A 67,974-nucleotide genomic window follows, 5' to 3' on the forward strand; every position below is an offset into this window, starting at 1 on the left:
TCCCACTGTCCCCTGTGCCGCTCCTGGGCCGGCTCCAGCCCTGCGCTGCAGCCTCTCCCTGCAGCGCCGCGCTCTGAAACACAGGAAAAGGCAGGAAAGCGCCGCAGTGGGGTTAAAAACAACTTCACAAACATCCCACCGGGTCCTCGTGACACCCGCCACGGGGACAAACCCTGGTGGGGCCCTGCGGGGACACGGCGCCGGAGCAAGCCGTGAACTCCGGGCTGGCCCGCTCGGGACGTGCTGCTGCGGCTGTTCCAACCTGGATTTCTCAGCCTTCTCGGGGCCGTCGCCTCTGATCCCAGCGGCCCCAAGCATCACCCCAGGGAGCGGGACCTCATTTTCCAGTTGGGGAAACTGAGGCGGGGAGGGGTGGGGAAGGCAGAGGCGTTCCCTGGACACGCCGGGGAGTCAGGGACCGAAGCTCCCTCTTGGCTCTCCTGCCTGGGGGAAAGTGGACAAGCCGGAGCACCCACCCGAGGGCTCCAACACCCACCCGAGGGCTCCAACCCCCGCCCGGGGGCCCGAGCACGGCTCAGCCCCGCTGCTCCCCCCCGCAGTTTTCCGCAGGGGTTCCCGGCCCCGCGCCGAGAGCGCAGCTCAGCTGTGAAATCCCAAATCCGAGGCTGGCCCCGGGAGCCACCTCCGCCTGCCCCGCGCCTCTCCCCTCTCCCGGCGCCGCTCCAGCCTCCAGCAGAAGCTCCCGGAGCGCTGCGGGCGCGGGTTTGGCCGCGTGTTTGCGCTCCCAGCCTCGCGGTTTGGGTTTTTTTTAAATTTGATTTTTTTTTTTTTCTTTTTCTTCTTCTACTTTTATTTTTGGACGGAACTGGGAAAGAAAAAACCCCGAAGCCCAGCCCAGAGGCAGCCCCGCTCCCCGGCCGGCCCCCATCGCCGGGGCCGGGGGATGCGGGGCGGGCGCGGGGGCGGGCGCGGAGCCCCGCGGGGCCCCAGGTGAGCGCGGCGGGACGGGCCCCGCACCGAGCCCGGAACGAGCCGGAACCGAGCAGGAACCGAGCAGGAACCGAGCCCGGACTGAGCCTACAGCGAGCCCGGACCGAGCCTCGCACCGCGCCCGCACCGAGCCCCGCAGCGATGTCCCAGCCCGGCAGCCCCCGGCCGAGCCGCCCGGAGCAGCCCCGAGCAGAGCCGGTCCCACCGCCAGGTACGGGGGTGCTGGCCCGGGGGGGACACGGCGGGGACAAAGGGGTCAGCGGGGTGGGGGACACGGGGGGGAGCGTGGGGGGCGCGGCTGGAGGGGGTGTGGGTGTGTGTGCACGCGGTGCGTGCTCACGGGGACGGTTTTGGGATCCCAGGGAATGTTTCGGGATCCCAGGGAAGGCTGTGGGATCCCAGGGAAGGTTTTGGGATCCCAGAGAAGGTTTTGGGATCCCAGGGAAGGTTTTGGGGTCCCAGGGAAGGTTTTGGGGTCCCTGGCAGGGTGTGTGCACGAGTAGGGCGTGTGTGCAACGCTCCCGGGGTGCACACACCCGGCTCAGGGATGAATAAATAAATCAGTGTTTGTGCGTCTGCGGGGCTGGGGGGTTCTGCACGGGCTGGGGGTGCGTTTATGGGGGATTGGTTCAAAGTTTGGGGCGAGTGTGCACAGAAAGGGGGAGGAGGAGTGTGAGTGCACGGCTGGGGGGGAGTAGCAGCGGGAGCGTGGCTGGGGAGGGGGTGCAGGCAGGTTTGGGGAGGGGGGGGATGTGTGTGTGAATGTTCGTGCAGGGTTGTGAACATCTGAGTGTGTGTTTGTGCCCCTGGCAATGTTTGTGTGAGGTTGTGAACATGTGAGTGTGTGTCTGTGTGATAATGAACATCTGAGTGTGTGTGCAAGGTTATGAACATCTGTGTGTGTGTTTGTGCCCCTGGCAGTGTTTGTGTGAGGTTGTGAACATGTGAGCGCGTGTCTGTGTGTGACAGTGAACATCTGAGTGTGTGTTTGTGCAGGGTTGTGAACATCTGAGCGTGTGCTGGTGCCCCTGGCAGCGTTTTCCTGTGTCTGTGTTTGTGTGTGAGCTCAGCAGCTGCCGGGACCCCGCCGGGATTTCGCATCCCAAACTCTCCAGCAGTTTCTGTCGCAGGGCCAAGCCCAGGGAGCAGCCGGGGGCTGTGAGTTAAACCCCCCGAGGGACGGGGGTGAGGGGCTGGGCGCTGCTCCGGGTGCCTCACAGGGATCAGGATGTGGAGAAGTGCATGGAAGAGTTTGGGGAATCCTCACTTGTGCCATAGAGCAGAGCTGAGCCCCACAGAGCCCCTCTGGTGCTGTCCCTGTGAAGCTTCAGGTGCAAAAACTGCATTAAAAACCCCACGGAGAGACTCAAATCCACCAGAGCAGGAGGCTGCAGGGACACAGCGCTGTGTCGGTCAGGCCAGACACAAACGGGGCCAAATCCAGGCCGGGATCAGCTCCCAAAATCTCCAAAACTCCGTGGCCAGGCTGAGCACGGCAGCGCTCAGGATCCGGCACAGCTTGGACCGGCCCCTGTTGGCTTTGGCCCGGAGCTCGGCCGGCCCGGGGTTTGGAGAATACATCCTCTTGTTCTCTTCCCCCTGCTCTTCCAGCTGGATGCCGCCGGCTCCGCTTCCCGGCTGAGCTCTGCTCCAAACTCAGCCCCAAAAACAGCCCCTGCAGCCGTGTCCCGGGGCCCAGGCAGCTGCAGGGGGCTGATTTCCCTGGATTTCCTTCCTTTTCCAGGTGGGAAATGGTGAGCTGGGAATGCAAAGAGCTTTTTGTAAGAGGCTTGTCCCCAGCCCTGCTCCTGTACCAGCAGCTGGGGGAGGATTTTAAAAAGTAGCTTAAAAATCTGTTAAATCCTTTGGGGGGGGGAAAAAGAAGAAAAAAAAAGCTTTTGGAGCTTTTCCTCCTGCCCTGTGGCCGCAGGGGAGCTGTGGGTGGGTACGGAGATCTTCAGCTCCCAGAGGTGCTGGTGGCCTGAGCGGGAGCACCGGGACCTGGCTGAGGACATCCATCAGTGCCCAGCTTGGTGTTCCCAAGTTCAAGGGGCATCTGTGAATGCCCAATTCATTGTTCCCTGTTGGAGGGGCACCCATGAGTGCCCAATTTGGTGTTCTCATCTTAGAGGGGCATCTGCGAGTGCCCAGTTCGGTGTTCCCAAGTTTAAGGGGCATCCATGAGTGCCCAGTTCATTGCTCCCTGTTCGAGGGACACCCGTGAGTGCCCAGCTGGGTGTTCCCATCTTAGAGGGGCATCTGTGAGTGCCCAATTTGTTGTGTCCCTGTTGGGGACCTGTTGTCCCTGTTCCCATATTTGAGGGGCATCCATCAGTGCCCAGTTGGGTGTTCCCATGCTGGATGGGCATCTGTGAGTGCCCAATTTTATGTTCCCAAGTTCAAGGGGTATCAGTGAGTGCCCAATCCGGTGTTTCCATGCTGGGGACTTGTTGTCCCTGTTTCCGTGCTTGAGAGGCGTCCAGCAGTTCCCAGTTTGATGTTGCCATGTTTGAGGGGCATCTGTGAGTCCCAGTTTGGTGTGTCCCTGCTGGGGACCTGTTGTCCCTGTTCCCTGTTGAAGGGACATCAGTGAGTTCCCAGCTCAGTGTTCCCTGTTGGAGGGGCGTCCATCAGTGCCCAGTTCCATGTTCCCAAGTTTAAGGGACATCAGTGAGTGCCCAGCTCAGTGTTCCCATCTTTGGGTGGCATCCATCAGTGCCCAGTTCCATGTTCCCATGTTGAAGGGGTCTCACCTCCATCCCAAACCATCCCAACCCCGCTCCTGTTCCTCAGCTCCTCCAGAGGGTGACCCACGGCGTGAACCCGAGCAGGGCTGCACCAAATCCTCCTCCCTCCGCCTCCTCCTCTGCAGCGTGGGGAGGGCCAGGGGCTCTCCCTAATTCCCACCTGCCCAGCCTCCAGAGCCTCAATTCCCCCCCTGCCCCTCCTCGGGGAGAAGAACTCAGTGCTGCCCCATCCCAAACCCCCTCTCCCACCTCTCCTCCCTCCCTGTCCGTGGGATTTCGGCCGAGCCGCGCCGTCCGTGTCCCCGTGACATTTGGGTGCAGAGCCCCGGTGGCTTGGGCCGTGGCCAGCGGCTCTGTCACGCAGCGCCGAGCCTGGGAATTCTCTCCCCGTTCCCTTCCCCGGCTTTTACACACCCGGGCTGGGGAATAAACGGGGAAACCGAGGCACCGGGGCGGTTTGGGCGTGTGCTGGGCGCTCGGGTGGGCTTTGCTGCTGTTTCCCTGATGGACACGGAGGGTTTTTCCCCGGAGTTTTGTTCCCTGGCATCTCCAGAGATGGGTCGGGTGCCACCACAGCTCGTCCCACCCAGCGGGGACGGGGACACGGCAAACCAAAGCCCCAAAATAGCCACAGGTAGTTTGCAGAGAGAAGAGGCCTCTTGTCTGCCCCGGTAATTATTTTTCAGAGGAATTAGCAGAAAACAGGAAGGGAAAAAAAAAAAAAAAAAAAAAAAAAAAGAGTTTTTTTTGGGTTTTTTTTTGCTTGGTGAGCTGATCCTTCGCTGACAGGGAACAGGGACAGCGGGAAGCAGGAGAGGCTCTTTCCTTCTCCTCCTCCTCCTCCTCCGTGTGAGGATGGTGGAGACAAATCCATCTCCAGAAGCAAAACCCCCTCGGGTTTGGCTCTGCCCGTTCCCACCTCCCTTTTTCCCTTCCCCACCCTTGTGCTCCTCTCCACGTCCCCAATCCCTGCCTTTGTCCCAGCTCGGGACACACATTTTTCCTTAATTCTTTCTGCCTGTTCCCGAGGATTTTGCCCCGAGGTGTAAGAGGAGGCGGAAAAAAGCTGTTTTTGCGTGCTCAGCCCCAAACACGAAACAGTTCAGACCCAAAATCGCCCCGGGGGCCTGAAGGAGGTGCCCCAAGCAGGGAATTCTCGGCAGGAATCGGGGCCACCGCGCTCAGGAACACTTTAGAGGGACTGTCCCCTTCTGGGACAAAGAAAAACCCCATCCAAAACCAAAATAATCGGGTTTTTTTTCTTGTCTCGGCACTGATTTAAACGCAGGATTGCAGAGTTGCATGCAGCCATCCTGAAAGCGCAAAGAGAACCCCTCCCGAAAAAAAGCCCCGAAAGAAACAAAACTTTTTTCTTTTTTTTGCCCCACAGAAAGGCTTTTATTTTCTTTTTTTTTCTGCAGCATTTCTGGTTTTCTTTCCAAGTTTTCCTTGTCAGCTCCTGAAAACGCTCCGCTCGTGTTCGCACTTTGAGCAACAGCACAACTCCGAAAGAAAAAGAAAAGAAACCCGAGAGTGGGAAAGAAAAAAAAAAAAAAAAAAGGCAAATTTCTGGCTTTTTTCAAAGTTTCTGGGTTTGAACAAAACAAAGCCAGGCCTTGGGGCTGTGTCGCCCCTGCTCCCGCTCCAGCTCCTGATTGAATTTCCTTGGAAAGCGCCTGCCTGGGAGCTGCAGAAACCCAAGCCCTCCTCGGGGTATTTGCTGCAGTTCTGGTGATTTTTTCCCAGAATTTTCCGCCCCTGGAGTTCTCCCTCCTGTGGGACTGGCACCAAAATCCCTTCCCGTGTCCTTATTTTTGGAATCTGCTTTGGGATCCGTGCATGGGAGAAGCCTCAACCCTACGGAGCAGCGCTGAGAAGTTTCAGGCTCCATCTCCACAGGATATTTCTTTGGGGAAATCCCATTTTCGTGCCTCAGTTTCCCCACCAACCAAGGCAGTTTTTTTAAAGAAAATCCCATTTTTGTGCCTCAATTTCCCCACTGACAAAGGCAGTTTTTTAAAGGAAAATCCCATTTTCGTGCCTCAATTTCCCCACCAACCAAGGCAGTTTTTTAAAGGAAAATCCCATTTTCGTGCCTCAATTTCCCCACTGACCAAGGCAGTTTTTTAAAGGAAAATCCCATTTTCGTGCCTCAGTTTCCCCACCAACCAAGGCAGTTTTTTTAAAGAAAATCCCATTTTCGTGCCTCAGTTTCCCCACCGACCAAGGCAGTTTTTTTAAAGAAAATCCCATTTTCGTGCCTCAGTTTCCCCACCAACCAAGGCAGTTTTTTAAAGAAAATCCCATTTTCTTGCCTCAGTTTCCCCACCGACCAAGGCAGTTTTTTTAAGGAAAATCCCTGGAGCTCGGGGAAGGTGTGACGAGCCCTGGCTTCAATCTGTGCTGGGATGAAAGGAGAAATGCAAATTTTTATCCCAGTTAATAACGGTGCCCAGCAGCTCCCGTTGATCCGCTCCTCAATTAACTTTTTTTTTTTTTTAAGGACTTAGGTCGGGAAGACACAAATTTTCCCTGGCAGGACCTGTGCTGGTTTAACCCCCAAGGTTACCCAATTACCAGCCTGGCTCGGGCCTTAATTACTCCCTCTCCTAATTTCTCCCTGGTCTGTAATTCCCAGAATCTCCTTGGATCTGATAGGCCTCCTGTCGCTTTCCAGGCTTCAGGGATAATTGCTTTTCCTTAAGGACACCCAGGATTTCCTCCTGTGTCCTTCCCTGAGTTCCCAGATTTTCCAGCTTTTGGGGATTTGTCCTGCTCCAGGCGCTGCTCGAACTCAAATTCAATCCCGATCTGGGTCTTTTCCCTGTTGTTTTCCTGTTGTTTTCCCTCATTCCCTGTCCCCACAGAGTCTTTGGGATGTTTTATGTTGGTTTCAGGATGAGGTCTGGGAGATGAGGAAAGGAACCTGGTCCTTCCCACCTTTGTGTCCTGGGAAGTTTTGTTGTCCCTGTTTTCCATCCAGGTTTAAAGATCCCTTCTTCCCTTTCAGCTCCACATTGGAATGGTGCCTCAATACCTGCAAAATTTAAATATATTTACGTTAAATCGATTCTTGCTGCTTAAGGAATAATTCCTCCCAAACTGCTGCCGAGTCAGAGGTGCTCCTTGCAGGGAATTTATATTTTGTCTTCCCTGAAATCCCTTGTAGGAGCAATTCTTCCATGAATTTGGTTTGGCAGGAGCCACCCTTGGAGGGATGGGATTTGTAGGGACACCGAGCTGGAGTCGGGGTTTTGTCACCCAGGTCAAACTCCCAACTGGATGGACGCTGGTCCTGGCCTGTCTGGCCCCAAAATTCCTCCCTCCCTTCCCACCCAAATTCTATAAATAACAAATAACAACAACTCCCAGCCCGCTGAGCTCTTTGGGGGTTTTGTGGGATTTTTTTGTTTGTTTGGTTTTGTTTTTGCTTTGTTTTGCTTTTTGTGCATTTAGGAAGTCACTTCTCATAAGAAACCAAACCACTTGTTTTTTTCTGCTGGATTCCTCATTGTCCCAGAACTGTTTATCCAAAGCTTTGCCCAGTGAGGCCGAGGGTTTTCCAGGTGGGAATCAAAGCTGTGCTGGATCTCCCCTTCCCTTTCCACCCTCCTTTTCCTTTTCCTTTCCCTGCCTGTCCCAGAATCTGAGAAGTCCATGGTGCATTCATTTCAGGCTGACTGTAAATAAGGCATTGGGATTTTTCCCAGCTGAGCAAACTTCCAAACCAGGATTCTGCTTCCCTCTGGCTCACAGGATGGGAAGGATTTGCTCCTGTGCCATCTCTTCAGCACTAGAAACCTGAAACATCCCAGGAATATCCCTGAAATATCCCAGGAATATCACTGAAATATCCCTGGAAGAGACCAGGCAGGTACCTGGGAAACCAGGAGAAATCCCAAGCTCGTTTTATCTGCATGAAAAAAAAAATATTAGAGCACTCCCCGCCCAAAGAGTTCCGAGGTGCTGGGTTGTTGATGGACGTTTCCATCCCTCTCCTGCCACCAGATTCCTTCCCTCGGAGCCAAAGGCGCTGGGGGAGGAAGAGGGACAGGGAAATGAGACCCCGGGAGCGGGTGGATCATCAGCCACAGCCCAGGAATGCTGAGCAGGAGCCTGGGACACCCTGGAGGGGTTTGACCCCCAACCACGGCTCCAGCTTTGCGTCTTCCCACATCCTCTGGGGGTCTGGGCACCGCAGCCAGCGGGGAGGAAGGAATCCGCAGGGTTCTGGGAGCTGTGGCTGCGCTGGCTGCGGCGTGGTTCGTGCTCGTGCTGCCGGAGGAGCTCTGCCTCACCCCAGCTCCCTCCGGGATGCTGCTGCTGCCTTTGGTTTGTCCCGAAATTTGGGAATGCTGAGCTCAGCTCATCGGGAATTCCTGTGAGCACGAAGCACTTCTCCCCCCTGGTCAGAGCCACCTCAGGAGCTCCCCAGGGCCTCCCTGCATTCCCAGAGGGATGTTGGCACTCTGGAATATGCAGGAATTTTACGGGATCCTCACTTACAGCCACAAAACCTTCCAGCTCCTTTGCATCTTCCCTCTCTCCTCTCCTATTTTCCCACCCTCCTGATGGACTTGGGAGCTCACTGGTGCCTCCCATGACGGATGGATTTGGGCTTTGGGACTGGGGAGAATAATCAGAAAAGCGGCTCCATGTGCATGTCCTGGGCTTGGCAGAGGAAAGCAGCTCCACATCTATCACTTTCCCCATCTCTGGTACCTTGGGGCAGTGCTGTGATTTATTGAAGCTGAAATGATGATTTTTTTTGAATGCCTCGTTACCTCTGTTCCCAAAAACCAGAGATCCGAGCCACTCTCCCTGTGGCGCAGCACCTCCACATCTCCCTCGTGCTGCTCCTCGGGGAGAAGAGCTTCGGACTCACCCCAGGCTCTCAGGAGGATCTGCCCTGGCCAGGAAGGGTTTGGGGGTGCAGGAGTTTTCGGGAAAATTGAGAGATGTCCCATCCCAAGGGCTGGTTTGCCTCAGGGTTTTGCCTGAGGTTGGTTTTAAACCTGATGGATTCGTGCCAAGCCTGGTCGTGTCCTGGGGGCAGCAGGGGAGGGAAGGAGCCTGTCCTGCTCTGCTGGCAGCAGGGAGAAGGGATCCAGGGGGCCTCAGCTTGGCAGGGCACCCCTGGAGCAGGAATTGGGGGAATTGAAAGGAGGAGAGGGAGCTGGGAGCTGCAGGATGAGCCTGTGCCAGTGATGGAAGCATCAGTTCACCCCTTCCTGTGCCAGCAGAGCTGCTGCCTCCTCTTGGGGGCATTTTGGGAGCTGCTGCTCGAGTACTTCCTTGAGCATCCCCTCTGCACTTCCCTGAGCATTCCCTCCTCATTTCCCCGAGCATTCCCTCCTCATTTCCCTGAGCATTCCCTCCTCATTTCCCTGAGCATTCCCTCTGCACTTCCCTGAGCATTCCCTCCTCATTTCCCTGAGCATTCCCGCTTTATTTCCCAGGCCATTCCCTCCTCATTTCCCTGTGCATTCCCTCTGCATTTCCCTGAGCATTCCCTCCTCATTTCCCTGAGCATTCCCTCTGTATTTCCCCGAGCATTCCCTCCTCATTTCCCTGAGCGTTCCCTCCTCATTTCCCCGAGCATTCCCTCCTCATTTCCCTGAGCATTCCCTCTGCACTTCCCTGAGCATTCCCTCCTCATTTCCCTGAGCATTCCCTCCTCATTTCCCTGAGCATTCCCTCCTCATTTCCCTGAGCATTCCCGCTTTATTTCCCAGGCCATTCCCTCCTCATTTCCCTGAGCATTCCCTCTGCATTTCCCTGAGCATTCCCTCCTCATTTCCCTGAGCATTCCCTCCTCATTTCCCTGAGCATTCCCTCCTCATTTCCCCGAGCATTCCCTCCTCATTTCCCTGAGCATTCCCTCCTCATTTCCCTGAGCATTCCCTCCTCATTTCCCCGAGCATTCCCTCTGCACTTCCCTGAGCATTCCCTCTGCACTTCCCTGAGCATTCCCTCCTCATTTCCCTGAGCATTCCCTCCTCATTTCCCCGAGCATTCCCTCCTCATTTCCCTGAGCATTCCCTCCTCATTTCCCTGAGCATTCCCTCCTCATTTCCCTGAGCATTCCCTCTGCACTTCCCCGAGCATTCCCTCCTCATTTCCCCGAGCATTCCCTCTGCATTTCCCTGAGCATTCCCTCCTCATTTCCCTGAACATTCCCTCTGCACTTCCCTGTGCATTCCCTCCTCATTTCCCTGAACATTCCCTCCTCATTTCCCTGTGCATTCCCTCCTCATTTCCCTGAACATTCCCTCCTCATTTCCCTGAGCATTCCCGCTTTATTTCCCAGGCCATTCCCTCCTCATTTCCCCGAGAATTCCCTCTGCATTTCCCCATGGATCCCAAGGGGCAGGGAGCAGTGGGGCAGGGAGCTGTGGGGTCTGTGCAGAACCCACGCTTGTCCAGCTTCTCCCAGCCCCTCCCTGTGGCCAGGCTGTGATCCCAAGGGTGGGCAGAGCCCTTTCCCACCCCATTCCAGGGGGAGCTGGGGCTCAGCGCCGTCCCCACGCTCCCCGTGGCCCCGCAGCCGCCGGGCTGTGAGGCGGCGCGAGGCAGGCGAGGATCAGCTCAGCCCCAGACTTCATTCCTGTCTATTTCTGTCCCGCTCCTGCCCAGCTTGTCCCCGGGGGAGTTAATTTAATTGCCACTTTCCTCCCTGCGTGGCTGTGGTCGTGTGTGAGCCCTTGTGCAGCGTAATTACGAGTGTCAAGTGGACACGGCCGGGACGAGCCTGGGCTCCAGCGCAGCGGGAGCAGCACCCTGGATATCCCTGTGGATCCACCCAGCCAGGGCTGCTGCTGTCCCCCGGAGCTCCAGACTGTCCTTGTCCCCAGGAACGGGCACAGAGGGCGCGAGGGATGCTCTGGAGGCAGCACAGAGGGGCAGGGACAGGGATCTGCTGGAGCTCTCCCTGTGCCAGCCCCTCTCCTGCTGCTGCACCTGATTTTCCAGCTCTTTTTCCTGATCTCTGACCTGCAGGGAAGGGGATCTGGTGGCGATGGGGCTGTTCTGGGCAGCCCTGGGGTTTTTTTTTAAGCCCTGAACACACTCTGGGCATCTCAGAGCAGAAATCAGAGCTCTGATTCCATCCCAGGGACTCTGTGGGAGCTTCACCCTCTGTGCCCTGCCCTGGACTCCACTCAGAGCTCCTCATCCCTCAGGATTTCGTGTCTGGCTTTGGATCAGGGCTGACTGGGGCCAGCCCAGGTTGGGTCATGACAGAGGCTGTGGATGCAGCAATGTCAGGAGGTTATTCACACCTCTGCACCCATGGGGAGATGACAGCCTGCTCTCCTCACCTCTCCATTTTGCCCCGGGCTTTTCCAGCGGCATGGGAATGGCTTTCCTCCCGTCTGAGGCTCACGTGCTCCCACCTCATCGGGGTTTGGAGCCAATGCTGCTGTGCAAAATTCAGCTGGAACCGCTGGATTTCCCCCAAAATCGCCTCACCTGGGAGAGCTGTGAGCAGGGCTCCGTGCTGGGATGAGTTTTCCTTCCCACAAAACTCCCTGTCTCAGGAGCTCCAGCACCCCAGGCTGGGGAGGGCAGAGAGGGGAAACTGAGGCACGTGGATGACTTTGGAGGCTGCTGTGGAGCTGGGAGCGCAGCAGCATCGCTCCAAACCAGCTGCAGCCCCTCTGCAGCGTTTCCAGCCTCCTGCTGATCCCGAGGCGAAGCTGGAACCCCCCAAATCCCATTGTTATGCTCCTTTTAATTATCCGTAATTGCCCTCCTTCCTCCTCGGTGCGTGGGACCCCGGTTTTATGGAGGATAATGAGGTGCCCCAGGTCTCTTTCCCAATTCCCTCCCCTCCCTGGCCGCTCGCAGGACTCCTGTTCCAGCCAGGGCAATTACGGCTCTCTGCTCTCCCTCCCTCTGCCCAGCCTATAATTTAGTTTTATATAAAGCGCGCTCCAGCCCCTGTTGTGCAAGACGTTGCTATTCCGGGGGCTGGGCAGAGGGATGGGGCGGCGGGGAGAGGGGGCTGGGGCCGTGTGACCTCGCACCGAGCCCCCCCGGGCATCCCCGGGCGCCCCACATTCCCCCCGGGATCGAGGCGGTCCTGCCCTCTCCTGCCTTTCTCCCAGGGGGTGCTCGGCACCGGGATTTCTCCCCAGGGGAATAACTCAGCTCTTTTCGGGGTTTTTGCCGCCCCATCGAGGGGTCCCGCGGGGGTTTCTGCCGCCGCAGAGCGCGGGGGGGCTGCGGGGAGGTGGCAGCCAGCTCCCGCAGGGGAGACAGTGGCCCTTTCATGGGAAGGGGGATGAAAAATCCAGCTTGAGCTGCTGAGTGTAACCAGATCCCTCGGCTTTTCGGAGAAGGAATGTGTGAGCCTGGGAGGGTTTTTTGGGATGGCGCTGCAGCGGGGTGAGCGGCTGCGGAGTGATGCCCGTCCCGAATCCCCCGTGCGCCAGGGATGCGGCTCGGGAATCAGAGCCCCACACCGTGCCCGGTGCACGGGCAGTGCCCGGGGCCGGCCCGGGGGTCTGCCTGCCCCCGGGGGGCTCAGCTCCCGCCCCGTTTCTCTTGCAGAGGTGGCCGAGCCCTCGCTCCCTGCCCCGAGGCCGATCCCAGCGCTGCCCCCGGCCGAGCCCCGGACCCCCGCCCGCCCCGAGGCGCCGACGAAGGAGAAACCGCTGGAAGATGACAAATCCCCAGCCGTGCTGACGAAAGCCCCCCGGGCCGAGCTCAGCGAAGCTGTGACATGTGAGTGTTTCCCTCGGTGCCCGCGCCCCGGGCTGCGCCGCCCCGGCAGCAGAAAGCAGGGCAGAGGTGGGAACGCGGCTCCTCCTCGCTTTGTTCCTGCCCACATCAAAGCTCGAAGCCAGCCTGAGTCACCTGGAGAGGAGAAAGTGAAGGGCGGTGTCCGGGGTGCCCTCGGAGGAGGAGCGGGGGCAGTGGAGCTGCTCTGGGAGGGGTTGGGGTCCTCTGGGGTGCCGTGGTGGGAGGAGGGGTGAGCCTGCCCGGGAAAGGAGCTGGATGGAGCATCCCCCAAAACTCCGGTGAGAGGGAGGAGATGACAAAGAACGTTTACGTGGGCACAGCCCTGGGATGTCCCCATGGCACAGCCATGGGTCATTTCCATGGGCACAGATCTGGGATATCTCCATGGGCACAGCTGTGGGATATTTCCATGGGCACAGTTGTGGGATATTTCCACGGGCACAGCTGTGGGTCGTGTCCATGGGCACAGCTCCGGGATATCTCCATGGGCACAGTTGTGGGGTATTTCCATGGGCACAGCTGTGGGATATTTCCATGGGCACAGCTCCAGGATGCCTCCATAGGCACAGCTGTGGGGTATTTCTGTGGGTACAGCTCTGGGATGTCCCCGTGGCACAGCTGTGGGTCGTGTCCGTGGGTACAGCTCTGGGATGTCTCCGTGGGCATGGCCATGGGTCATTTCCATGGGCACGAGCCCAGGATGTCCCCATGGCACAGCCATGGAGTATTTCCATGGGCACAACGGTGTGTTATTTCCACGGGCACAGCCACGGGTGATTTCCACGGGCACAGCCCCGGGTGATTTCCACGGGCACAGCCGCGGGCCGGGCACGCAGCAGCCGCTGGCTGGAGCAGAGGAGACCCGTCCCGCTGGGCGCTCTCGCCTTGGCGAGTCCAGGGCAAGGGTGAGGCCAGAGCCGAGCCTGGCCGAGCCGGGCCGAGCCTGGCTGAGCCGGGCTGCCCGCACAGCGCTGGTTTTGCCCTGTGCCAGGCAGCACCTCCCAAACTCTGCTGCCGGGGCGGGGCAGGGTGCGGGCCGGGCTGCCCTTGCTCCGCTCCCCGGTGCGGGGCTGGGAGGTGTGGGACGCTCTCCTGGAGCCCTCCATCCTCCCCTGGCCGCCAGCCCGGACCCCGGCGTTTCTCTCCCATTCCCTTTTTGCTGGATGCAGGCGCGCAGCTTCCCCTTCCCGAGGGGTGTGGAGTGGATGGAAGCTTCCCAGCGGGGCGAGGGCGGCTGGGGACGGGGAGCGGGCAGGGGGCGGGAGGGGACGGGAGGGGACGGCGGGACGCGGGCGCTGCAGCGGGGAGAGCGCACGTTTCCTGCGGCAGAGCCCTCGCTCAGCATCTGGGAGCTGGGCCGGCTGCCCACAGACATTCTGCACGCCTGAGTCACCCCGCAGCCGCTGCACGGCCCCCTCCCCAGCCCAGCCCAGCCCCCCCAGGGCCCCGGGGCTGGGAGGGACTTGGGCACCCTCCCGCTGGTGCTGGGTGAAGGGATCTTCCCCTCTCCTCGCCGGGAAATGAGCAGCGTCGCCTCTGGTGTCCCCCACGCCTCACTGCGCTGCTCTTGAGGGGGGTCGGCGTTGGTTTTGGGGGGTTATTCCCCTTTTGGCAGGACCTGGGGACCACGTTTAGGCTCTCCCATGGGATGGTGGCGTTCCCGTGCCAGTCTGGCTCATGCGGGCTCAGGAGGGAGCGGGCAGAAGGGGCTGTGAGGTGCAGGGTCACGTCCTTGCCCACCAGTGCCAGGACTGGCCCAGCCAAGGCTCAGCACTGGTGCTCAGATCCAGTTTTCCAGCATTTTGGAACATCGGGGTTGCGGGTTTGGGACTCTGTGGGTTGAGTTTCAGGCAGGAGCAGCAGACCCAGGTGGCCACAATATTCCAAGCGCTGACAGGGCTCGGGGAGGGTCCCAGCAAGGGGACCCTGGTGACCCCTGGCACAGCCTGAGGGGATCCAGGAGCATCGCTGGGAAACCCTGACTGAACATCCGGGAGGTTTTTGGTTCCTGAAGAGCTGTAGACAGGCAGTTTTCCCCAAAATCCTGCTCTCCCAGGGCTGGTCCCCCCACTCCTGCCCGGACTCCCACATTACTGGGGAGCTGGAGGTGCCTCTTCTAGAAGAGCTTTGGCCTCGTGTCTTAAAGGCCATCCTAAAAAAAAAATGGAAGCTGTTTTCCCTCACTTTGAGGGGGGGGATTCCTGGCTGCCTTTGGCTGCCCCTCGCCGGAGCCAGAGCGTGATTTTGATTTACAAACAGTTTAATCTGAGGAATGCGGCGGAATGGGGAGCGCCAAGTGCATCCTGCTGCAGTCCCAGACAATCCAGCTGCCGTCCGAGGCTGCTGAGCTGCTGCTGGGTCTCTCCTGGCTCAGCCCCTGCCTGGCTCCCTGCGGGCTCAGCCCCTTCCTGTCACAGCTCTGGTCACCTCGCTGCCGTCTCGGTGCACACACCAGGCAGGAGAGGGCACCGGGCAAGGGTTCAAGGGAAGTGAATGCCCCATGAGGTTTTTCGGGAGGGGAGACCATTCCTGTTTTATCCAAGACCTGTTTTCTGTCTCCTCCATCTCCCATCTCCCCTGCTTTCAGCCCACCCTTCCCGCTCAGCTCTGGTTATTTTAAGTTCCCTTCCCAGTGGGTGTCAAAGGCCAAGCTCCCAGTTTAACCTCCCCCTGCGGCCCGAGCCCAGCTCAGCCTGGTAAAACCAAGCACTGGGACCATCCACTTGCACCTTTCACCTTCCATCCGTTTTATTTTCACCTCCGACCCACTTCATTTCCACCTTCCGCCTGTTTTATTTTCGTGGGTGCAGGACAGGGACCTCCCGTGCCCGCTCCACCCCTGTGTCCCTGCGCAGAGAGCAGCTCCCGTCCGTCCCCTGGTGCCAAGAGGCGCCTTTGCCCTCGAGCCTCTCCCCTGAATCATCCCTTGTTTACTGCCATGGGAGAGGAAAAGCAAAGTTTGGCGGGGGCACCGCCAGATTTGATTTGTGGCCTTGCAGAGGAGGATGAGGGGTGCTGGAACCCCCGTTCCTCGTGCTGGCTCTCTCCCCTCTCCCAGAGCACCACGGATGAGGAGGCAGCGTGGGGCAGGAGCGAGGGGCTGAGCTCTGACTCTGGCAGCGTCCTGGCAGGACACGGGGCTGCAGCGGGAGAGGCTGGACCGAGGCACAGACACAGCCCTGGGTTGTTTTCCTCCTCCTGCAGAGAAGTTCAGCCAGAGGTTGGGGAGACCTTAAGGAAGTGGCTGCAGGGCCGGGGAGAGGAGCAGGCTGGCTCTGCAGTGGTGCCTCATCTCCTCTGGCTTCACAGAGGGCAGTGGGGACATCCAGGAGCTCTGTCTGGGAACCTCGGGGGCTCCTCCCTCCCGGCTCTGCAGGGAGATCTCCTCCTTCAGCTCCTCTGATGAGTTTCTGCACATCCCACATGACGAATCTTCATCTCTTGGCGTTTCTTCATCCCTTCCTCTCTCTGAAACCTTCACCTCCTTCCCTCCAACCACCTTTTCCTCATCTCCCGTTCCACCTCCATCCTCTTGGACCATCCACCCACCAGCATCACCTCCTGCTCACCCAGCCGGGGGCCGCATTCCCGTTCCTCCCTGGGGGTATGCGCATTTCTCCCGGCGGAGAGGGCAGGGTGGGTGACGCTCTGCTCTCCCCCCAGGCCAGCCCCAGGTGCGGCCACCCCACCCCACCCCCCCGCAAGCCCCCCCGGGCCCTGCACCCACCTGCTGCCCAACGGCGAGGCGGGGAACGGGACGTGCCGGGCGGCGCAGAAACCGCAGCGAAAGCTGCAGCCGCACCACTCCATCAACAGCCAGAGCAGCAAGAAGAGCAAGGGCAGCTCCAAGTCTCCCTCTTCCCACATCCCCATCGAGGCGCAGGAAGGTACTGGCTGTCCCCCGGGGGTCTCTTTGCAGCCGTTCTCACTGGGGCTCTCGTCCCTTGGGATCTCTTGGGTGACATCCCCGAGCCCAGTGGGACCCCTGGACCCTCCTGGCAGCCTCTGAGGGGTGGGTGCTGAGTGGGGCCTTCTCCTGTCCTCCAAAATCGGTCACTCCTGAGGGCTGGGTGTTGAGGGAGACCCCTGGGGCGGTGGCTGCCTCCCGACCCCTTTTTCCCCCTCCCTTCCATGAATTCCTGAGGGAGGATTTCCACCCTTGTGGCGCTCCCCCAGCATCCCCCCCGTGCCCCCGTCTCCCCAGACTGCTGCGTCCACTGCATCCTCTCCTGCCTCTTCTGTGAGTTCCTGACCCTCTGCAACATCGTGCTGGACTGTGCCACCTGCGGCTCCTGCACCTCCGAGGACTCCTGCATCTGCTGCTGCTGCTGCAACTCGGGCGAGTGCGCCGACTGCGACCTGCCCTGCGACATGGACTGCGGCATCATCGACGCCTGCTGCGAGTCCGCCGACTGCCTGGAGATCTGCATGGAGTGCTGCGGGCTCTGCTTCTCCTCCTGAGGGCTCTGCTGGGCCGGGGGATCCGCCCTGGGACCCCCCGGGCTCCGGCCAGTCCTGCGGGAAAACTCGCGGAGGAGGAGGAGGAGCGAATTCCCTGTTGGAATCTTCATCCTTGGAGCCGGATCCTGCCCGGGGAAGGGCGAACCCAGAGGGCCGTGGGGGCTCTGGCTGTGTCCTGTGCTGCTCTACCTCTGCCCGCACCGGGGGATGGCGGCAGCTCCTGCCACCTGAGCCGAGAGCAGGAGCGCCCGTCCTGCAGATCCACCATGGATCCCGGTGCTGGGGACAGCCAGTCCTGCAGAGCCACCATGGATCCCGGTGCTGGGGACAGCCAGTCCTGCAGAGCCACCATGGATCCCGGTGCTGGGGACAGCCAGTCCTACAGAGCCACCATGGATCCCGGTGCTGGGGACAGCCAGTCCTGCAGAGCCACCCCAGGACCTGGCACTGGGGACAGCCCATGCCGCAGAGCCACCCCTGGCATTGGGGACAGCCCATGCCACAGAGCCACCCCTGGCATTGGGGACAGCCCATGCCACAGAGCCACCCCTGGACTGGGGACAGCCCATCCCGCAGAGCCACCATGGATCCCGGTGCTGGGGACAGCCCATCCCGCAGAGCCACCCCTGGCACCCCACCCCATCCCTCTGCCACCACCCCAGGACAGCGCTCCGGGGGGATTATGGGGGGTGGCGCAGGGCATCCCCCCTCCAGGGACATCCCCAAGGACGTCTCCAAGGCTGGGTGACCCTGGGAGGTGCTGGAGCCTCCAGCCCGGCTGCGGGGTCCCGTGCTGGGGGACACATCCTGCCACGCTCCCTGCCCTCGGTGCTCAGCCCGGCAGCCAAGTGCAATACCTGCAGCCTGTCCCCATCCCGGGATGCAGCTTTTCCTGCAGCCGGAGCTGTGCCGAGCTGCTCCCCGTGTGTGTCCCGGGCGTGGCGGGGACACGGTGGCTCGGTTGGTGACAAGTGACCCCCAGCAGTTGTTGGCCCCGTGCCACCCTCCCGGGGACAGGGGCAGCAGACACCCCGCTGACGGGCTGGGGAGAGGGGAAGGGAAGCGTCGCGGTATTTTATATATATTTTTGTTCCTTTTTACTGTAAATAAAGGTCTTTCTTCATTTCTGACTGGCGGCTGGCCCAGCACGTGCTCTGCAGGACACTCCCTGGGGACACAGGCTCCGTGTCCCCTGTCCCTGCAGCCCGTCCTGCTCCCAGCTGGCTTTGGGGACATGGGACAGGTCAGTGTGCTCCTGTTTGCTCCCTGAGCTGGGAAGGGAAGTGCAAGAGGACTCTCTGTCCTTGGCTCCAGGGAACAGGTTGAGGTCCTGGAGTGCTTCAGCTCCCCTGGGACAAACCCTGGCTCCGTTGTCCCACCATCCCTGGGATGTCACCTGCTCCGGGCTGCTTCACCACCCTCGGGACACAAATTCCACCGAAGGAGAAATTAAATTGTGTGAATTCCTAAGGGAAGGGCTGTGGGCTGGAGAGGTTGCAGCCCTTGGTATTTGGGTGGCTTTGGCCACTCCTGCTGCCCCCCAGCCCTGGGTGGGACCCCACCCGTGCCAGGCCATGCCACCAGGGCCAGGGGCCACCACCCACACCGGGGTCTCGCTGGCCCTGGAGAGGCTGGGCTGGCCCTGCTCAGCTGCTGCCTGGGCCGGAGCTGAACGAGGAGGGAAAAGCACTTAAAAGCCGAGGCCAAATGGGTCAGTTGGTCACGGCGACAAGGGCTGCGCCGGGATCTGGGCTCGCTGCCCTCCGGCGCTGCCGCTCAGCCGGGAATCCTATTTTTAGTGATGAGCAAGAGCCCGGCACGGTGCAAATGCACGAGGATGGTGTGGGCAGCCTTCCTCCAGCCCACACACCCCAGGGAGGGCTGGGGGGTGCTGGATTTGGGCTTCACCCCTCACTAGAGCACTGAGGACCGGCGAGGAGGGACGCACATCCCTGCCCACCCCAGCGCACACGGGATCGGGGCCCCACCCGGCGCTCGCGGGGTCGGTCGGAGCTTTTCCACAGGCTCTGCTCCAAACCCTTCGCATCCTTGGCACGGAGGCCCGGAGGCGCTGGCCTTCCCCAGCCTGGCCTCGCTTCTGCTGCTAATTAGGGAGGCTGGAGCTGGCAGGGCTGCTCCCACCAGCCGCCGTCGCCTAATGGGGAACAGATTCCCCCGGTGCGGGAGGGCCCTGCGTGGGTGAGTCCGGGCTGGGGCGGGGGTCACACACGCCCAGAGCCCCTCTCCTGCTCCTCCTGCAGCCCTTTCCACGCTGCTCCCGAGGGAGCAGGTCCCCATGCAGAGCAGAGGTGGGGAGCAGGGATGGGATCCTCGCGTGTTTTCCTCGATGGCTGCGACGCTCGCGCCTGTGAATGGGCTTTAGTGAAAAAAATGCGGGTAAAAGAGCAATAATCGGCGCAGGGCGACCCAGATCTCTACCCTCTGCAAACCCTCCCTCAGAGAGTTGTTCTCCCCTCTGGCAGTGGCTCCTCAGGCCTCGATGTTGGAAGGGGCACAGATTGATTTCAGCCCCGACCCCAAACTTGAGGCGCTTTCACTGCCCTGAGCAGCGCTGGCTGCTCTGCTCACGCCCCAGGAGCTCCTGAAAATCCCAGGCGTGGTTCTGGGATGTGGGAATGATGGATCAGAGCAGGGAATGATGGACCAGAGCAGGGAATGATGGACCAGAGCGGGGAATGGTGAACCAGAGCAAACTCAGGTCCCTGAAAAGGCTGGAAAAGCCGACTTCAACCCTTCCTCTGGATGCAAGTTGGCGCTGGCCATCCAGGCGGCAAAACACCGGGCAAGGCAAGAGTTAAACCCTGCTGCCTGGGAATTAATTAACAACAGATGTGCTCGGTTTTAACTAATTACTCTTCTGCCAGCGCTTGGTTTTTATGGTTTTTCTCAGAGTTGGAGCACCGTGCCCACACCGGTGTCGACCCTGCTGGGCTTTCCTGGGCACCCCGGGCTCCCCCGCCCGCCTTCCCCAGCCTGGCTGGGCCTGAGTTTGATGTCTTAAGCGAAAAAATTCAAAGAAATCGGCTAAAATCCATTCGAACTCCAGTCACCTAAATCAGCATTGCTGGGGTTTTGGTGCAGGGTCCCCCCAGTGCCTGATCCCAGCTGGCCACGGGGGTTTCTTTTCCTACAATCCCTGGGTTGATTATTCCTGCGACCTTGGAGGTGTTAATGATGGGAGCTCGTTGTTTAATTGCTGATGGATTCCAGGGGCTGCCGAGCCTGTCGTGGGTGCAGCCGGAGCAAGAGGGACAACGGGAGGTTTGGGAATTCCGCAGGCAGGTGTGGAACCCCTGGGATCCGGACCTGGCTCATCCCCGTTTTTCCATGGATGGAGCAGCTCGGGATGAGCCCCACATTTGGCTGCTCCTTCGGTGGGGAGAGCTGTCAGCAGCCCGGGCTATTTCTGTCCTCAATCGCGATCAATAAAGCAGGAGAGGATTTTTATTTTCCACTCCAAATACTTTCTCCATCCTGTTTCCTCCCAGTTCACACGGCGGGCTGGGGAGCGCTCCAGCGAGGAGGCCCACGGAGCCTTTTCCTCCTCCTCTTCACCCTCCTCCTCCTCCTCCTCACAACCCCCACTCCTGCTCCGTGCCACCCCAAAATTCCCTTGCAAATTCCCTTGCAAATTCCCTGCAATCCTTCAGCTGCGAGACGGGAGCGAGGCCTCGCGCACGTGCGTGCGCACACACTCACACGTAAAAGAAAAACACTCCCAGAGCCAAAAGGGGGGCGGAAAAAATGAAAGAAAATAAAATAAACCCCGGGTTTTTGGAAGGCAGAGCAGCTCATGTAATCCCAGGTTCTGGCGGGCTGGGGGACGGGGCCGAGGGGAGACGACTGCAGTCTATTAAACTTCCTTTGAGAACCTGCCAGACTGACAACAGCTGGAAGGAATTAACATTTCAGGTCCACCAGCTCCTCTCCTCGCTTTCACCCTTCCCCAAAACCCAGCTTGAGGCCAGAGGCCCGGCAGCATCATTTTTTCCCCACTCCCTGGTGCCTCACAACCTCTGGCTGGAGCCGATTCCTTTAATCCCAAACCTGCCAGAAGCGTGAGCATCCCCTGGATGAAAAAATTCCGGTGTGGGGCTGGGACCGAGCTGTGGTGACACGGTGGTGACACAGGTGGTGACACGGTGATGGCACAGGTGGCACCTCCCAGCCTCCTGCACCAGGACAGCGCTGCCAGGGGAGGGACAAACAGCCGGGAAGGGCAGGAAAGGGGCAGGGAATGTTGGCTCCTGTTTGGTGTCACCCATGCGCCCCATTCCCCGATTGTGGGGCTTGTCCCCCAAAAAACTGGGACAAATAGGGAAGGGAAGGGAAGGGAAGGGAAGGGAAGGGAAGGGAAGGGAAGGGAAGGGAAGGGAAGGGAAGGGAAGGAAGGGAAGGGAAGGGAAGGGAAGGGAAGGGAAGGGAAGGGAAGGGAAGGGAAGGGAAGGGAAGGGAAGGGAAGGGAAGGGAAGGAAGGGAAGGGAAGGAAGGGAAGGGAAGGAGGAAGGGAAGGGAAGGGAAGGGAAGGGAAGGGAAGGGAAGGGAAGGGAAGGGTTTGTTGGCTGCATTTGCTGTCACTTTGGGGAGAAAGTTTAGGACCTGTCCCCAACACGGGGGTGTTGCCCCTTGGCAGGATTTGGCAGAGAGGAGCAGGGTGGGACAGCTCTGGAGCGTGTCACCAGCAGAGATCCCCCAAAATTCCTGAGTTTTGAGGGAGAGAAATTCCCCAAAATTCCTGAGTTTCGAGGGGAGGGCGTGCAGGAGCTGTCTGGAATCTGGCAGATTCCAGAGGTTCTGTTGCCAAAAGGCACCGAGCCCGGAGGCTGCGACCCAAACCGGAGCAGAGATCCCCACGGTGGGCTTTGCTACCAAGTTGGAGGAGGAAAATTCGGGAATGCTCCTGTTAACTTTCTCCTGGTTCCTGGGAGAAGCCCAGGGAGCCGCTCACCCTCAGCTTGGAGAGGGATCTGCGATCCCAAGGGAAAATCGGGATGTGCAGAACAGCTGGATCCATGGAGAAATGAGCGTGTGGATATTCCCAAGCACAAAAATCCAGGGATCCCACTGGATTTGATGCCAAGGGGAGGTCGAAGCCCAGAGCTGGATGGACACGCGGATCCCGCCCTGCTCCGGTGGGCATTCCCATCATCCAGGAATACCCTGGAGCTCGGTGCCAGCTGGAGAATTGGAGGAATTTTCCAGAGGTCGGGAAAACAGGAGGGAGAAATGGGAATCTCAGGAATTGGTGGAGGGCTCGGAGCGTGGTCCGGCTGCCTGGGGAATTCCTGGATTGGGAATTCCAGGTCCTGGCCCAGTTCCACCCCCTGGGCTCCCAGTTCCGAGCCCCACTCCGGGTGCTGGGTCCTGCCTGGACCGGGAATCGCCACGGAGGAAATCCATCAACTCAATTTCTGTGTTCATTAAGGAACTTCTCATTTTATTAAGGAATTTCTTGTTTCATTAAATCATTTCTTGTTCTCCAAAGAAATTTATTATTTTACTATGCAGCTCCATGATTTGTTAAGGAATTTCTTGCTCATTTAAGGAATTTCTTGATTTGTTAAGAGATTTCTTGATCTATTAAGTGATTTCTTCTTTTATTGAGGATTTTTTTTTTTTTGATTCATTAAGGCATTTCTTATTTGATCAAGGAATTTCTTGATTTAGCAAGGAACTTCCCGATTCATGAAGGAATTTCGTGTCCTATTAGGACATTTATTATTTTATTAGTGAATCTCCTGTTCATTACGGAATTCCTTGATTCACGAAGGCATTTCGCAATTAAGGAATTTCTTGCTTTATTAAGGAACTCCTTGATTTCTTAAAGAATTCCTTGTCCTATTAAAGCCATTTATCCTTTCCTTTAAGGAATCTCCCGTTTATCAAGGAATTTCTCAACTCATGAAGGCATTCCTCACTTAATTACGGAACTTCTTGATGGGTTGACCATTTCTTGTGCCATTAAGCCATTTTCATACCTGGACACCGCCTTATTTTACCTTTTCCCAGCTTTTCCAGAGCCTTTTCCAGGCAGCCCCTCAGGAAGAGGAGCCTCCCAAACCCAAATAGTGATTTCCTGCCGCGGTTGTTTTCTTTCGGAAACCGGAGAGGGGCTGGGATTCGGGAATAATCCGGGAGCTGGCGGCGCCAGCATTGGAAAAGGAATTAAAGGGAATATTTTGGTGGGGAGGAGAATTCGGCGCTGAATTGAGCCCTCCGTGGGGTAGGGGGTGAAAAAAAGACATATTAAAAATTATATAGTCTATTAAAAAAATTAAAAATTATTAAAATGTTATATCAAAATATGATCTTGAAATCTAAATTTCAGCATTAAATAGATTTAATAGATTTTAGAATGGATTTCTATTCAATGCTTTATTAATTTATATTAATAATGCATTTAAGTATTTCTTAATAAAAATGTTAAAAAGTAAAATATGTTCCACAAAACATTATATTAAAATATATTCCCTGAAATGTATTATATCAAAGTACATAAAATAAATACTATATCAAAATAAAGAATTGCATAAAAATATATTACAAATTAAATGTGCATTTACATTTATATATAGATTGGCTCATATATATATTTTGAACAAATATAGATTTTTCTATGCTCACCCAGTGTTATTGTTTATATATATACATGATACATGTACATACATACATATTTTATATTTTTAATTATATCTTTTATGTCTATACATACAAATATATAAAATATTATATATTTTATATAATATTGATATAGATATTGATATTGGTATTGATATTGATACTGATATAGATATTGATATTGATATTGATATTTATTTCTAACAATGACCGCTGGTTGAACATAGAAAAATCGATATTTGCACATAAATATATGGTTGTACTCGATGATTTTAGAGCTCTTTTCCACGTTTAATAATTGTAAAGATTCTGGGATATTTTCCACAGATATTTATTTTCTGTACTCACCCCAGTGATATTTTCTGGTTTTGTTCTGGATATGAATTTATCCAGAGAGATTTGGGACACCCAGATATTTTGTACAAGTATATATTTCTCTGTAGTATTGCCCTGGTGGCACTATATAAAAATTAATTTTTAGTATATATAAATAAAAATATACATAGATTTATAGATTGATAGGTATAATTACAAATATACATTTATACATTTGCACATTTATAGGTAGGGTTGAACTAGATGATCGCAAAGGTTTCTTCCAGCCTTAATGATCTGATTAATTTAATCATTGCATGCCATTTTGCACAAATAGATTTTATTTTATCTTATATTTTATTTTATACTTTATTTTATACTTTATTTTATTTTATTTCATCTTATTTTCTTCTCATCCCAGTGCCACCATATCCATGATATATATCTCTATATCCATCATATATTACATATATTTTATACCTGTGATATCTATTATAGAGAATACATTTTATATGTGACCTCTATTATATATCTAATATGCCTAATATATTATATATATTATAAACTCTCTATATATCTCTAGATACACAATTCTCTATTATTATATATATTATTTACATCCACGTTGTTTGGGATGTTTGTATTTCTATTTCTATTATTTCTATGTCTATTTCTATTTCTATGTCTATTTCTATGTCTATTTCTATGTCTATTTCTATTTCTATGTCTATTTCTATGCCTATTTCTATGTCTATTTCTATGTCTATTTCTATTTCTATGTCTATTTCTATGCCTATTTCTATGTCTATTTCTATGTCTATTTCTATTTCTATGTCTATTTCTATGTCTATTTCTATGTCTATTTCTATGTCTATTTCTACATTTATATTTATATTTATATTTATATTTATATTTATATTTATATTTATATTTATATTTATATTTATATTTATATTTATATTTATATTTATATTTATATTTATATTTATATTATTTATCGACTCCCTATTTCCCCCCCCGGCCCTCCTCATTCCCTGTTTCCAGCGGCTCCCTCCCCTCTGCGATCCCTTTCCCCGTGGATGTGTGGGTTTCGCTCAGCTCCGGAGTGCTGAGGGAAATTCCCCTGGAATTCCCATGGCTGAACCTCCTGCCCCATCCCAGGCTGGCCAATCCCGGAGCTGCCATTTGGGATTTGCTGCAGGGATCCTGGCAGCTCCCACCCCATTCCCGGTGAAATCCAAGGAAAAGTTTTTCATTTCAAGCTCTTTAAAGAGCCTCATAAATCCCATAACCTCCCAATCCCATAAATCCGTCCCATAGCACACCCCACAAATTGTCCTTAGGGAATCCCTGTCCCTGCCGGGGATTTGGGATGTGTTTTTCCCACCTTGGCGCTCCCACTCGGGATGCGCCCCTGATTCGGGGTTTGCTGAGGATTTTGAGGGAATTCTCTGCAATTCCCGCTGCGCCGGGTGTGCAACCCCACAGATTTCCCCGTTCTGCTTTTCCCAACCACTTTTATCCCCCTTGGAGCTTCAAACCCTCCTGGCTTGTGCCCTGCTCCAGCCGGGAAGAGGAGCAGCTCCCAAAACCCACCCGGATTTTGGGAACAAGGACCAATTCCCCAAATCTCTCCCAAATCCCAAACCCGAGGTTTGGGTGAACCCGCGGATCTCAGCCCTGGGATTCCCAACAGCTTCACCCTTGGAGGTGCGAAGTCTTTGGGGCGCTCGCAGCGGGCTGATCCCAAATTCATTCCAGGCAGGATGCTGCCCTCTAGTGCTCCGGCAGGAGCGCTCGGACCGGGAACGGGGGGTCCCGGGAAAAATCAAAGGGAGGGAGGGGGAAAAAGGGAAAAAAAAACATAAAAGAGAGAGAGAGGGGGAAAAAATCAAGGGGAAAATCAAGGGAAAATCAAGAGGAAAATCGAGGAGGAAGTAAAGGGAAAATCGAGGGAAAATCAAGGAGGGAGTAAAGGGAAAATCAAGAGGAAACTCGAGGGAAAATCAAGGAGGGAGTAAAGGGAAAATCAAGGACAATCCAGGGAAAAATCAAGGGAAAAATCAAGGAAAAATCAAGGGGGAATTCAAGGGAAAAATCAAGGGAGAAATCATGGGGAAAACAAGGGGAAAATGAAGGTGAAATCAAGGGAAGATCAAGGGAAAATCAAGGGAAAATCAAGGGAAAAATCAAGGGAAAATCCAGGGGAAATTAAGGGAAAATCAAGGGAAAAATCAAGGGGAAATCAAGGGGGAATTCAAGGAAAAATCTAAGGGAGATCAAGGGAAAATCCAGGGGAAATTAAGGGAAAAATCAAGGGAGAAATCATGGGGAAAATCAAGGGAAAATCAAGGGAAAATCAAGGGAAAATCAAGGGAAAGAATCAAGGAAAATGAACGAGAGTCAGGTTTTCATTCCAGAAAGTTGCTGCACCTCCTCTGGAGCCGGCCCTGGCACCAACAAAAGTTTCACCCAGCTTGATTTAAAGCAGATTTTAGCTTAAAAGAGCCCCAAATAAATGATTTAAAGAGAGTTTATAGAGGCTGAAACAGCGAGACCCCCAAACTGAGGTTTGAGCCTGGCAGCTCGAAAACCATTGAAAAGTTATTTTTAAGTGCTTCGTTTTTAATTAAATAAGTTAAAATATAATTGTCTGGACACTCAGTGCCAGCTGGGGAGGGTGGAGGACACGGGGAGCTGAGCTTGCGGTGCCCACATTGTCCAGGTGGGCAGGGGACAGAAAAACTCCAGAAAAACCCTCCAAAAACTCCCCAAAATTCCAAATCCGCGGCAGGAAAAGAATCCCTGCACTCGGTTTTTGGCTGATTCCTCCTGCTTTTACCCCAGATGAGATTGTGGGGGTGGCAGGTTCACAGAGCTGAGCCAGCATCTCAAATATTCCAGAAATCCTGAGGGGTTTTGTTTTTTTTTTTAGGGAAAGAATAAATGAAAGTTGGCCGTTAATTGGTACCAGCCTCGAGAGCTCCCTGCAGTGGAATGTGGAGGAATGAATAAAAGTAGCGAGAAATGAGGGGGGAATAAAATACGAAATAAAATAAAATAAAATAAAATAAAATAAAATAAAATAAAATAGTAATAAAATCTATCAGGTTCTTCTTTTGCACGATACCCGAGTATAAAAGGGAAAAAAAAAAAAAAAAATTAAGTCCCTTTGTCCCCTCCCTTGCCCTCTACAGACGCAAAAAAATCTAATTAAAATTTAGCAGAAGAGAGGATGGGGAGGGGGGAAAAAAATGACACTGAGGTTTTTAGCTTTAAAAAAAAAAAAAAATAAAAGCCAGAAGATCCTTAACAAAGGCCATAATATTACCAGGGCTGATTCGTCAGCTGCTACCTGATAATCTCGAGTTGAGCGAGCTTTATTAACGTTGGAAGCCTCGGCTCTTTGTTAATTACGGGCTTTGCTAATGATTTGGAATATTGGCCGGTTCTGGGGGATGTTGATGAATAGAGACCTCGCCAAGATTTATTCCTAATTATCTCATTTGTCTCCCTCCATTACTTTTTATGGCTGAAATTTATGGAGCTATTACCGGGGACCTCGCCGCCGCTCCGAGATGATTTGGGAGAAGAGAGATGTTTAATAATAATAACAATAATAATAATAATAAAAAAAGCTGGATTAATAGGAGAGCGATTACGGAGAGGCAGGAGGTGGGGGCTGCTCCTGGGGCCACCCCAGGGGTGAGCCCTGGGAGGGAGAAATGTCCTTGCTCAGCAGCCAAGGGGGGTCTGGGATGCTGGAAAAGTTGGGAATTTCCTCCTGGCACCTGTAAGAGTTGGGGAACTCCTTCAGGAGGAGAAATCCAGCGGGGTTTTCTCAGTGGTTTTCCTTATCCTGGTCTCCTTCCTCCTCCTCTCCAAATGATGCTCTTGAGCCTCTGGGGTGCTCTGGCCCCGGATTCACCCCAAAGCTGAAGTTTGTGAACCCAAAAGCACCCTCCTTTAAGCCCGGTGCTGCCATTTCCATGTTCATCCCAATTAAATAATCCAATTAAATAATCTGACACCTCTGGATGTGCATCACGGAATTTCCTGTGTCCCCACCAGAGGCTCTGGTGGCTGTGGCAGTGACAAATCCCATCCACCACCTCCAGCCCCAAAATCCAAGGATTTTCCCAGCAAACCAACCCTTTTCTCCCACCCCGTCCTGGGGCTGAGCCTCCCACCCTTTAATTACCCTGCAAAAAGCAATTATTATTATTATTATTATTATTCTTTTTCCTCTCAGCTGTGCTGGGGACTCTTTCTCTCCCAGATTCTCCCAGTAAACATTTTGCCACTCCTATCGAATTTGCTGCACAAAGGAGAGCCGGGGCTGCAGCTTATTCCCGTGGAGTTTTATTCCCGTATCTTCCAGCGTGTAAACCCACTCTCATCCCGATAAAAGACCTCACACAAAAGATCAAAGGCAGCCAGACTCTCATGGACAGGAGGGGTTTGCTTCTTTTTATTTTAATTTTTTTTAATTTATTTTTTTTTCCTTTATTTTTTTTAAATTCTATATTTGCGGATCCAGAAGGAGAAGCTGCACTCCAGCTCAGGAATGCAGATTAAAATAATTACCCGCAGCTGGTTTCATTAGCCGAGAGCGGGGAAATAAAAATAAAAATGAGCATCGGGGATTTGGGGGACCCCAAACTGTAGAGTTGCTCATGGGGGGAACAGGGACAGGAGTGTTCCAACACATCCCAGGGGTGGGACAAGCACAGGTGACAAGAGAATTCCAAGGAGGATGAGGGAGCTCTTTCTTCCTCCAGGTCACTGATGGATATTCCTGGTTGGAAACACCGCAGGGATTGGGGTTGGGGTTGGGATTGCTGGTGGATGGGGCAGGGATGGACCTGGGGGTGTCCAACCTTGCAGAATCCCGGGAATCTCCACTGAAATCCAGTGTCCCAACACGCTGAGGACACGACAAACTGGGACCGGGCTCAGATTCCCCATTTTCCCCTCCTGCCCGTGGTGATGCCAACGGCACTGGCTGAGGATCAGGACTGGGATCAGGATCAGGATGAGGATCAGGACTGGGATCAGGATCAGGATGAGGATCAGGATTGGAATTGGGGTGAGGATCAGGATCAGGATGAGGACGAGAATTGGGATGAGGATGAAGATCAGGATCAGGACATGGTTAAGGATCAGGATCTGGATCAGGACCAGGACGAGGATGAAGATCACGATCAGGACAAAGATTGGGATCAGGATGAGGATCAGGACAAGGATGAAGATCACGATCAGGATCAGGACCAGCCTGGGAGTGAAGCACCCCCTTCCCACCCAAGCTGCAGCCCCATCAACACAGATGGCAAAATCTAAATGTTATGATAAGGTATTTCTCCCAAATTTCCATCTTAATAGAATTACGAGCCTGTAATTACCCTACAAGCCTGAAAACCTGCCGGAATCCCAATTAGGAATCTGAGGACATAATTGGCCCCTAATTAGAAAGATTTGTCAAATGAGCACAATTTTCTCACCTCTTCTTTTTTTTTCTTTTTTTTTTTTTTTTTTTTCCACCCCCCTCTTCCTTTCCTCCTCTTTTCCCCCTGGTGAAAATACAGAAATTCTCTTTCCCCATAAACACGGGGCTGCAATCCCAGCTGCACATCCTGTTCCTCCAGGCTCTTGGGAAACACAGGCTCTGCAGCAGGTGTTGGGCAACTTTTATTTTTTTCAATTCCCTGGAAAACCGCACAATTGAAAAAATGATAAAAGAAGAAACGGAGAGGGAGAGACCTGGAAAACTCCAGGCCTGTTCCTCTGTGAGGATGGGCACCGTGGGCTGGTTGGGGTGGGGAGGGAGATGCTGGAGCAGATTTTGGGGATGGGAGAAAGGTGGATGAAGAGAGCATCACCCCTTGGGTGCCATTCCCAGTGGGTTTGGGGCAGCAGGGCCTGGGATGGAGCACCCCCGGTCCCTCATGGCAGTGGCACAGCTGGATCTGGGTAACTCCTTTCCCAAAATCCAAGTTTTGGGGTGAAACACGGTGTGGGGCACCGCTAGCACAGAGCCACGCTGATCCACAACCCTGGAATGCTGCGGTGCCCATGGAGGGGTGAAATCCACCCCGGGAGCTGAGCCAGGATGCCCAGACAGGGAAGAGCACCCACTCACCCAGAGTCCCCATTTCGGGTGGGATTGACCCTCACCCCTGCAAAGAAGTGGCCAAACGAAAGCCTGAGGGGGTTTTGGGCTCATCCTGCAGGAGCTGGAATGGGGACGACTCCAGAGGAGGATTTTGCATCACCAACGACCCCAAGGAGCGCTCCCATCACCCTCACAGGTGTGCCTGCACCCCAGCCCATCCCAAATCCCACCTGGAGCCCCACAGCATCCCCGTGCCACGTGCTGGCAGCACAACTCCTCCTCCTCCTCCCACCAGAGCCACTTTAGTTAAAAGCGACAACAGGAGGGGAGGGATGGGGGGGCATAGGGGGAAGCCTGGTTTTCCTAATTAACAATTAGCACAGAGTGTGCCGCTAATTATGTGGTTCCATGTAATTAAGAAGCTAATTAGTGCGGTGTCAATTAAGATTTAATTAGTACCCTTGTCAAAAATACTTGAAAGCGCCGTTTATACGCGAGCACTTCAATATTTCAACGGTCACGATCCCGGCGGCGCGGGGAGCGCCCGCTCCCGAGCCTGGGAACACCAATCCCGACTTTATTGATGTTGTCCTCTAAACCCCGCCGCGTGCGTCCCTGTCACACACCTGGACTGGCTCTGCGGGCAGCTGGGGACGTGGCAGAGCTCGGCTTCCCGCCGGGATGGGCGTGTTGGGATGTGCCAGGCGGGCGTGGAGCATCCCTCACCTGCGGAAGCAGCACCTGCAGGGTCCCGGTGCTTGGGACACGGGGCTGCCTGCGATTTCTCCACCTCTCTCAGCAGCTCTGGACAAGCCAAGGCCATCCCAGGGAGATCCCTCAATTCCCAAAGCCAAGATCCGACACCCTCGACGAGGGGAGTTCGTGCATCCAAACTTAAAATCGTTCCTGTTGCTTCCAAAGGCGACAACAGCAAATCTGCGTTGTTCCAGCCTGGAAAAGAGCGGAGCAGCTGGATCACACCACGTGTCCCCAGAGGGACACCCCAGGGGTGGCTCCAAGGGGCTCCCGAAGCTGCTGCTGCTCCTCCAAGCTCCAGGCACGAAGGTGGGACAAGGAAAGTTCCCAAAAAATCCTTGGGAAGCACAGGCAGAGCAAGGAGGAGGCGAGAAGGAAATAACAACCCCACAGCAGTGCAGGGAAAAGCCTCCCCTGGCCTCTGCCCGTGCTCCTCGGGATCCCCCAGGAATTCCTCACGTCGGGAACGGCGTGGGCTGAGGCTGGAGGAGGAAACGATGAAATATGCGGAGGGCTCCAGAGGCTCCAAGAGGAGCATAAACCAAAACCCACCTCCACAAACGCGCCAAGGGAACCTCGGCAGTTTGTAAATCATCCCCTGCGAGCCCGGAGACGACGGAGCGGAGCCAGAGGTCGGGATTTTTCAACGGGAAGGCGCGGGGCTGTTTGCAGGGAGTGGTTTGGATGTGCCGTGGGGTGGGAGAAAGCTTCCCGAGCTCCACGTTCCCTGGGAGTTGTTCCATGGCGGCTCCAGGAGCTGCTGTTGGGTTCTCCTCCAGAAAAGCCGCAGGAAATGATCCATGTGGAAATCCAGGAACACACTCCTGCAAAGCCTGAGTCGGAAAATCAGCTTGTTCAGGGAGCTCTTCGCCACATATTTCGGGTATAAATTCATGTTATTCAGGTTTTTGGCTTGGTTTGGGACCAGGTTGTTGCCCCAAGCAATCCCAGAGAATATCCAAGAGCTGGAGCCCTCTCCCCATGCACATCCAAAATCCTCTGCATCCCACAAACACCTTCGGCACTTTCACCAACCATCCCACCCCTTCCCGAACAAAAATTCACAGGAAATTAACAACTCAAGCATGGACTGGGAGGTTTCTGGCCTCAGGGAAGTTTGGGAAGCTCCATCCCCCAGGGATGCCCCAATCCCCAGGGATGCCCCAATCCCCAAGGATGCTCCATTGGGGTCCCTGGCCTGGCAGAGAGCTGTTTCCTAGGATAAGGACAAGGGGACAATTTCCCATCCCAGCAGGAGGAGCTGCTCAGGAGCTGCCCTTTTTTTGGGATCATTTTGCAGCCAAGCTCTGTTTGTGTACGTCTGGGACTCGGTGCCACATCCGGAGCGAGGTCCTGCTCACACACTGGTTTTCTGAAGGTTTTTTATCTGCCCGAGGACCACAGACCACATTCCATGGGCCACCTCATTCCCAAACCTCCTCGAGGCCCGAAATTCCCAGCACATGCTTGACTTGATCATTTCTTGTCAATTCTTGCTCAGGATGGGGTGCTGAGCGGCAGAGGGGCACGTGTGGGGTCATCACCCGGCTTCAAAGGGAGAAAGGAGATGAGGGATGGAGCAGCTCAGCCTCCAACAGGCACAAACCTCGGCTGGAGCCAAACCCGGCCAAGCCACAGCTCTGGGGATGCACAGGAAGGGATGAAGGGTCTGGGGAGCACAGAGGATGCCCAGGAGAGGCTGGGATTTTTTTTCTCCCTTTTCCCTTCTCTCTCTCCTGTCTTGCACGGAGCAGCTCATCCTCAGCTGTCACCCGTCCTCCTGGAGCCAAACCTGGCCAAGCCACCACTCTGGAGTCACACAGGAAGGGACCAGGAGCCCAGAAAGCACAGAGGACATCCAGAAGGGGCTGGGATTTTTGTCCCTATTTTCTCTTTTTTCCCCCCGTGCCTGGCATGGAGCAGCTCATCCTAAACAGCCACAACCATCACACCTGGAGCCAAACATGGAAAGCCACCGCTCTGGAGTTGCACAAGAGGGGATGAGGCATCTGGGGAGCACAGAGGATGCCCAGGAGGGGCTGGGATTTTTGATTCCCTTTCCCTTTTTCTCCCCTGCCTGGCATGGAGCAGCTCATCCTCAACCACCACTCATCCTCCTGGAGCCAAACCTGGAAAGCCACCGCTCTGGAGTCGCTCAGGAAGGGATGAGAAACCCGGAGAGTACAGAGGACATCCAGGAGGGGCTGGGATTTTTTATTCCCTTTCCCTTTTTCTCCACTGCCTTGGATGGATCAGCTCATCCTAAACCACCACCGTCCTCCTAGAGCCAAGCCTGGAAAAGCACCGCTCTGGAGTCGCTCAGGAAGGGATGAGGAGCCCGGGGAGCACAGAGGACGCCCAGGAGGGGCTGGGATTTTTTTTTTTTTCCTCCCCGTTTTCCTTTTTTTTCCCTCCCCCCTGCCTTGGCCGCGGCTGAGCCGCTGCTCTCCCACAACGGCTGCCAAAATACAGCGAGACAGGGTATAATTACAGACACTTACTGCGGCCATTACACCACCAGCACGGGCTGCGCAAAGTGACACACGACCCGTCAACTCCTTATTCACGCCATTAAGGGGGCTCATTAGCATCTTCGCTCAGAAGCAAAATTACCCTCACCGCTCATTTCAAGATGTCATAAATTTTAATTTAGGACCCAAAGATAGCACAATGGGAGCGGAGCTGGCTCTCTCCCGGCAGCCGCTGCCTGGCTGAGGGAGGTGGTGGAGGTGGTGGGAGGGAGGCGGCGGGGCTGGAAGGGGGAGGAAGGAGGAATGAAAGGGTTGGTTTGATGAAAGATGGTGGGGTTTTGAGGGGAGATGGGGAAGGAGGGAAGAGGAGGTGAGCCCGAAGGCTTGGGAAGTTCTCTGTCCTGCTGGAAGCAGAGGAAGAGGAGGAGGAGGGATGAGCGCCGAGGGATGAACTTTTCCCGGGAGGAGCGGCAGAACAGAGGCACTGCCGAGTTTTGAGGCACCAGCACGGCAGCACAGCCTGACCCTTCCAGCTGCCCTTCCTCAGGAGCCTGCTCCATCCCGGGAAGGGCCCAAGGCCACGCTGGGGTGGTGGAATGTGTCCCTGCCCGTGGCAGGGGGTGGGACGGGACGAGATCCCTTCAAAGCCAAAAAACCCGATGATTCCACCACCCGGCAGGTCAAAAATCCAATGATTCCACCCCCCAGGGCTGGGCACTGGCTGGATTTTTTGGGAAAAGGTGGATCCCAGAGGGACAGGAGCACGGGGCTGTGATGAGGATGGTGATGCTGCAGCAGCAGAGAGCAAATCCCTGCAGGAAGAGGCTCTTTGTGCCCCGGACACGTTTTGGTTTAGGAGGCTCAAACCATCCCTGGCGATCCCAATCCCGTCACGCTGCTCTGGATGTTCCCACTCCTGGGCGACAGCAGCACTGGGGCACCCCCAAACCATCCCGCTCTGGATCCTTCCCCCGTGCTGGACTGGGATCCCTGCAGCCCGGAGCTCAGCAGAAGGGTGGGAACGTGCTGTGATTCTCACCGAAAAAAAAAAAAAAAAAAAAAAATATAAAAAGAGTTGCTTTTATTTTAGTGTAAAAGTAGCTCCTGGAAGGGCAGAGCAGCTTTCTGCAAAAGCCTTTTCCAGCCCATCCCTCCTCCAGCCGAGCCCTGAGAACATCCCTGGTGAGTTTTTGGGGGTCCCAGCCCATCCCAGCACACCCCAGCCCGTGGGTGCTGCGTTAAACCCCCCCAAGAAAGGCGAGAGGAGACCCCCTCCCCATCTCCCCATTCCCTGCCAACTGCTGGCAGCAGAGGCAATTACAAACCCCTTAAACTTTACCAGCTCCCAGGCTCGTGATTAATGAGTTCAAATGTCCACATCTCTGAAAAACAGGGCGGGGGGGAAAGAAAGAGAAGCAAAGCAGCTCCAATTACAGGCAGCCGAGGGACTCTGGCCCACTCCCGCGCCATAAGAACATATATCCAGAAAGGTTATGTTAATTTTTAATGTACAAGGCCGTAATTAATTTCTGGGGCCGGCCGGATTAGCAGAGAGTGTAAATTCCAGCCTCGGCTTGGGCTGCAGATAAACCAACACCGCTCAGGGCTGGAGCCTCAGCGCTCCCCAGGCTGGAGCAGAGCCAAGGCCGAGGCTTTTGGTGGCTCCTGGGGACTCTGTGTCCTCCCAGCTGGCCACAAGCCCCTCTGCCAGCCCTGGGCACGGTGCCCGTGGCACCAGGGATGGAGCTGCCGTAGAGGTCGGTGCCACGTCCAGCCTTGGAGATGCTTTGGAAAGGCGAAAACTCAGGATAATCCCTCCAGAAGGAGGCTGGAAGGGAAGGGTCTGCACCTGGCAGGCAGGGATCATGTGGCCTGGAAATACAGTGAGTTTTTAAAGGGAAGAAAAGGCTCCATTATTCTCCCATTAGAGTCTCCCCCTCTCTCCCTTCCCTCTGTCAGTCTCTCCTTCGCTCGCTGACTTCCCCCAGCCTCTCCGAAGACAGATCGTTCCCTTAATCATTCTGGAAAAGAACCCCAAGCTGATATAATATTATAATTAATTAATTCACTAAAAAGGTATTAAATTTCTTTTCCCCCCTGTGGATATTATCTGAATTCATTGACCTTTAGAAAAATCACCCTCTAATTGTAACCAGGTTCAAGTGCATTTCCAGCCTGTCCCTTTTACATTAATAATATCTTCCAGGACTCCACTGTGCTGCTTAAATATTGTATAAATTTCACTGCCCCCTCAAAAAAGGAGAGAGAGGGAGGCATGAAATGAAAACTCCGAGCTGATTAAACCAGCTCCAGAGCGTTGGGGGAAAGAGGGGAAAAGAACTCCACGGTGGCTTGGGAGATGGACAAACGCACAGCAGGGCCCTGAAGGGGCTGGGGGTGAGGAATTCCTCATTCCCAGCTGGGAGGAAAATCCCAGGATGGGGATTCAGGCTCCCAGGCAGTGGGAGAAGATTTCCAGGATATGGGGTGCAGCCTGAAGGGACTCTGGGTGAGGAATCTCACATTCCCAAGGTTGTTCAGCTGGGAGGAAAATCCTAGGATTGGGATGCAGGGTGGATCCCAGGCAGAGGGAGGAGATTTCCAGGCTTTGGGGTGCAGCCTGAAGTGGTTCTGGGTGAGGAATCCCACAATTCCAGCTGGGAGGAAAATCCCAGGATGGGGATTCAGGCTCCCAAGGCAGAGGGAGGAGATTTCCAGGATTTGGGGTGCAGCCTGAAGGGACTCTGGGTGAGGAATCCCACATTCCCAAGGTTGTCCAGCTGGGAGGAAAATCCCAGGGTGGGATGCAGGGTGGATCCCAGGCAGAGGGAGCAGAGTGCCAGGATTTGGGGTGCAGCCTGCCAGGAGAAGGGGTCTCGGCGTGTCCATAAAAACCTCTTTGGGGTGTCCCTGTGGCACGGGCAAGTGACAGAGAAGTGAATTCCCCACAGGATTTGCCAACACCGGGACAATGGAGGCGCTGCTCTCCTCAGCCTGGCTCTCCTTGGGGTCCCAGCACCCCCTGCCCCGCTGTGCCCCGGGCTCCTGCTGCTGCTCCAGCCGTGCCAGGTGCCCGCTGTCCCCTCTCCTGGTGCCAGGGACGGAGCTCTGAGCTCAAACGCCCAGCCAGGAACCGCTCCAGCATCCAGGGCTGTAAATCCAGCGGCAGGCACGGAAAATCCAGCCGGGCTGGGAGTCTGTGGGGCCAGAGCTGCCCTGGCAGAGATCCCAGCCCTGCCAGGCCTGGGGGAGCGGGGCCGTTTGGCTCCGCAGGTGACTTGGGGGTGCGAATTCCTGCAGAACCGAGCCTCTCCCGGCACCTCAGAACGGTCCCAGCTGGGTCTGACAAAGGCAGAGCAGCCACCAGCCGGGTTTTGCTCGTGGGGGAGTTTGCATCCCACAGGGAAGGGGCTGCACCCAGGAAAGGGCCAGGTCACTTCCCTGTGTCACCCTCGGCGTCCTCACCCGGGCGCTGAGGAAACTGAGGCAGGAACCTTCCAGCTGTGCCTCAATCCCCTCTCCCAGGGCTTTTTCCCAGCACATCCATCGCCCTCTTCCCTGCTCCACCACCCTTCACTCCCCAGTTCTTTGGTTTACAGCACACTTCCAGAAATCCTCCCAGCTGTTAAACCAGGAGCCAGGGCTCCCCAAAACATCCCAACCCCACAGCCTCAAAAAGCTGATGGAAAAGCACCAGGCCAAACACAGCCAGGGAGAAACCCTTCCCAGCCAGAGACTCACCCAGGGACCCAGCGAGCCCCTTCCCTCTGGAATGAATCTCTGGACAGGCATCAGAGGTTTTCCAGCCTCTCCCTCTTTATTGCGGAGATTTCCTCGCAAGGAGCCGCTCTGGTTTCTGGGAGCCAAGGCAGGCGTGTGGCTGTTCCCCCGCCTGAAAAAGCCATCCCTTCCTCCTGAGCTCATCCCAACCGTTGCCACAACAACCTCAGGGCCGAGGGTTTGGGCTTCAGGTGGGGAAGGAGCAGCAGGAGCAGCCGAGGAGCTCGAATCGCAGGAAAGGGCTCAGAGGGAGCCAGAAAGGAAATGAAGGGAGAAACGGGGGGAGAGGGAAAACTCAGCCAGGGCCCAGCACTGAGGCAGGGAACGGCTCCAGATCTCAGGGCTGGGCTGGCCCGTGCTGGGAATGCCTCAGGGATGGGCTCAGAGAGTCCAGGATTTGGGGTGAAACCCCTTGAATTTCCCTTTCCTTCTCTTCTGCTCGGACATCCTGCTTGGGCACACATCCCCAGAGGTGCTGAGGGGTGGCTTGGCTCGAGCTCGTTCCTTCCTCCTTCAGGATCAAGCCCATCCTCTCTTATATTAAAGATATTAAAGATTTTTTTTTTTTATTCCCCTCCTCAAGAAAAGTGTCTGCAGAAAATTCCCTGAGATTTGAGAAACAACTGGAAACGAGGATTTGTGAGAAGAAACGACTTGCCACAAGCACTTGTGAGCGGGTTGGAGACACATCCAAACTGGGAAATCCCAGCTCTCTTTCCATGGATTTCTGTTTTCAGACAAGTCCAGAAAGAGCTGAACGCAGATATTCAACCTGTCACAGGGAGCAGCACCGGGGATGTGGCTGCATCCTGGAGCATCGTATCCCTGCTCCTGCCCTGGGAGGGGCTCGGGCAAATTCCCAGCAAATTCCAGCCCCAGCTGCCAGGGAGAGCTGGGGTTGGCATGGTGCAGTCCCCACACGGAATCCTGGAATGGTTTGGGTCGGAGGGACATTGACGCTCTCCCAGTGTCACCCCTGCCCTGGGCAGGGACACCTCCCACCATCCCGGGGTGCTCCAGCCTGGCCTGGGACGCTCCCAGGGATCCAGGGGCAGCCACAGATGCTCTGGGCAATCCTTTGCAGGGCCTTCCCTCCCTCCCAGGGAATTCTTTCCCAATATCCCGTCCACCCCTGCCCTCTGGCAGCGGGAGCCATTCCCTGCGTCCTGAGCTTCCATCCCACTCCCTCTCCAGCTCCCCTGGAGCCCCTTCAGGCTCGGAGCTCTCCCTGGAGCCTTCTCCTCTCCAGGTGAGCACCCCCAGCTCTCCCAGCCCGGCTCCAGCCCTCGGCTCATCCTGGTGCCTCCTCTGGATCTGCTCCAGCAGCTCCAGCTCCCGCCGCCGCCGCACCCAGCGCTGGAGGCAGCTCCGCAGGTGGGGTCTCACCCGAGCGGGGCCGTGCATCGACGGATTTGGGGGTGCTGAGAGCCCCAATCACCGTGTCCAGCACCCGGAGCACCCCAGAGCCCAGGGGAACACCCCCTTTTCCCGTTCCCCAGCGCCGGGAGCCGGCGGGGCTCGGGCCGAGCATCCCGAGCATCCCGAGCATCCGCGGCTCCTCCGCAACCTTCGGGCTCTCTCTTGTGGCTGCTCAGCCCCGCTGCAGCCTCGCCGCCGCCGTCCCGACCCTCCCGGCGCCCTGTCCCCAGCCCCGGGGTCCCCTCCAGCCGCTCCCGGGGTCTCCATCCTTCCTCCTTCCCATGGGAACGAAATCTCCCGAAACCGGGAGAAGCGCCGCGGGCGGCGTGGGGCGGGCGGTGGGACAGCGGCCGCGACCCGGGGCTGTCCCCATCCCGCGGCTCTGTCCGTCCGTCCCAGCCCATCCCAGCCCATCCCAGCCCATCCCAGCCCATCCCAGCTCATCCCAGTCCATCCCAGTCCATCCCAGTCCGTCCCAGTCCGTCCCAGTCCGTCCCAGTCCGTCCCAGTCCGTCCCAGAGCCCGGCACCAGCTCTCCCTCCCTTTTCTCCCCCACTCGCAGCCTTGCCACCGATTTTTCCGTGGGTGGCTCTCACAGACTGTAATTAAGAGCCTCCTCTCCCGTCTCCACGGCCGCTGTGGAAGCCGAGGAAAGCCCCTTTCGTCCTCTCTCTCTCTCTCCCCTTTATAATTTTATTTTCCCCCGCTCCCAGACCCTCCTCTCCTCCCCGCAGCGCACGAAGGGATGACAGCGCTCCGAGCCAGGCTCTTTTGCATTTCTGAGTTGGTTCTGTTAATTGGAAGGAGGGTTAAGAATCTGCAAGGTCGTTTCAATCTCCATCTGACCTTCAGAGTAATCCTCTATGCCAACACCAGAGCATGTCATTAAAATGAGGCCCCTCTTCCATATCCCGGCATCCCTTTATTCTCTCCTTGTGCACATTAATTGCTCATAAGTTGATTTGATCTCCCCATTCTGCGAGAAGTAAATTGCCCTCTTATTTCGCCATTTTCATCCTGTTTTCTTAATTAGGCCCTTAAAAATCTCCAGGGCCTCAGCCGGGCCGCAGGCCTCGTCCTGGGAATAAATTTTGATCTGGGCCTGATAAAGAGTGAGCAAAGCCCGAGCTGGAACAATGTCATCGGCTCCCTCCCTCCCCGCGTGCTATTCTCCTGACATGAAAAGGCTATCAGTTTTTCTCTGTGTTAATATAGGAAATAATTCACACTTCAGGCGTTGTTCTCTATTTAGCGTTCACACTCCCCTGATAAATCAAATCAGGGATTTCTTTTTTTTTTTTTTTTTTTTTTTTTTTTTTTTTTAATTTCTTTTTTTTTTTTTTTCTCTCTCTCTCTCTCAAGTGTCTGGAACCGCTCGCTCCTTCTCCCCCCTCTGCCACCACCTTCAGCCTCTCCTCGCTCTTTTTTCCCCTCCTTCTCCTTTTAATAAAGTTTCCCAGATAAGCCCCTGTGATTTTCCAGCCTGGGAAGTCTAATTTAAGGTGGATTTTCTTGCTTTTTTTCCCCCTCCTGTGTGTGTTTAACACCAGCACCGAGGGGAGTGGGAAGCTGGCACGTGGCTGAGAGGCTGCAGACGTAGCTTGGGATAAGTTTTGCCGGGCACAGGCCCAGCAGGACACTTTAAAAGTAGATTTTTTTTCTCCCCCTTGCACTGGGCAGGAGAGTCCCTAAAACCTGCCTGGACCAGAAGGGTTTTGCAGAACCCTGAGGTGATGCTGATCCAGGACAAAGAAGAAGCTGCCACGCTCCGGGATGTTGTAAATAAATATATTTTTAATGATTCTTCTTCCATTCCAGTTCATTCTTTTATACATTTATTTATAAAACAGTAGTAAAATTTTTAAATCAGAGCACAGTGCATTAAAAAAAAAAAAAAAAAGAAAAAAAAACAAAACTCCCAAAAAGATTAAAAAAAAAAAAAAAAAAAAAAGAAAGTAATTATAATCCACAACTGTTTACTCACAGCCAGGGGAGACACCTCGCGCTGAGCAGTGGCCAGGCCTTGCCCAAGGGCATCCTAAAGCCACGATAATCCGAATTTCCTGTGGGGTTTTGTGCTCCTGCCCCCACCCAGCCCCTCTGGAGGGCACAGAGCCGGGGCTCTCCCACGCCCACGGGTCCCCAGCACGGCCAGGGGTGACCCTGCTGGGGACAATTCTCTTTCCAGGCACTGATGGCAGCACACAAAGGGTGCCAAGGCCTCCTGTGAACGCCCCCAAACCTCCAGCTCAGCTCCTTTAGGGGCTCTGAGCTCTCCTGGATGTTTCTGTTCCCCAGGTGAACAGCTGGAGCCCCTCTGCCCACCCAGCGTCCCCTCGGGTCCCTCCCTGCTCCAACTCCTCCTCCCTCTTCCTCCCCACTTTCCGCACTTCCCCGCACCCTCACGTCCCACAGGCCCCTCTCCAACCCCAAATCCAGCCCCCGGGGGCCATCTCTGCCCCCCCAGGACACCCAGGTCCAGGATGGGGGGCACAGAGTGACTGTCCCAAGGGCCCTCCTCTCCTCTGCTCTCCAGCTTCCCTCCTCTCCCTTCATGCACCCACGGAGGATTTTCCCTGTGATCAGCGTTCCCCTGCCCTTCCCAGTTCGCTCCAGCCCCCAGCGGGACTGGGGGGAGTCAGGACGTGAGGCAGAGCCCAGCTCAGAGCTGGGGAACCGACGGAACAACCCCCAAATTCCGAGCTGGCAGCGGCAGCTCAGGTTTTGGCAGCTGGCACGAACCGGTCACAGCCCGCACCCTCACGCCCACGTGGGGCAGGACTTCCAAGAAGTATCCCCAAGAAAAAAGAAGTGTAAAAACCCTTTTATCCTCCCAGAAAAGAGCCGGGGCTCGGCGTCACGGGGCACAGACGCTGTGGGGACACCTCGAGGAGGCTCAGGGTCACCTGGCAGCCCGGCCCAGAGGTTTTGGGGTGGTGGGTGCTGTCCCACAAGGTGTGGGGGGGACAGCAGGGGGTTGGTGGAGCATCAAACCCCCCCATTCCAGGTGTTCTGGATCCCTTCAACACCCACTGGCAGACAACACCCCCGTACTAATGAACAACACTAATTAACACCTTGCCACCCCCCCCCCCCCACCCCGTGACCCCAGAGGCAGCGGGTGCTCCCAGAAAGGAGGGACTGGATGGACTGGGAAGCATCCAGGGGCTGGGGAAGACCCCAGGAGGGCGGGGATGAAGGATCCCAGAGCAAGGCAAGGAGACACCGAAGCGGACACAAAGCTCATCCCTCCGCCCCCGGGGGCTCCAGGAAACACCCCAGGGAAGGGCGTGAGGCCAGGAGGGTTCTGCTGAAAGGCAAAAACAGCCGAGATCTCGCTTCCCAGGCTGTGGAATCTGCAGTCAGGCCAGCGCCACGGCAAAGGCGGGAAGAAGCTGCGAAAGACACGGCGGGCGCCCGACGCGAGCCCCGCTTGCATAGAGAAAGGCGCTCCTGGGGAGGTTCAAGTGCGTGGCGGGACGGGCTCCTCCCGCCAGGAGCGTCCTGGGACTTTGCCCACCCAAAGCTGGCGCCGCAGCCGCTGCCCCGGCAGCTCCCCCTCACAGCATGTCCGCGTCCTCCATGCTGAAGCTGCTCCGGCGACTGCTGGCCTTGGAGGCCTCCGGGGACATGGCCGAGAACAAGGGGTCAGAGGCCAGGGGCAGCATCGTGTCCTGCATCAGCATCAAGTCCAGCTCCTTCTTGGATAGGGATGGGAAGGAAGCGCTGTGGCCGGGCTCCAGGCCGTCCGGGAAGCCCTGGGAGCCGTCGTCGAAGCTCAGGCTGTGGGTGAAGTCCAGCTGGTGATAGGGAGACTGGGGCGGCGCGGGCGGCGCCGGCTGCGGCTGCGATTCGGGGTCCAGGGACGGCAGCAGCGGCTCCGGGGTCCCCTCGTCCCCGCTGGCTTCTTGCTTGACCACCTGCTGAGCCAGCTCGGCCACGTTGACGCCCGAGGGCGAGGAGGTGGGCAGCCCGTGGACGCGTGCCTGCATCTCCAGCTCCTGCCGAGGGGACACGGCGGGGCTTGGCGGGGGTGTCGCGCCCGGGGACGCGGCACGGGGACGTTCGTGGGGGCGGCAGGGACCGAGAAGCTCCCTCCCGGGGAAGGAAGGTGCACGGTGATCCGTGCGAAGCTCAGAGCGCTGCAGCGAGCCTCGGACACGAGGTTCGGCGCAAGACTTTGCTCCTGGCGACTTCCCAGCCAAAAAAAAAGGCAGGAGACGCCCTGGCCACGGCCTCGGAGGGGCAGGAGTGAGGGGCTGGTGGGGCTGGGGTGGAGCAGAGGCAGGGGAGGGCCCAGGGAAGCCCAGGGAAGCTCACCTGGATGCGGAGCAGCAGCTGCTTGTTGGTCATCTCCAGGCGCCGCGAGTGATTCTCCAGGTCCCGGGACCTCTGCAGGTCCTTCTGCATCCTCTTGATGTAGTCCACGGACGCCTTCAGGATTGTCCCTTTGTTCCAGCGCACGTCCCTGTCACCCGGGATGGAAAAAAGAGATGGACCTGGGTGCCAGCAGCGGCCCTCCTCCGCCAGCAAGGAGCCCCCAGTGCTCCCAGTGCTCCCAGTGCTGCAGGAGCCGTGGATACGCACAGGTCGTTGGCTTTGGGGATCAGCATTCCCAGCTCCTTGATGCGGTCGTTGATGTTGAACCTTCGCCGCCTCTCGACTGCGGGTGAGAGGAGAGGGATGGAAGTGAGGAGGCAGCAAGAGCAGGGAAGGCTCCGTGTCCCTCCCTCACATCCCAGATGTCCACATATCCCTCATGTCCCACAAATCCCTCATGTCCCACATGTCCTCATGTCCCACATGTCCCTCATGTCCTCATATCCCTCATGTCCTCATGTCCTCATGTCCTCATGTCCCTAATGTCCCTCATGTCCCTCATGTCCTCATGTCCCTCATGTCCCTCATGTCCCTCATGCCCCTCATGTCCCTCATGTCCTCATGTCCCTCATGTCCCTCATGTCCCTCATGCCCCTCATGTCCTCATGTCCCTCATGTCCCTCATGTCCCTCATGTCCTCATGTCCCTCATGCCCCTCATGTCCTCATGTCCCTCATGTCCCACATGTCCCTCATGTCCCTCATGTCCCTCATGTCCCTCATGTCCTCATGTCCCTCATGTCCCACATGTCCCTCATGTCCCTCATGTCCCTCATGCCCCTCATGTCCTCATATCCCTCATGTCCCTCATGTCCCACATGTCCCTCATGTCCCTCATGTCCCTCATGTCCTCATATCCCTCATGTCCCTCATGTCCCTCATGTCTCTCATGTCCCTCATGTCCCTCATGTCCCTCATGTCCCTCATGTCCCTCATGCCCCTCATGTCCTCATGTCCCTCATGTCCCACATGTCCCTCATGTCTCTCATGTCCCACATGTCCCTCATATCCCTCATGTCCCACATGTCCCTCATGCCCCTCATGTCCCTCATCCCTCTGTCCTTCCCCAGCCAGACGCTCTGGAATTGTGGAGCTCAGGGTGAGGAACCTCAGGAGCCAAGCCTGCTCCATCCCTGCCCCAGCAGGTCTCATCTCCCCCCAGGGAGGACACTGGGGTGTCTCCTGTACCCCATTTCACACAGCCAGGAAGGAGGGGCTCAGGGGGTCTTTCCTGAGGGTCAGCTGGGATGGGAAGGGAGACCCAGCTCGGGAATGAGGATGAAGAGTGACGGGGAAAGGCCGTGGGGTCAGGAGAGGAAAGGCAGAGCTGAACTCACTCAGGTTGTGATTGTCTTTCTTCTGGCGCTCTTTGGCCAGGGCTCGGCTCTCGGCATCTGCAGGAGACCCAGGGTGTCACCCAGAGGGGACGAGGCTGCTCCTCACCCCACGAGCATCCCGGGCTGGCACTGGAGCCTGGGTTCCCCCACGGGGACAGGGCAGCCCCATTTCTGTCAGGACGTACCTGTGAGCTCTCTCTTCTGGGTGAGGTCGGCGGGGCAGGAGCTGCTGGTGACACCAACGAGTGACGCCGTCACCTGCGGGTCCCCGCTGTAGACGTTCATGTGACTGCTGGACATGGGCAGCTGGGAAGCAGAGGGACAGCTGGGTTAGCTCCATGCAGGGCTGGGGACGGGGATCACGCCCAGCTGGGACGGGAGTGGAATTGGAATTCCACCTGGGCAGGTGGAATTGTCTTTCCAAGTCCTTCAAGCAGCTTTCACCCAGAGTAGGAAAGAAAACAGGACTTCAAAGGGCACAGCTGATCCCCTCCCATGGCCAACATCTAAAATAGGGCAGATGAATCCCATCTGAGGAGAACTGGGCAGGATGAATCCCACTGGGAGGCACGAGCTGCCACATGGATCTGAGCCGGGACACGGCGCTGCTCTGGGAGAGCTCCCGGCAGGGAAACCTCTCCTGGCTCTCCCATCTCCCCACCCTTCCTCCCTCCCCATGCCTCTCTCCTGCCTCTCCAGCTTTTTAAAAGGCTTCCCAACTACCCTCAAGAAAAAGCCGGAGAACTGATTCCTGTGGGTGTGGCTGTCTCGGGGGACAAGGGCTGCCACCAAGGCACCGCCGCGGGGATGTGGCAGAAGGTCCCCTCTGTGCCACCTCTGCACCTGCAGGGACAGCGCAGCGGGAGCCCCTTGCCGTCACCCCTCGCTCACCGTGTTGGGCATGTGGACCTCGGGGTTCATGTAGCCCAAAACGTCATCCAGGCGCATGATGTCATCGATGACCTCATCGAACTGAAAGGGAAAAGGACAAGCGCCCGTGGGCTCCTCCGGCCTCCCCGGCAGCCCGGGTGTCCCCAGCGGCCCGGGGACGCCGCCTCACCTCCCGCTCGGGGTTGGAGCCGATGTTGAGCATGGCCATGGGGCTGTTGGGAGCGCTGTTGCCCGCCGAGGACGACAGGACATGGCCGGGCCGGACGCCGGGGGACGCGGCCGGGGGTGGCTTGGGAGAGTGGCTGGCGGGGCTGACGTGGGCAGCGAACTTGTTCCCGTAGGTTTCGGAGAGATAAGCCTGGACCTTCTTGTCCCGAGACTTCTGCAGGTGGTAGGTGGTGGGGTTCTCCAGGTAGGACTGGACCTGCGGGGACAAAACCCATCAGGGACCCCGTGGGCCGCCCCAGGCGCGGGGAGAGGGGACACCACGGTACCTTGAGGACCTCTCCGGGCACGGGCGGCGGGGACTGGAAGTGGACGGGGGTGTTGATGGCGGGGCTGGAGGCCACGGGCATGCGCTGCTGCTGCATGTAGCTCATCATCATCTGCTGCTGCACCCGCTCCCGCTCCGCTTCCTGCTGCGCCTGCTGCTTCATCAGCTCCATCCGCAGCCCGATGCGGGACGCCATGGTGACACGTGGGGCTGGGAGCCGCCGGCCCGCCCGGCACCGAGGTCACCCTGGCAGGAGGACACGGCATGTCACGGCCTTGCACGGCGGGGAAACTGAGGCACAGACATCCCTAGAGCACCCACACGGGCTCGTGGCCAGCCCAGGAGGATCAGCCCAGGGCTGGCTGGATGGGTCTGCTCTCCTGTCACAGAGCAGGAGGACACGGTCCCACCAGCCAGCCTGGCTGTGAGACCCCCCCTGCAACTGCCTCCTGACAGAAAACAGCGGTGAGAAAGGCAAAAGCACCCCCAGGAAGCTCCGGAGAAGGGGAACCGCCGAGGATGAGGATGGAGAAGGGTGCTCAGAGCTGGGATTGACAAGGAGAGGGGGGAAATCAGGGTCTGGCAGGGAGGGAACCCCGATGGAGTAACCAGAGCACTCACCCCGGAGCCACTTCCCAAACACCGCAGCGACGGCAGAGCCCAGAGCGAGGCCGGGAGCGAAAGGGAAAGAGAAAGCGAGGGGAGAGCAGGAAGAAAAGGCCGGCGGGTGCCAGGAGCCGGGGGCAGCTCGAACCCCCCGGGCCGGCCGTGCCAAAGCCCGGCTCCGGCGCGGGGCGAACAAGGCGAGCTCTGTGCGGGGCCGGCACGGGAGCGCGGGGACGGGGGGGACCCCGCCCGGCACAGACCGGCCCTTGTTCCCCCGGACAAAGGGGACGGCGGCCCGCGGAGGGTGGAGGATGGAGGGATGGAGGGATGGAGGGATGGAGGGATGGAGGATGCCGGGGCCCATCCTCCAGGGTTTTCCACCGAGCTCCTTCCCCACCCGGGGCTGGGATGCGGGAGGTGCCGCAGCATCCCGGGGAAGGCAAAGGGGAACGGGCAGGAGGGGAAAGTGGAGGAATCCGGAGGGTTTTGATGTTTAAAACGCAAGTTCAGAGACGGAGGTGACAGCCACCCAGAGCCGGCGCCACGCGCTGCCCCGGAGGGGAAATTAAATCAAGGCAGAGCGATTACACAGCTCGAGAGCAGCTATTGAGCGGCGAGGGGAAGGGAATTAATTAGCCATGGTGGCTTGTCCGGAGGGGGATGGGAGCCCGGAGCCGGGGACAGCGATCCGCTGGAGCTCCGTTCACGGGGGATGTGCCAACAGCCTTGGAGGAGGGCACGGGGCTGCTGGGATGAGAAACAGCAGAACCCCGGAAAAGACCCCAGCGAGAGCCCCCAGAGGATGGAACAAGGCGGAATTTAGGGGGAAAGCCCCAGGTGATGCCCACGGGGGGATGTACCACCCCCAAACCAAGGCTGAATTTTGGGGGAAACCCCCAGGTGATGGCCAGGGCGGATGTACAACCCCAAACATGAAGCGAGAGGCTTTTCTCAGGAAGGGCTGACACTCGTGGGTGTCACGGCGAGGGTGCCAGGGCACAGCCACCCGCAGCACCCAGTGAGCCCTGCTGGCCCCGGTGCCACCACCCAGCCTGGCGGCAAAAAAAACAGGGGTGGGAAAGAAAAAGCTCCCGAGAAGAGCTGCAGAGGATGAGGATGGGGATGAGGATGAGGATGAGGATGGGGAAGGGTGGCCAGGGCTTGGCTTGCTGAGGAGAGGGGGGAAACTAGGTCAGGTTTAAAATAACCCCTTCGGTTCTGCTTGGCTTCCCCCCCAGCCCCCAAAACGCGGAGCAGCTTCTGCTTTCGCTCTGAGTCAGCCCCGGCAGGAGGGCGGCAGCGGGACAGGACGGGGACCCGGCGCCCACGTCCCACCCCGGGGACACGTCCCACCCTCCCTGGAACCACGGGGACGGCCGGAAGAGCACATGGGATGGCAGCTCCATCCTGGTATTCCTGGGAGGGCACCCAGTGGTTCTGAGGCAGAGCCGTCCCAGCACCTGTGGGAGCCCCAGACTGGTCCCTACTGGGAGAACCCAGCTTTGTCCCTGGAGGCTGCAACACCCACAAGAATCAGTTCTCCAGCTTTTTTCCCCCTTGAGGACCGTTGGGAAGCCTTTTAAAAAGCTGCAGAGGCAGAAGAGAGGCACGGGGCATGAGCAAGGGTGGGGAGACAGAAAAACCGGGAGAGGTTTCCCAGGCTCATCCTGGAGCACAGAGAGACGCGACAGTGCTGGGAGGCCTGGAGTGGGAGATGGAGCACTTGGGAAGGGGATGGAGGGGTTGAAAAGGAGGGGAAATCCGGATGATCCCAACCCCTGTCCACGTTTGGACTCCGCTTTTCCCGTCTGGAGGACACGGGGCTGTCCAGGCTCCAGCCGGGCTCCATCAGCACGCCCCAGCCCCACCGCGGGGCCGGAGCCAGGGAATGCAGCTCCCTTCCAAACAGCTCTGCCGCTGCTCAGCAGCACGGTTATTTCTGGCCCTTCCTCGCTTTCGCTCTGGGGGTGTTATTTCAGCGAGAACCCAGCGTCCCGGGACGGCACTCGGGGGTGGCTCCAGCTGGAGGATCCCCAGAGCCGCTCCAAGCCTCCCTCAGCCCCTGCAGCAATTCACACAAGCCCGAGCTGTCCCCCAGCCCTGCGGTGACAGCCGCCGGTGACACCGGGGGCGGCTGCTCAGCAACCGCCGGGACGTGCCGGAGGGAACATCGGGCGCTGCCCCGCAACGCCGGGGCGCCGGGCTGGTGACAGACACCGTGCCACCCGAAGGGACACAACACCTGGGACAGCCACAGCAGCGTCCCCAGGCTCAGGTGTGCGTGAGAAATCCAAGCTGCCCGGAGGCGTTTTCCAGATTTAGCCCCCGGGGATCGCGTTACCCTCCCGGGGGAGGTGGCACCGGGTGGCACCAAGCGAGTGCCACACACCTCCTGCCACCCCGCCGAGCTGAGAAGCCCCAAACTCACTGCACCAGGCCCCACTCCCTCCTCCTGCGCTTTATTTCCCGGTCGATCGTGGCCGTTTTACGAGCGGAAAAATCAATCAGCAGCCGCGGGCAGGAGCGGGGACCCCCGGGGAAAGGAGGGGGGACGGGGCAGGGAGCAGCCGCCCCCCCAAAGCCCGAGCTGAGCGGCAGAGAAAAGGAAAAGGAGAAGAAAGAAGTGAAAACAGCTTTGCTGATCGCCACCGGCCGGCCCGGCCTTCCCTTCCCTTCCCTTCCTTCCTTCCTTCCTCGTTTTTCGTTTTCAAACACTGGGGTGGGGAGGGACAGTGGGGGAGCACAAGGGACCCCAGCCCGGGCAGGCAGCCCTGAGCCCAGGGTTTGCTCCAACGTCACCGAGCTGTCACCGAGCTGTCACTGAGCTGTCACCTTGCCACGCACCCAAAAAGCCACCCCAAATGCGTGTCCTGGCCTGGGGACGGGCTCTGCTGTCACCCTGCTGCGTGGGGACAGGGGACAATGAGGCTGGGGTTGAGTTTTGGGGACTCTGCAGGTGACAGAGGGGTTTGGGGACCCTGCAGGTGGCAGGGCCAGCAGGTCACAGAGAGTTTTGGGGACCCTGAAAGTCACAGACGGGTTTGGGGACCCTGCAGGTGACAGAGGGGTTTGGGGACCCTGCAGGTGACAGGGCCAGCAGGTCACTGAGGGGTTTGGGGACCCTGCAGGTCACAGAGAGTTTTGGGGACCCTGAAAGTCACAGAGGGGTTTGGGGACTCTGCAGGTGGCAGGGCCAGCAGGTCACAGCTCCCCCTCGCTCCGGGCCAGCCCCGTGTTCCTCATTTGCAGCAGCCACGCGCGGTGCAGGAGAGGGGAAGTTGCAAAAAAGAAAAAAAAAACAACAAAAACCAAAACCTCCAAACCTGCTTGTTTTTGTCACTGCAGCACAGGAGTGAGCAACAGGGCTGAGAAAAAGCCTGGAAAATCTGATGCAGCCACTGCCACCGGGGACAGGAGACAGGGCTGGGTGTGTGCCCTGGGGGCTGCAGGGACAGCTCTGTAAATGCAGACAGGCAAAAGCTGTCCCTTGTCACTCCAGGGGACGTGGATCCCTCACCCAGAGTGGGTGCAGAGCAAGCACCTGGATTGAGGGCGGAAAAGAGGCTGGAAAACGCAAAGTTTAGGGAGCTGACAAGAAAGATGGAGAGAGGAAAGGACCTGGGAGTGCTAGGATGAGGGGGAATGGCTCCAGACTGCCAGGGATAGATGGCATATTGGGAAGGAATTGTTCCCTGTGAGGGTTGCAGGGAGCTGGGCTGGAATTTCCAGAGAAGCTGTGGCTGCCCCTGGATCCCTGGAAGCGTCCAAGGCCAGGTTGGAGCAGTGTGGGATAGGGGAAGGTGTCCCTGGCCATGGAATGAGCTGAGCTTTAATGTCCCCAACCGCTGTGATCACACAGCTCAGCAGCAGCACCAGCAATTCCACAAGGACACCGGTGTGACACAGGGGACACCCCGAGGCTGCTCTGCAGGGAGAGGCAGATCCCGGCCCTGCCCAGCCCCTGGCTGTCCCCTGGGGCGCTCACCCACCCTGGCAAGGCCACTGCATCCCTGGTGCCAGGGCTCAGCCAGAATCCTTCCTCTCCCTGGGAATGCTCGGGCTGGGCAGCTCCAGGGATCGTGGGGCTCAGGAGAGGATTGCTCCCCACAAAGAGGGAAAGCCGGCAGTGGGGCCATCCTTGGAAACCCTGATCCGACACCAACGCCGGCCACGAGGTCGGACCAGAGCCTCCAGAGATCCCATCCAGCCTCTGGGATGAGGATGGGTGGGAAACCAGGAGGATAAATAATCCCAGAGAGCAGCAACGGCCTCCCCATCACCCACCCTGGAGCTGTGTGGGGCAGTTCCTGGGATCCCTGGGAACCATCCCAACCCCATGAGAGGCTCCTTCCCAACCAAGAACTGTATGGGGCAGTTCCTGGGATCCCTGGACCCATCCCAGCTCCATCCAGAGGCTCCTTCCCAACAGGAGCTGTGTGGAGCAGTTCCTGGGATCCCTGGGACCATCCCAACCACATCCAGAGGCTCATTCCCACCCAGAAGCTGTGTGGGGCGGAGTTCCTGGGATCCCTGGGACCATCCCAACCACATCCAGAGGCTCATTCCCACCCAGAAGCTGTGTGGGGCGGAGTTCCTGGGATCCCTGGGACCATCCCAACCCCATCCAGAGGCTCCTTCCCAACCAAGAACTGTATGGGGCAGTTCCTGGGATCCCTGGGACCATCCCAGCCCCATCCAGAGGCTCCTTCCCCGCACTCCGAGCACGCTTCCCTGAGAGGGAGAAGGAGCAGGCAAAGGAGGGGCTTGGCAGAGCCAGGCTGGGGTCAGTTGACAGCAGCAGCAGCGAGGGATTGAGTCACCAGGACTGTTTTTAGCGCCGGCATCTCAGCAACGTGGAGCGGGACGTTGTTAACAGGCGCTGGGTCAGAGGCCAAATGTTTTCCCTGCCCCGCGCTCAACACCGCGCCCAGGAAAAGGCCCAGGGATCCAGCAGGGGGAGAAAACATCCCCAGGGCTGGCCCCAAACAGCCAGGTAAGCCTGGCCCCAAACAGCCAGGTAAGCCTGGCCCCAAACAGCCAGGTAAGCCCGGCCCACCCAGGAGGGGCCAGGGAATGCTGGAGATCAGGCCCTGATGTCACACAGGGCTGAGTGTCCTTTGTCGTGGTGTCACGGAATGAGTGGGGTCCATGAAAACCCCCAGGAGAGCCCAGCTGGGCATGGCAGGGGAGGCTGGAAACTCCAGGGCAGGTTTGGGGTGCAGGGAGAGGCTGGGGGACCCCTGGGACCATCCCAGCTCCATCCAGAGGCTCCTTCCCACCTGGGAGCTGTGTGGGGCAGAGTTCCTGGGATCTCTGGAACCAGCCCAGCCCAGGAGCTGTGTGGGGCAGAGTTCCTGAGATCCCTGTGAACTATCCCAGCCCAGGAGCTGTGTGGGGCAGAGTTCCTGGGATCCCTGTGAACTATCCCAGCCCAGGAGCTGTGTGGGGCAGGTCCTGGGATCCCTGGGACCATCCCACCCTGGAGCTGTGTGGGGCAATTCCTGGGATCCCTGGGACCATCCCACCCTGGAGCTGTGTGGGGCAATTCCTGGGATCCCTGGGACCATCCTAACCCTATCCAGAGGCTCCTTCCCAGCCCAGGAGCTGTGTGGAGCAGTTCCTGAGATCCCTGTGAACTATCCCAGCCCAGGAGCTGTTTGGTGCAGAGTTCCTGGGATCCCTGGGAACCATCCCAACCCCATCCAGAGGCTCTTTCCCCGCACTCCAAGCACTGAGAGGGAGAAGGAGCAGGCAAAGCAGGGGTTTTGGCTTCCAGATCCTGCAAAGCCGGGCAGGAGCCGCAGAGCCCTGATTGAAACATCACTGTCCGACTGACCGCGCTGGGAATTCACAGCTCCTGCCCCCTCCACGGCCTCCCCTCGGCCGGCAGCAATTAAAAATAAAAGTGTGAACAGGCAGGAGGATGGGCTGAGCCACCACCCCGAGAGCTGTGATTAACCAGGACAGAGGAGGGGACCGAGGTGACCTTGGAGGGGACGGGCTGGCTCCAGGTCCTGCTCCACATCCCGGGAAAGAAGAGAGCCAGGAGCGCAGCCCCGAAGGAAAAGCCCGGCTCGGGGTCACTGCGGGTGATTTGGGTGTTGGCTTTTTTAAATAACCGCATAAATGAGCAATCAGGGGAACTGGCGGGACGGCACTGGGATCCAGCCGGGCAGACACGGCTCCAGAGGGCTGGGACAGCACCGACAGCCGCTCCAAAATCCTAGAAACCATCCCAGAAAGTGGAGAGAAATTATCCTAGAAAGTGGGGAGAAACTATCCTAGAAAGTGAGAGAAACCATCCCAGAAAGTGGAGAGAAATCATCCCTGAAAGTGGGGAGAAACTATCCCAGAAAATGGGGGAAAATCATCCCAGAAAGTGAGAGAAACCAGCCCAGGAAGTGAGGATAAACCATCCCAGGAAGTGGCGATGCTCCACAAAACCGTCCCTGGAGCTCCACGCGCCCGTGGCTCACGGTGCCACCTGCCACCAGCTCCAGGTGACAGCGGCCACCCCGTGCCCCCCTCCCGGTGCCAGAGGCGCTGCCAGCGCCGCCCCCATCCCTCCTCCCTCCCTCCCTCCCAGCTCCATGCTGCTGCAGGGAGGTAATATTTATAAATACGAGCCCAGAGGCTCTCTGGAGGCAGAGCTTCGGCAGCCCCAGGAATAAACAAATTGGGGACGGCCCCTGCCTTGCCCTCCCAAACCAGCCCGGTGCCCGCCATCCATCCTCTCCCTGCCAGCACCTCCCAGCGCCTCTTACCCGCTCAGGAGAGCTTTGTGCCGTGCCCTCCTTTCTGCCAGGCTCAGCCCGGCACTTTCCTGCTGCCTGAAGGTCAAACTGGTCTCTGGGCAGCCCCCGCTGCCAGCCCAGCCCCTGGCCTGGCACGGTGCCGCCTCTCCCGGGCACGTTGCGCCGGTTGGACCCGTGCAGAGGAGCCTGGAGGTTTTTTTTTCCTCCCACTGAGCTGGGATTTTTCTCCTTCGCCTGCCTCGTTTCCCCCAAAAAATGCTCAGCTGGCACCCAGCTCCCTCCTCCCCTGGCAGCAATCTGGGAGCAGGGAAACGCTCCCCGTGTGTGTGCCAGGTGGATGCAGCCCTCTCCTCGTTTATTCCCTCAAAATCCCGAGGGCACGGCCTGGGCAGGAGCCAGCGCTGCTGCCCTCGCTTGTCCCTGAGGCTCCAAGAGCTCCCCTGGCCGTCCCCACACTGGGAATTTCAGGTTAATCCGGAATTTGCACCCATTTAATCAAAGGAGGGGAGCGAGGCAGAGCTTAGGGTGTGGGGAGAAAGGTGACAAAACCCCGTGGGCAATTCCTAGAAGATGCTTTAGAGATAAGGTGGCACAACCTGTAGGGACCGTGGGGCACTGGGAGACCGTGAGCCCTTCCCAGATCATCCCACGGTGCTCATCCCAACGCTCCTGCTCTGGCTCTGCAGCACACATCCCCCCAAAACACCCCCCAGAACCACCCCCGGGCCTCCGGGGATGGAGCATCCCTCATTCCCGGTTTTCTCAGCCTCTTGGGAACGTGAGGAGCAGCACCCAGAGCTCATCCCAGAGCACAGGACTCTGGCATTCCTGGCAATTCCACATCAGGAGACGCCCAAATCCGCACGGAAAACCTGCTCCAACCACAGTTCAGGTGCCAGGAGGAGGGACAACCCTTGGAATGGATTGGGGAAGAGCCACCGGGGCTGTTCCTGGACGTGCCAGCGAGAGGAAAAAACGCCGAGCACAAAATCCCTGTGTGGTCAGGGAGAAATCGCCCCTTCCACCCTTCCAAGTGTCACAGCGCCGGTGACAACGACCACGGAACCACCGGTGTGATCCCAGCTAGCTGCCTCCACACCGGGATCACACAGCTTGGGAAAGCTCATGGAGGTGGTGCCACCAGGGCAAGGCCACCACAGGGCGGTGACAGCACACCTGGCACCTCCGAGCACCCTCTGCTCTTTTATGGGGTTGTCAAACACGCAGCGCTGGCTCCCCGGGATCCTCCTGGGATCCTCCTGGGATCCCCCTGGGATCCCTCCCAGCAAACAGGGGGTCTGGGGACTTGTCACGGAACAGCCACCACCAGCACGGCTGCCACGGTGCCGCCACAGGGACGTGTGGTGGCACTGCCCCACGCCCAGGACACCGCTGCTTCCCCCTGCCCACTTCCCCTTTGTCCGGGATATGGGATAACTCTGCACAGGGCACTGACTAAACAGCTCCCTTGGGGCGAGTCCGGCTTGAGGAGCCCTCTGAAACCACCCCAAAAACTCCAGGATGGGAGTTTCTGTCCCCACAGAGGGGACAGGGATGTAGCAGCTCCATATCCTTGCTGTCTGCAGCCCAGGAAAGGAGGGAGAAACAGCAATCCAGGGATGAGATCCCATCACATCAGACCCCCAGCTCTCCAATCCAACACCCCCCGACACGGGAGGAGCCAGAGGATGTTTTCACCCTCAGCACTGTGGATTTTTTGAGGTGCACACCCCCAGTGTGACCTCCCCAGCCCCACTTCCCTGCTTGTTGTGCTGCTGGGGCCACCCCACACCCTCGGCCCCTGCTCACATCATCCCAAGGGGCTCTTCCCATTCCCCACAGCACTTCCAGGAAAACAGGGAACCCAGGGCAGGGCAGGGCAGGGCAGGACGGGGGGACCAGGAGCACGCACGTGCCGCGAGTTCGGCACCGCGAAGCGTGGAAAAAGCAATAAAATCCCTGGCTGGAATCACGGCTCCATCCCAAACACCCGGATGCTGGATGGCCCCGCTGCAGCCAGCTCCACCCCGGCACAGTTTCCTACTGATAAGGGTGGGCAGGCCGGGCCGGCATCGCTTGGAAAACACAGGGCCAGCATCCCTTGGAAAACACATAGGGCCGGCATCCCTCGGGAAACACACAGGGCTGGCATCCCTTGGAAAACACACAGGGCCGGGATCCCTCGGGAAACACACAGGGCCGGCATCCCTCGGGAAACACACAGGGCCGGCATCCCTTGGAAAACACAGGGCTGGGATCCCTCGGGAAACACACAGGGCTGGGATCCCTTGGAAAACACACAGGGCTGGCATCCCTTGGAAAACACACAGGGCTGGGATCCCTTGGAAAACACACAGGGCCGGGATCCCTCGGGAAACACACAGGGCCGGCATCCCTTGGAAAACACAGGGCTGGGATCCCTCAGGAAACACACAGGGCTGGCATCCCTCAGAAAACACACAGGGCTGGGATCCCTCAGGAAACACACAGGGCTGGCATCCCTCAGAAAACACACAGGGCTGGGATCCCTTGGAAAACACAGGGCTGGGATCCCTTGGAAAACACACAGGGCCGGCATCCCTTGGAAAACACACAGGGCCGGCATCCCTTGGAAAACACAGGGCTGGCATCCCTTGGGAAACACACAGGGCCGGGATCCCTCGGGAAACACACAGGGCCGGCATTCCTTGGAAAACACACAGGGCCGGGATCCCTCGGGAAACACACAGGGCCAGCATTCCTTGGAAAACACGCACGGCCGGCATTCCTCAGGAAAAGCGAACCCAGCATCCCTCAGGAAAAGCGAACCCAGCATCCCTCAGGAAAAGCGAACCCAGCATCCCTCAGGAAAAGCGAACCCAGCATCCCTCAGGAAAAGCGAACCCAGCATCCCTCGGGAAGCAAACCCAGCATCCCCCGAGCTCCCCTCCACGGCTCAGCACGTGCTGGCCTGACCGTCCCCCCCCGAACCTGGCTGCTTCCCCGACTCACGGCCACCCCGAGCCCAAACTCCCACCGCTCCCCCGGCACGGTTTTCCAGGCCGGATCCCTCCTGCCGCAGGTGAGCGAGCGCGGGCTGGGAGAAACCAGCCCCATTCCCAGCTCCGGCCGGAGCAGCCGTGCATGAAGCCAAGCAAACATGGCAGGGAAGAACAGAGGAAAGGGGGGGGGCAGAAAGAAAAAAAAAATAACCCCCCCAAACCCTCCCTTCGCTGCCTGCTGGACTCTGTTATATAAAAAACACCAACTCCCCCCCGGGAACACGCAGGAGCCCTGGGATTCCTGGAAACGGGCCCTGCTTTCCCCGGACTCGCACCAGCTTATTTATTTATCTTACAAGAGCACAATAACCACCAGATTTTCTTCGTGTTTCTGGGTTTTTTTGCTGTTGTTGTTTGTTGGTTGTTGTTGGGGTTTTTTTTGTTTTTTTTTTTTTTTTAAAAGGAAATTTCCCCCATCATCTGACTGCCCGAAGCTCTGGGGGCCGCGTAATTCCTTTCCTGCCTCGCAATTAATTCACGAATGTAATTAATCGGCGGCTGGAGGCTGGGGGAAGCCCCCTCTATGCCCCCCAAATTCCCCGGGAGGAGGTGGGGACACGCTCTGTGTCCCCTTGGTGACCCCCTAAACGCTGTGTGACACGAGGTACCCCAACTTTTCCCATCTTTTCAGACCCCCAAAGTGGTCAAACTTCGTGTCCCTCAAACCGGGGAGTGCCTGGGACCACCACCACCCCCCGGGTGTCCTGGAGCATCCGTGCCTCAGTTTCCCCACGCGTGGAGCACCGCGTTCGGGGGGGTTCCCGATGGCAAAAGCGACCCGGGCAGGTCCCCCCGAGCTGCCGGGGGTCTGGCACCCCCCGTGACCGCCGGTTTTTGGGAGGGGGCACCGGGATAAGCCCCCAAAACCCCCGCGGCCCGCAGCGCCAGGAGCAGCCGGGCTGGAGCCTCCCGGGCGCCGCTGCCGGGGCCGAGGGGAGGCACGGGGGGTGGGGGGGAGTATTATTTACAGCAAAATAAAGAGGAAAAAAAAAATCAACTGCGAGTTCAAAGCGCCCCGGGATGGCGCAGGAGGGGGGGGAAGCACCCCAACACCCCCATGGCACCCCTACAAGGCGGGCTCCGAAGCGAGGGGGCCCCGCTGCGCGGCTGCTGAGCCCCCGCTCCCCCGGGGACCCCCGGGACCCCTCGCCCCTGCGCTCACCCGTGGGGAACGGCGAGGAAACGAAGCGGTTCGGCTCCGCTCGGCTGCGCTCGGCCCGGCTCGGCCTCGCTCGGCTGCGCTCGGCCCGGCTCGGTTCGGCGCCTCGGCTGGGTTCAGCTCTGTTCGGCTCCGCTCGGCTCGGTTCGGCCTCACTCGGCTGTTCTCGGTACGGCGCCTCGGTTGGGTTAAGCCGCCTTCAGCCGCGCTCGGCTCGGTTCGGCCTCACTCGGCTCGGCTCGGTTCGGCTCCTCGGCTCTGTTCAGCTCGGTTCGGCCCCGCCCGGCTCGGTTCAGCTGCGCTCGGATTCGACTCCTCGGTTCAGTCCGGCTCCAGTCGGCTCTGCCCGTCCCGGCTTAGCTCGGTTCGGTTCGGCTGCGCTGGGCACGCTTGTGTTTGGCTCCTCGGCTGGGCCCGGCGCAGTCCGGCCCGGTTGGGCTCGGCTCGGCCCCGTGCCGAGGGAGGGCAGCAGCAGCGCCCGCCCGGCCCGGCGCGGCCCGTTCCGCTGCCCTCGCTCCGCTCCGCCGGCCCCGGGCACGCCGGGAGCTGCAGTCCGCGCCTGCCGGGACTTGTAGTCCCCGCCCGGGCCGCGGCTGGAGGTTGGGTTTGGTGCTTTCCTTCCCTGAAATGGGGGGGGGGGGGAGTTCCTCCCCAAAAATGCTTTTTTTAATCCTCAGCACTGAGGGGTTCCACCCCAAAAACGGGGTCGGGAGAGGAGGGACGGGGCGGGGGGTGGAGGCAGAGCTGTGTTCGGGCTGCGCAGTCCCGTGAACCAGGATCGTGCGTCGCTTTTCATCGGGAACACAGGGGGGTCATGGAGCTCCTTACACCAGGATCCTGTATCCCTTTGGACCAGGATCACATTGGGATCACGGAGCTCCTGGATGCACCAGGATCGTGCACCCCTTTGGACCAGGATCCTGCATCCCCTTGCACCAGGATCCTGTATCCCTTTGGACCGGGATCACATTGGGATCATGGAGCTCCTTGTGCCAGGATCCTGCACCCCTTTGGACTGGGATCACACTGGGATCATGGAGCTCCTTGTGCCAGGATCCTGCACCCCTTTGGACTGGGATCACATTGGGATCATGGAGCTCCTTGTGCCAGGATCCTGCACCCCTTTGGACCGGGATCACATTGGGATCATGGAGCTCCTTGTGCCAGGATCCTGCACCCCTTTGGACCGGGATCACACAGGAATCCTGCAGTTCCTTACACCAGGATTTTTCCGCTCCTTGCAGCAGGATCCTGCAGCTGGTTGTGGCCATGGAAGGGGAGCAGTCACCTCGGGGCATGGGGGGCTTTGTTCCCTCTTTAGGGGGCTCTCGGGCTCTGGGGTGTGCCAGGGAAGCTGTGCCAGGAGATTTGGGCTGAGATGAATGGGGAACAGGGGGCTGCAGCAGGAGGGGGCGGTGGGGACCCTGCCAGGGACCCTGTCACCTCCCTGCCTGTGCCACAGGGTGGGTTTTCGGTGGCCAGGATCATCCTGCTGGCAGATTTGGCTGGAAACAGCGGATTTTTGGGGTGGTCACATGCCACGGGAGCATCACCCACACTGGAGCTCAAGGACAGCTTCAGGTCACCCCTGGGCACCCTGCACCATCCCAATCCACCTGACCCCACATCCAGCAGCTCCTCTTGGGGCCATCCACACATCCCAAACCTCAAGCACCTCAAATCCCTCCTCCCCGCCCTCCTTGGAGGCTGCAGCTGTGAGTTTTACCCCCGGAGAACAAACCCAGGGGGTTTTCCTCAGCCTCAGCGTCTTTGCGTGACACTTTAATCCCTGATTTAATCCTTCATTTATTTGCAAATACACGTGGGCAAGACCCCCTTGGAAAGAAAAAAAACAAAAATCCCCAAGGAACCCGGAGCTGTTCACACGCAGCTCGTCCTGCTCCAAACTGGTTCCCGAAGCCTCCAGCCAGGGCTCAGCCTGAAATTCTCCCACTCATCCCGGCCTCCCAGGCAGCTCCAGCAAGGATCTGGGTCCCGTGAAATAAAAAATAAATAAATAACAATAATAAAAAAAAGAACAAAAACAAAACACCCCTCCCCCTAAAAAAAAAAAGGCTATGAAAAACCAAAAAAAAACCCAAAATGCCCAAACAAACCCCCCAAAACAAAAAAAAAAACAAAAAAACCCCACAAAACCGAACAAAAACCCAACAGGCAACAACCAAAAAAAGCGCCAAAAACAAAACAAAACCAAACCAAAAAAACCCACCAAAAAACCAAAAAAAAACCCCAAAAACCCCGACCCCCTCCCCAAAAAAAACCCCCCAAAAAACACCACACAAATTGGTCATTGCCGCGATCCAAAAGCTCCCGAAGTGCCTGGAAACCTGGAGCGCTGAGTTGGATTCAGTCTTTTATTCACAGCTCATCACCACACCCGCATCCGAAGGAGGAGAAGCTTTTTCCAGGGCTGAAATCCCCCCCGGATGCTGCTCAGCATCCCTGGGACGCCGTGGCAAAGCCCACCCTGTTGTTGGCCACGTCGAAGATGGAATAATACTGCCGGAGGAAGAGGTTCCCCAGGATCCAGAGGGGCTGGCCGCTGGCAGAGGACACGTAGGTGCTTTCCACCCCCACCGTGCAAATCCCATCGTTCTGGGGAGAAAAAAAAAAATAATCCGAATCGGTCGCAGGAAGCAGCAGAAACTCCGGAAAAGGAACTCTGATTTTTCTACCCGGGCAGAACAGCAGATTCTGCCACAAAAATTGGGCTGGGGGAAATCCACCTACCTGCAGGACGTAGACGGAGGGAGGCAGCGGTAACCAGGCTCCGGCGATGGCGAAATAGAGGCTGGGCATTTTGGGGACGGTGCTGCAGTCAACGAGGAACTGCAGGAGAGGCAAGGAGGGCTCAGCACAGCCAGGGCTGGCACTGGCCTTTGTTCAGTGCCCACCACAGCCCTGATGGTGCCAGACCCACGTTTGTCAATTGTTTTTTCATTTTTTTCCCCCACTGCAGCGCTGCTCCAGGGCTGTTCCTGATGGTGCCAGACCCCCCTTCATGAAATTATTCTGTTTTTCCCCCACTGCAGGATGGTTCCTGATGGTTCCAGACCCCCAGTCATGAAATTATTCCGTTTTTCCCCCACTGCAGGATGGTTCCTGATGGTTCCAGACCCCCAGTCATGAAATTATTCCATTTTTCCCCCACTGCAGCGCTGTTCCAGGGCTGTTCCTGAGAGTGCCAGCCCCACATTCATCAAACTATTTCCTTTCTCCCCCACTGAAGGGCTGTTCCTGACAGTGCCAGACCCACATTTATCTTTTTTATTTTCATTTTCTCCCACTGCAGCGCTGTTCCAGGGCTGTTCCTGATGGTTCCAGACCCTCATTCATGAAATTATTCCATTTTTCCCCCACTCCAGCGCTGTTCCAGGGCTGTTCCTGACAGTGCCAGACCCACATCTATCTTTTTTATTTTCATTTTCCCCTCATTGCAGCGCTGTTCCAGGGCTGTTCCTGGTGGTTCCAGACCCCCATTCATGAAATGATTTAATTTTCCCCTCGTTGCAGGGCTGTTCCTGATGGTTCCAGACCCACATTTTACCACTCCTTAATAATTTATCAAATTATTTCATTTCCCCCCCACTCCAGCCCTGTTCCAGCGCTGTTCCTGATGGTGTCAGCCCCACTTTTATCCATTTATTTCATTTTCCCCCCACTCCAGCCCTGTTCCAGCGCTGTTCCTGATGGTGTCAGCCCCACTTTTATCCATTTATTTCATTTTTCCCCGACTCCAGCCCTCATTTTATCAATTTATTTCCTTTCCCCCCACTCCAGGCCTGTTCCAGGCGGGATATTTTTGCTCTTTTGGGCTCTCTGGGATCTCAGCCCCATCCTCACCCTGCCCACCTACCCCACGGTCGCTCTCCTGGGCACCCAGAGCCCGCAGCAGCGCTGGCATGAAGGGACCTGGCACCGTCAGCAGGAAAGTCCCCGTGTCCACAATCCCGTGACAACCTTGGCTGCACCATCCAGTGACCTCCATCCCCACGGAAAACCTGGAAAAGCAGCAGGAAAAAAGGGGTTGGGAAAAGGTTGGGGAAAAAAACCAACCCCCGAACTCGCTCCGAGCTGGGCGGTGCAGCGCTCACCCCTCGACGCCGATCTTCCAGTAAAATTCCTGGATCACCGGAGCCCAGAAAATCTCCCCGGAGAAGAGCTGGGCGTCAACCCCGCCCAGGATGATTTCCCCGCCGTAATTGTAGGTGGGGTTGCTGGAAAGACAAAATCAGCCCCAAAATCGGCCCCAAAATCAGCTCCAAAATCAGCCCCAAAATCTGATTTTTTATTTTCTCTGATGGCTTCCCCACCATAATTATATGTCGGGGTTGCTGGAAAGACAAAATCAGCCCCAAAATCAGCCCCAAAATCAGCCCAAAATCTGATTTTGTTTTTTTTTCTCTGATGACTTCCCCACCATAATTGTATGTCAGGGTTGTTGGAAAGACAAAATCAGCCCCAAAATCAGCTCCAAAATCAGCCCCAAAATCAGCTCCAAAATCAGCCCAAAATCTGTTTTTGGTTTTTTTTCTCTGATGACTTCCCCACCATAATTATATGTTGGGGTTGCTGGAAAGACTCAAAAATCTGCACCAAAATTGGTTCCAAAATCAGCCAAAATCTAAATAAAATCTGCCCAAAATCTGAACAAATTTAGCCCAAAATCTGAATTTTTGTTCTGTGATGGCTTCCCCACTGTAATTATATGTCGGGGTTGCTGGAAGGACGCAAAATCAGCCCCCAAACCAGCCCCAAACTCAGGCCAAAATCTGAATAAATTCAGCCCAAATTTGGAATTTTTGCTCTGTGATGACTTCCTCACTGTAATTATATGTCGGGCTTGCTGGCAAGACAAAATCAGCCCCAAAATCAGATCAAAAATCTGAATTTCTGCTCCGTGACGACTCCCCCACCACAATTACATGCCGGGCTTGCTGGAAAGACACAAAATCAACCTAAAATCTGAATAAAACCGGGCTAAAATCTGTATCAAATCAGCCCCGAACCCAAACTCCTGCCCCGCGGAGCTCCGCGAGGAGAAGCTGTGGCTGGAGGGGAGGACGGAGCCGGGCTGTGCCTGGGGCTCTCACCGCGAGAAGAAGAAGCTGAAGATGGGTTTGCTGAGCTGCTCCTGCTGCAGCAAATTCTGCAGCAGCGTGGGGAAGCCGGGGATGGCAACGCCCGGGTAAGCCAAGCCTAAAATCCCGTCGAAGCCCAGGTAGGAGAAGGGGCTGCTGGGCTCGTCCAGGCTCAGCCCGAACTCCTGGTCCCTGAGGGTGATGTTCTGGATCTGCGGGGGAGAGGAATGAGATTTGTCTTTACGAACAAGCCCTGGGTCTGCTGGTGGGTAAAACTGAGAGATGAGAGGAACGATCTGAAGGATTCTGCCGGTGGATGGATGGAAAAGAAGATACTTGCCTTTAAAAACAAAGCATGGGTTTGTTCGTAAAAGAAATGGAATATTGAAAGATGAAAGCAACAGTGGGGAAAACCCATAAATCCCGTAAGAATTAAATATTAGCGGGGGTTTATACATTAAAAGGGGAGTTTTAGGTTTTAGGCATTTGGGGAAGTCTGCACCTCTCAGGTACCTCAGGCAAGGGGGAAAGAGAGAGGGAAATGCGGCCGGGAAATTGGGATAAAAAGGAGGCTGCGTCCTCCGAAAAACTGAGAGACCCCAGGGGAAGTGCCCCATGGCCTCTCCCTTTATTGGAATAAAGTAAAAGCACTCCTCTGGCTCCTTTTTGGACATAAACCTCTGGCGTTCGTGGATTAATTTTCCTAACACAGGGAGAGGGAAGATGCTGGGAGACGTCGGGATTTGGTCACCAAAGGTGACTCTGCACTGGCAGAGGCTCTGTCCCTGTCGCTGATGGGGTCAGGAGTGAATTGTCACGTTTTATTGTTCTTTTTTTACCAGAGTCGGGATTAAATGCTTGAGATGGTGTTTCTTGTTCAGACTCGGGTGTTTATTCGTTCTTATCTGTGTTACAGTCTCACAAGCTGTGAGTTCTGGTGAACAAAGTAGGAAACAGCTCTGTCTCTACCTCTCTATGAGGCCCTTTAAGGATAAATTGTCCAATTAAGAAATAACACCTGAATATTTTTTAATTTTAACCCAATAACCAACCATCCATGGCCGGCAATGCGGATTTTTCTACCCAATAACAAAACACCACCCAAACCCATGAAGAAGGTGAAAAAGGACTGGCCTCCTCCCTAATTCCTCCATCTTGCTTTATATATTTATTACTATATTCTAAACCCTTAAACTCTCAGTTTTGCGCCCTGTGATATCACACACTTCTATCCAAACCCCACACCCACAATCCCAGTGCTGTCACTCAATTTTGGGAGCTGCTCCACGGCCTCAGGTCAGTGCAGTGTTTGCTTGGGGGTCAGCGGCTCTCAGCACAGAAAGGCTGGAATTCTCAGTGCCCGGGATTCCAACACTGACCCATGGTTTTTTCCCCTCACTCTTTTTATTCCACAAAAAAAACCCCAAAAAAACCCCCCAAAAAAACCCCAAAAAACCCACACCCACCAAAAAAACCTCACAAAACCAAAAAAACCCACAAACAAGCAAACAAAAAACCAAAAAAAACCCACCCCCAAAACAAACAAACAAACAAAAAACCCCCCAACCAAACAGGTTTTGCCTCTTAAATGGGTTTAAAATCACATTTTCGCTGCGTGCCAGTCTCACACGGAGCATTGCTCATTTGCCTGAGGAAGCTCAGATGGACCCAAAGCAAATCCTGGTGGACAAAGACATTCTTCCCTTATCCCAGAGCCAGGCTGGGAAACCCAGAGGGCTGGGAATGGGTTTGTTTAGGGCTGGGAATGGGTTTGTTTAGGGCTGGGAATGGGTTTGTTTAGGGCTGGGAATGGATTTCTTTAGGGCTGGGAATGGGTTTCTTTAGGGCTGGGAATGGGTTCCTTTAGGGCTGGGAATGGGTTTGTTTAGGGCTGGGAATGGGTTTGTTTAGGGCTGGGAATGGGTTTCTTTAGGGCTGGGAATGTGTTTATTTAGGGCTGGGAATGGGTTTCTTTAGGGCTGGGAATGGGTTCCTTTAGGGCTGGGAATGGGTTTGTTTAGGGCTGGGAATGGGTTTCTTTAGGGCTGGGAATGTGTTTATTTAGGGCTGGGAATGGATTTCTTTAGGGCTGGGAATGGGTTTGTTTAGGGCTGGGAATGGGTTTGTTTAGGGCTGGGAATGGGTTTGTTTAGGGCTGGGAATGGGTTTCTTTAGGGCTGGGAATGGGTTTGTTTAGGGCTGGGAATGGATTTCTTTAGGGTTTGTTTGCAGATCCCAGTCTAGGAGTGAATTCACGCTGACACACCTTAATTTAACCAGGAGCCAATCCCCAGATTAAAAAGGTACTTTTTAAGGTACTGGCCGAGTTTTTAACTCACTGTCACAGTGTCACATCCCAACGCCACCGACACGTCCCCAAAGCCGTAGCTCAGGGTGTAGCTGGCGTCGATGCCCAGGAAGGTGGAGGACAGGCTGTGGTTGAACCTGGCGTGATCCTCTGCAGGGACAGAAGGTGACAGCCCCCAGGTCGGTCACAGCCATCCCCACCGGGACAGGCTGCGCGGGGAACGGGGCACCAAACCAGTCCCGCCAGTTTGGTGGCCCCAGACGCCCTCGGGTGGCACCGGTGTCCCTGTCACGGCTGCCAGGGGTGTCCCCCAGGGGTGCTCACCGCAGGCTGGGCTCTGGCAGTAGGTGGAGGGCACCCAGAGGTTGGCAGAGCCGGTGTCAAAGATCACCAGGAAGTTTTGGGGAGGGGTCCCGATGCCGATCTCCCCGAAGTAGAAGGTCTGTGAACGAGAACTTGGGTGGGTTTCTGCTCCTTGCCTGGTTCTTTCCATAAGGTTTTTGAGCCCCGGATTGTTGCTCGTGGGCCTGGAGGGCTCCGAAGCACAGAAAGGGACAATGATTTGTCCTGGACAAATTCAGGAACGTGGGACAGCCCTGGAAACATCAGCTCTGATCTTTTGGAGAAAGGATTTCTCTGTCCCAAATCCAGCTCAGGCTTCCTGCGCTCCCAGCCCTCGGGGCCAGCCTAAACCCCCCCAAAAACCCTTCCCAAAGCCCTGACCTGGGGAGTGGGAGTGAGCTGAGCCCCCAGGAGCCAGGAAAGCCAAGAAGGGCTCCCCAAAAACCTGAGCCGGCTCAGAGGGGAAAGGAAAACCTTCAGCACTCACATCCAGGTGGTTCAGCAGAGGTTCATAAGTCACAGCGCCTCGGAGCTGGTATTTCCTCCCCGGGTCCCCCGGCAGGGTGTTCAGGAGCCCCTCGGGCAGCTCCTCTCTGATCAGCTCCCGCACAGACCTGCCCCTCCTCAGGGGGATCCTGCGGGGTGCAGAGACCCCCCTGTGCACCCCCTGTGCCGGGGGGAGCCCCTCTGCAGCAGGCCCCTCATCCTCACCCCCAGACCCCTCATCCTCACCCCCAGGCCCCTCATCCTCACCCCCAGACCCCTCATCCTTGCCCCCAAATCCTTCATCCCCCCTGCCCCCAGACCCCCATCCTCATCCTCATCTGCCCCCAGACCCCCCATCCTCACCCCCAGGCCCCTCATCCTCATCCCCAACCCCCATCCTCACCCCCAGACCCCCTGTCCTCACCCCTGACTCCCATCTTCACCCCCAGACCCCTCATCCTCCCTTGCCCCCAGAGCCCCCACCCTCACCCCACCTGCCCCCAGACCCACCTGAGCATCCCCTCCCCGAGCGGGAGGCACAGCAGGGCCAGCGCCAGCCCCCACATGTCCCCGGCGGTGGCTCGGTGGCAGCTCCGGGGCCGGGACAGGCTGGGAATGGCCAGATCCGTGCCCAGCTCCTTCCCCCTGCCCTCAATCCCTGCTCCCACCCTCGCCTTCGTCACCGCCTGATTTCCCTCCTCACCCAGCCCCTGATACCGAGACCAAATACGGGACATCTGATAAAAAGCGAAAGGCGGCCGTTATCACCGAGTTGAAGGCTTTTCCTCCCTCCCTCAGCCCCAGCTCCGGGTTTCCCGAAAACAAAGGCAAAAACCGCACGCAGCCTTTCCAGCAAAGGGAAATTCCAGCTGCTGGTGCTCTGGGAATGGGCAGGAGCAGCCGTGGTCCAGGTGGTCCAGGTGCCCGCAGACCTGCTGGCTGCTTCCATCCAAGTTTTTGGGCACGGAATGATGCTTGGAATCATCAGAAGCTCAGGAAACCCCCACCCCGGGTTTCCCTTGTTCCTCCGTCGCATCCTGATGGATCTGCCTTGGCCTGGGCAGATCCCGCCGGGAGCAAAGGGGACAGCAGAGAGCTGCAGGGACGGGGCCAGCCCTCGCTGGTCCCCTCCTGCCACCACCACCCTGTTTCCAGCGGGAAATTCCTGTTCCAGAGGGAGGAGAAGGAGAAGGGAGAAGGAGAAGGGAGAAGGAGAAGGGAGAAGGAGAAGGAGAAGGAGAAGGAGAAGGAGAAGGAGAAGGAGAAGGAGAAGGAGAAGGAGAAGGAGAAGGAGAAGGAGAAGGAGAAGGAGAAGGAGAAGGAGAAGGAGAAGGAGAAGGAGAAGGAGAAGGAGAAGGAGAAGGAGAAGGAGAAGGAGAAGGAGAAGGAGAAGGAGGAGAAGAAGGAGGAGAAGAAGGAGGAGAAGAAGGAGGAGAAGAAGGAGGAGAAGAAGGAGGAGAAGAAGGAGGAGAAGAAGAAGGAGAAGAAGGAGGAGAAGAAGGAGGAGAAGAAGGAGGAGAAGAAGGAGAAGAAGGAGGAGGATGAGGAATGCCCTTCCCTGCTGTCCGAGCCCGCTTAATCTCAGTCTCAGCTCTCAGCCTGTGTCAATATTTTGACACCGAGCTCGGAGCACTCTGTGTCCTTCCCCCGGCAAGTGACAGAGCCCTGAACACATCTGAGAAGGAGCTCAGGTGATAAAAGAGCTTCTGAGAAAGGACTCCGGGTCCTGGGAAGGAGCGGGGTCACCCAGCCTCCCCCGGCGCAGGGCGCTCCCCATCCCCTCGGCCGCACCCTCCCATTCCTGATATTCCCGGCGCACTTTTCCCAGGCTGAGCAGCCCCGCTTCAGGGGTCATTTGGGTGTCGTGACTCAGCTCTGGCGATAAAGAACTTCCGAGAAGCTCTGGGAAGGAGCGGGGTCCCCCCCGCCCGGGGTGCGCCCCATCCCCTTGGGCCACACCTCCCCGCAATTCCCGATCCTCCAGCGCGGCTTTTCCCTGGCTGAGCAGCCCCAGCTCGGAGTTTAGGGGACGTTTGGGTGTCACGGCTCGCCTCACAGCCTCACATTCCCGCTCGGATAAACCACAGGGCTTTGGCAAACCTTTTCCAGCTGCGGGGAAAGTCAGCGGCTTCCCCCCTGAGCTTCCCCGAGGGCTGGAGGGGGGGACTGCACATCCCTGGGGATTTATCCCCGGAGCTCATCCCAGCACTCACCTTCCTGGAGAACCCCTCGTGGTGCTCCCGACAAACCCAGGAGCCTCAGAGACCATCTGGGATGTCATTTGTTACGTTTTATAAGCACATTATCGTGTTATTGGCTTTTTGCAAATATTAAAATGAACGCTGTATGCATAACGTTGGAAAGCTCTGCTGTGTTAATACAGTTTCTTTTATTTCTGCTATTAATCAAACTTAGAAATAGCAGTGTGATGAATATATGTATTTCTTAGGCTATAGCATAATATTAAAATAAAGACTGCTTTTATTCATATAACATCTAAACCGGAAAACAGAAAAGAAAATCAGAACTTCCCCCCTGCATTCCTGAATTTTCTTATCCAGATGAAGATGGTGCTGACCAGAGCTCCAGGGGAGGAATTCATTAAACCTCTGTTATCAGGGAGTGGGAGACTGGATAGAGAAATAAAACACCAGAAGAAATAAAACACATTGATAGAAT

General features: G+C 56.8%; 3 protein-coding genes across 3 annotated transcripts; 1 reads left to right on the top strand and 2 right to left on the bottom strand.

Moving 5' to 3' along the window:
- Positions 1-1,092: 1,092 nt before the first annotated feature.
- On the top strand, positions 1,093-17,159 carry MDFI (MyoD family inhibitor). The gene is made up of 4 exons (XM_040085942.1): positions 1,093-1,162; positions 12,252-12,425; positions 16,112-16,330; positions 16,648-17,159. Exons 1-4 carry the CDS (start codon positions 1,093-1,095, stop codon positions 16,902-16,904), a joined length of 720 nt encoding a protein of 239 aa, XP_039941876.1. The 3' UTR covers positions 16,905-17,159.
- Positions 17,160-41,495: 24,336 nt separating this feature from the next.
- Positions 41,496-57,521, bottom strand: TFEB (transcription factor EB). Its single transcript, XM_040085723.2, has 9 exons — positions 57,061-57,521; positions 45,498-45,742; positions 45,173-45,427; positions 45,004-45,084; positions 44,298-44,418; positions 44,113-44,169; positions 42,984-43,059; positions 42,717-42,864; positions 41,496-42,397 (listed from the first exon to the last, which is right to left on the bottom strand). Exons 2-9 carry the CDS (start codon positions 45,690-45,692, stop codon positions 41,957-41,959), a joined length of 1,374 nt encoding a protein of 457 aa, XP_039941657.1. The 5' UTR covers positions 45,693-45,742; positions 57,061-57,521; the 3' UTR covers positions 41,496-41,956.
- Positions 57,522-58,977: 1,456 nt separating this feature from the next.
- Positions 58,978-66,440, bottom strand: LOC120762793 (pepsin B-like). Its single transcript, XM_040085561.2, has 10 exons — positions 65,806-66,440; positions 65,297-65,444; positions 64,792-64,909; positions 64,499-64,617; positions 62,172-62,371; positions 61,173-61,295; positions 60,935-61,079; positions 59,809-59,907; positions 59,406-59,673; positions 58,978-59,045 (listed from the first exon to the last, which is right to left on the bottom strand). Exons 1-9 carry the CDS (start codon positions 66,030-66,032, stop codon positions 59,512-59,514), a joined length of 1,341 nt encoding a protein of 446 aa, XP_039941495.1. The 5' UTR covers positions 66,033-66,440; the 3' UTR covers positions 58,978-59,045; positions 59,406-59,511.
- Positions 66,441-67,974: the final 1,534 nt, after the last annotated feature.

This window comes from Hirundo rustica, chromosome 24, assembly GCF_015227805.2.
Source record: "Hirundo rustica isolate bHirRus1 chromosome 24, bHirRus1.pri.v3, whole genome shotgun sequence".
In the NCBI taxonomy this organism is placed as follows: Eukaryota; Metazoa; Chordata; class Aves; order Passeriformes; family Hirundinidae; genus Hirundo; species Hirundo rustica.

Coding starts and splice junctions, on each gene's coding strand:
- LOC120762793 (XM_040085561.2), bottom strand. CDS start 66,032: ATGTCCCGTATTTGGTCTCGGTATCAGGGGCTGGGTGAGGAGGGAAAT. Junction 65,445..65,805: donor CTCGGGGAGGGGATGCTCAG/GTGGGTCTGGGG, acceptor TGCACCCCGCAG/GATCCCCCTGAGGAGGGGCA. Junction 59,908..60,934: donor CCCAGGAGAGCGACCGTGGG/GTAGGTGGGCAG, acceptor CCTCTCCTGCAG/TTCCTCGTTGACTGCAGCAC.
- MDFI (XM_040085942.1), top strand. CDS start 1,093: ATGTCCCAGCCCGGCAGCCCCCGGCCGAGCCGCCCGGAGCAGCCCCGA. Junction 12,426..16,111: donor GCTCAGCGAAGCTGTGACAT/GTGAGTGTTTCC, acceptor CCCCCAGGCCAG/CCCCAGGTGCGGCCACCCCA. Junction 16,331..16,647: donor CCCCATCGAGGCGCAGGAAG/GTACTGGCTGTC, acceptor CCGTCTCCCCAG/ACTGCTGCGTCCACTGCATC.
- TFEB (XM_040085723.2), bottom strand. CDS start 45,692: ATGGCGTCCCGCATCGGGCTGCGGATGGAGCTGATGAAGCAGCAGGCG. Junction 42,865..42,983: donor ATCCCCAAAGCCAACGACCT/GTGCGTATCCAC, acceptor CCCGGGTGACAG/GGACGTGCGCTGGAACAAAG. Junction 42,398..42,716: donor AGCTGCTGCTCCGCATCCAG/GTGAGCTTCCCT, acceptor TCCCCTCGGCAG/GAGCTGGAGATGCAGGCACG.